Here is a 71,620-nt window from a genome sequence, read left to right as displayed (position 1 = left end):
CAACCCATGAAGGCACGCTTCACGGCGGGCTAAGCCCGGGCGGGTCTCGTACACTGAGCCGTCTCGATGAGGTCGGTGAAGATGTGGGGCTCAGGGCCCGGCTCGCCGATCCGGCCGATGAAGACGTGGATTCCGCCGAAGGGGACCCAGTACCCGTACTCAACTGAGCCGGCATCGGGGCCCCAGCCTTCGTCGTCGATGTAGATCTTGCCACGACGACTCTTGGTCATCCGGCCCACAACGTATCCCTTGAGTCCTTCAAAGCTGCCCTTCAAGAACTCAAATCCACCGTGCGCTGGCCCCACGGTGGGCGCCAACTGTCGTGGAATTGTCACGGCAGATGTCCTAGTGAAAGGACTTAGTCGTGGAGCCATCGCAACTAGGAAGCTTAAAGGGGTTAATCGGGACAAAGGACATGAGAGGTTTATACTGGTTCGGCCCCTTGCGGTGAAGGTAAAGCCTAGTCCAGTTGATGTGGTATTGCTAGGTTTCGATGACCAAGGAGCGAAATACGCTAGCTTGGCTCTCGATCTGTTGTTTCTTGCCCTAAGCCGCCGCCGTTCGTCCCCTTATATACACGAGTTGACGCCCTGCGGCCTACAGAGTCCCGGACGGCTTATAAACAGTGTCCAGCTCGGTGACTAGCTATTCTTGCCTTATTACACAAGTTACATACATATGGCGGTTTATCTCTACCGGCCATAAATCACCCTTTGGGCCTTGGGCCTTTAGCTAACCCGCCATCCCCAGGAATCGTGGCGGGCTTCATGAATCATCATAAGTATAACCCGGCCCCTCCTGGGCGGGTCATACTAATAACTATATCCCCAACACTAACATTTATTTTAGAACCCCAATACATGGCACTATATAGGCCTTACGGTCGCACAGATTGCCACGCCACCACGCGCCTATATCTCGCCTTCAGCGAGTCCAGCTTCCAACTCGCTGAAGGGCGAGTGAGATGGACCGCCCACACGCGCGGGAGACTACAACCTCTTTTTTATGTGCTTCATTTTATACCTTTTTATACTTTAAAATATTCTAAATAGATATATATTACAAAAGAAATACTATAAAAAATGTTTGAAAAACATTGAACGTGTATTTGAAAAATATTGAACAAGTATATGAAAATGTTAAATATGTATTAGAAAAATATTGAACAAGCATTCAAACAATGTTGAACGTGTATAGAACAATTGTTGATCATCTTTACTATTAAAGCGGAATCGAATGTCGTGATGTTTCGACCACCTCCTCCCCTCCCCTCCCTCGTACGATAACAGGAAGAAAAAATCTGCCAAAAACCTCGCGCACCAAACCGACGCAAAAACAGGGAAGAACCCACGTCCTCCACCTTCTCCCCGACCCAATCTCCATCTCTCTCCCAATCCGAACTACCTGGCATCCTTCATCGCTCGCACCCCCGCGTGGAGGGCTCACCCCGCCCCTCCAAAGGCCTCGTGCATGGCGGACACCTTGGCGATCGAGGTTGTGGGGGCACCACCGAGACCTAGAAGAAGCCTCCTGAGGTCGACGGCGGCCACGACCTTCCTTCGAGGTGGGCGCCCTTGGGGACGGCCCGGTAGTGCGCTCTCGCAGGGGATCGCGGCAATGGCGCGGGGTAGCGAGCCATGCAGCAGTCCATCCGGTAAACCCCCAACCCTAGCTGCAATCCTGGCATCTCCTTTCCGGCATCGCCTCCACGGAGAACTTTGCCTTTCATGCGCGACGCCTTCATATCCATTAGGCTGTTCGCCACGTTTCCGCCTATGCTTGCCTCCTAGCCATCGTCAACCTTGAAGCAGCAGCACAACATGGTTGCCAGATTCCGTCCCCGTGGTCATTGTAGGAGACGTGCCGCCAGTGACCAGTGGTCTGGACCGGAAAGCCGTTCGTGGAGGCATGGAGATACCATGAAGACGCAGTGGACACTCTAGGGAACTGGACACGGACGCGGCATGGATTGGATTGTGCCACGGCGGCAGTAGTATGACGAGGGGATTTGACTCCGGCGAATCACGGTGCCACGGTTGCAGGCCCAAGGTACCTGCTTCGCCAAGCTGCCCCTACCATGGTTGCCGGAATAACTGGTGGGTTCATGATCCAAGAGCATGTGATCCTGTAGTTGCTTCGCTTCCCATGGTCAAGTGCTCGTGAAGGAGATGACCAATGACTGGCCACAAAAGTGCCTTGGTTAAGTCAATTCATCACTGTGACATATTCTTTGGTAATTTTTTTGCTACTGATTCTACTATTCAAGTGTAATTCTTCATGTTTCCAGAGCGGACTCTGCTGGAGATCAAGAAATCCTTCCATAGTGTTGTCAACATGTAGCATGACAAGTCCAGCAATGGGGCTGAGCTACTGCTCCTAGCGTGGTGTGCTCTAAACAATGTTTCCTTCGCCATTGTGGCTCTGTAAGAAGCTCTTTGTAGAAAATCTTATGCTCTGTTGCTGGCTGCAGTATGCGGTTACTAACAAGTATTCATGTGTGCAATGACAGAAGCCTCCCAGGGTTCAATCTTGGTGGCGAAATCTCCCGACCTTCAAGGGGTATTCGAAGAGCATTATATCAATTGAGGGGGATTCAAATAGCATGTCAATGTATGATGTTATGTGTCACATTGTTTCCGAAATTTACAAGCTTTCGGGTGTGTAATGAGTTTCAGTACCCCGTTTCACTCATTTTTTGTCATATGTAATGGTTTGCAGTCGAATGAAATTTTCAGGCAAATGCCTGATGAGATTGGTGATTATTTGTCGCTTAAATCGTTCAAGTGGGCTTCAGACTGAATTCACGACTTCACGTATTGCTATAACCAAGTAGATGGTTTATATTTTCTTATGAATAACAAGTGACTGCGGTAATTGATTTGTTTGCTGCATAGTTGTTACATTATTTATTTTTTCTGCTCCATTTGAATCCTAATGGTTGTATAGCGGCCAAATAGTGGTTGTTAAGATTCCCACCAGTAGAGCCAAAATAATTTCCATAGTACTATTGTTTCTGCCCGATTCCCACCAGCGGATGAACTCTAAAGTGACTGGCCAATTGTAACTTATAGGCAGCGTTTGGGTACGCAATCCTAATTTATATTTCTTGACAATTTAACAATGTTATGGATTGTATTTCTCTGTGCGCAACAAATATTTATGTATCCATTTAGCTCTATAAATAATTACGTGCTTTTTCGCGTCACAAATATCTATGGCATCTGCTCCTCTAAAATGTAGAGATCTCCAAGCAATTACAAGGTACCTGCATATTTCTGAAAATGTTGTTTCTCTTTAGAGCACAGATGAACATTACATATTTTTTGAATTTCTGGGGTAAATCCAGGCAGGAATGCAACAAGTTAGCTCCGAAAATATATAACACTAAAGCTTATCCAAATATAACACTATGCTCATCCATTAATCAAAATATTATTGAACCATTTCGATGTTGTTGTGTTGTATCTTGATTTCTTGAAGATATAGATGTTCTATACTATTAACAACCAAACAAGTAACTTCCTATCACGAAAAGGCTAATGGATGTAATTTGCTAGGAACACAGTTGTGACATACACCAGTGATGACAAAATGATCGATGCGCTTCTTAGGAGAAGAGGTTAGCAATTTATATTCCACTTTTGTATTGCATGTGGTAGTTGGTTAAAAGAATTGTAGTCAGCAATTCGGTACTGGTAAAGGGTTCCTACATTTTGGAGATGAGGTTTAGTTTGTGTCTTTCTTCACTTGTAAATGATAGATTTGCTTGATGTGAGAAAAGTGAGTTTAAAAAAAAGTCTCATTTGATTGTCGCACATGTTTTCTCTAGATAGTCTGTTCTTAGCTATCTCTCTTGATAATTATTTGTTAGACATCCTAAGTCTCATTGGTGTACCTTTTTAAAATTCATTAGATTTCTCATATGCACATATTTTATGTCTTGATAATTCAATTAGGGATCCTCCGAGATTTGGCGACCAGCTGACGCTAGGATCAGCTTGCGCTTGTTCTCCTCTCATAGTTGTTTTAAGTTGCCTTAGTGTAATAAGTTGTTCTCTTTGTTTAAAATGTGCAAGTAGGGCAAAATTCACTTGACATGACCATTGCACGAAAGTCATGGGTGTTCAGAACACAAGGAAGTTCTAAATATTGCAAGTTGTAGTTTTATCTATGGTGCTCGGTATTTTTGTTTCCAATGGAAACTCTACGAATGATATTTGATGCTTATTTAAATAACTGACATGTATGTAGTTTGACATTCCCTTCGCTCGTGCTCTTGTTTTTTCTCTAAATCAATGTTTAAGTTAATGTGTATACCTCCTAGAAAAATAATAAGTACATGCATGTAGGAATAAGAGAGTATGAGAGACAACAAGATATTCCCAAATCTGGAAGGTAAGATATTCATGACAAGATATTCTCAAGTCAGAAAGATAAGAGCATCTTATATTCCTCATAAACAAATGCAATAAAGCTTCCATCCTCTTCCTGTGTTTAACGAAATGTGTTAACATGTTAGCTGTTGTGCAAGCTATAGTTCTCTTTGTTTGACTAGCTATGTTGTAAGTCGATTATGATATTACCCCAACAATGGAGAAAGATATGATTCCAGAGAAGGGAATTGGCATGCATGTTGTTTCCTAAAATATCTGTCTATGGCTTCTTGCAGGTATAACTATTGAAGCTCTTCAACAAGTTTTTTAATGCACTCATCAGCAAGTGTGCATTGTTCCCCTTTTCCCAAGATATACAAGGTTACAGAAGTCATTCTTGTAACTAATGTTGTACAATTTATGCTTGTTTGATTTCGTAAGCTACACATTGTATTTTTATAATTCTTTTCATTTCTTACAGCCACAAATTGTTGCATATTAGTTTCATTTGCTTTGGTATAAACCATATTCATTGCTTCTACATTTTCTTGTCGCCCCAAAAACATTATCTTTGTGGCACTCAAAAAATAAGGAGAGATGCACATTGACATTACACAACATGCAATTTTTATTACTTGTAAGTAAGAATTTTAATACAGCATCATCCATCGTGGTAGGTTAGAGTAATTTCTTTTTCATCTACCACAATACATGATGAATGCTTCATAGGTTTACTAAAGTTCAAAAGGTGCCAAGCTGTGATAAGGTATGGTTGTAGTGGTGGCTCAACCACCTCCTCCCCTCCCCTCCCCTCCCCTCGTACGATAATAGGGAAAAAAATCTGCTGAAAACCTCGCGCACCAAACCGACGCAAAAACAGGGAAGAACCCACGCCCTCCACGTTCTCCCCAACCCAATCTCCATCTCTCTCCCAATCCGAAGTACCTGGCATCCTTCATCGCTCACACCCCCGCGTGGAGGGCTCACCCCACCCCTCCAAAGGCCTCATGCACAGCGGACACCTTGGCGATCGAGGTTGTGGGGGCACCACCAAGATCTAGAAGAAGCATCCTGAGGTCAATGGCGGCCATGGCCTTCCTTCGAGGTGGGCTCCCTTGGGGACGACCCAGTACTGCGCTCTCGCAGGGGATTGTGACAACGGTGCGGGGTGGCGCGCCATGCAACAGTCCATCTGGTAAACCCCCAACCCTAGCTGCAATCCTGGCATCTCCTTTCCGGCATCGCCTCCACAGAGAACTTTGCCTTTCATGCGCGACGCCTTCATATCCATTGGGCTATTCACCATGTTTCCGCCTATGCTTGCCTCCTAGCCATCGTCGACCTTGAAGCAGCAGCACAACGTGGTTGCTGGATTCCATCCCCGTTGTCATTGGAGGAGCCGTGCTGCCAGTGACCAGTGGTATGGACCGGAAAGCCATTTGTGGAGCCATGGAGATACCATGAAGACGTAGTGGACACTCCAGGGAACTGGACACGGACGCGGCATGGATTGGATTGTGCATGGCAGCAGTAGTATGACGAGGGGATTTGACTCCGGGGAATCACGGCGCCACGGTTGCAGGCCCAAGGTACCTGCTTCGCCAAGCTTCCCCTACCATGGTTGCCGGAATAACTGGCGGGTTCATGCTCCAGGAGCATGTGATCCTGTAGTTGCTTCGCTGCCCATGGTCAAGTGCTCGTGAAGGATATGACCAATGACTGGCCACAAAAGTGCCTTGGTTAAGTCAATTCATCACGGTGCCATATTCTTTGGTAAATGTTTTTGCTACTGATTCTACTATTCAAGTGTGATTCTTCATGTTTCCAGGGCGGGCACTGTTGGAGATTAAGAAATCCTTCCACAATGTTGTCAACATGTTGCATGACAAGTCCAGCAACGGGGCTGAGCTACTGCTCCTGGCGTGGTGTGCTCTAAACAATGTCACCTTCGCCATTGTGGCTCTGTAAGAAGCTCTCTATAGAAAATCTTATGCTCTATTGCTAGCTGCAGTATGCGGTTACTAACAAGTGTTCATGTGTGCAACGACAGAAGCCTCCCAGGGTTCAATCTTGGTGGCGAAATCTCCCGACCTTCGAGGGGTATTCGAAGAGCATTATATCAATTGTGGGGGATTCAAACAGGATGTCAATGTATGATGTTACTTGTTACATTGTTTTCGAAATTTAAAAGCTTTTGTGTGTGTAATGAGTTTCAGTACCCCGTTTCACTCGTTTTTTGTCATATGTAATGGTTTGCAGTCGAATGAAATTTTCAGGCAAATGGCTGACGAGATTGGTGATTATTTGTCGCTTATATCGTTCAAGTGGGCTTCAGACTGAATTCACGACTTCACGTATTGCTCTAACCAAGTAGATGGTTTATATTTTCTTATGAATAACAAGTGACTGCGTTAATTGATTTGTTTGCTGCGTAGTTGTTACATTATTTATGTTTTCTGCTCCATTTGAATCCTAATGTTTGTATAGTGGCCAAATAGTGGTTGTTTCGATTCCCACCAGTAGAGCCAGAAATTTTTCCATACTACTATTATTTCTGCCCAATTCCCACCAGTGGATGAATTCTAAAGTGACTGGCCAATTGTAACTTACAGGCAGGGTTTGGGTACGCAACCCTAATTTATATTTCTCGACAATTTAACAATGTTATGGATTGTATTTCTCTGTGCGCAACAAATATTTATCTATCCATTAAGCTCTATAAATAATTACGTGCTTTTTCACGTCACAATATCTATGTCATCTGCTCCTCTAAAATGTAGAGATCTCCAAGCAATTACAAGGTACCTGCATATTTCTTAAAATACTGAGAAGTCCATTTCTCTTTGGAGCACAGATGAACATTACATATTTTTTGAATTTTGGGGGTAAATCCATGCAGGAATGCAACAAGTTAGCTCCTAAAATATATAACACTAAAGCTTATCCAAATATAACACTATGCTCATCCATTAATCAAAATATTTACTGAACCATTTCGATGTTATTGTGTTGTATCTTGATTTCTTGAACATATAGATGTTCTATACTATTAACAACCAAACAAGTAACTTCCTATCATGAAAAGGCTAATGAATGTAATTTGCCAGGAACACAGTTGTGGCATACACTAATGATGACAAAATGATCGATGCGCTTCTTAGGAGAAGAGGTTAGCAATTTATATTCCACCTTTTGTATTGCATGTGGTAGTTGGTTAAAAGAATTGTAGTCAGCAATTCAGTACTGGTAAAGGGTTCCTACATTGCGGAGATGAGGTTCAGTTTGTGTCTTTCTTCACTTGTAAATGATAGATTTGCTTGATGTGAGAAAAGTGAGTTAAAAAAAGTCTCATTTGATTGTCGCACATGTTTTCTCTGGATAATCTGTTCTTAGCTATCTCTCTTGATAATTATTTGTTAGACATCCTAAGTATCATTGGTGTACCTTTTTAAAATTCATTAGATTTCTCATATGCACATATTTTATGTCTTGATAATTCAATTAGGGGTCCTCCGAGATTTGGCGACCAACTGACGCTAGGATCAGCTTGCGCTTGTTCTCCTCTTATAGTTGTTTTAAGTTGCCTTAGTGTAATAAGTCATATCTCTTTGTTTAAAATGTGCAAGTAGAGCAAAGTTCACTTGACATGACCATTGCACGAAAGTCATGGGTGTTCAGAACACAAAGAAGTTCTAAATATTGCAAGTTGTAGTTTTATCTATGGTGCTCAGTATTTTTGTTTCCAATGGAAACTCTACGAATGATATTTGATGCTTATTTAAATAACTGACATGTATCTAGTATGACATTCCCTTAGTTCGTGCTCTTGGTTTTTCTCTAAATCTATGTTTAAGTTAATGTGTATACCTCCTACAAAAATAATAAGTACATGCATGTAGGAATAAAAGAGTATGAGAGACAACAAGATATTCCCAAATCTGGAAGGTAAGATATTCATGACAAGATATTCTCAAGTCAGAAAGATAATAGCATCTTATATTCCTCATAAACAAATGCAATAAAGCTTCCATCCTCTTCCCGTGTTCAAGCTATAGTTCTCTTTGTTTGACTAGCTATGTTGTAAGCCGATTATGATATTACCCCAACAATGGAGAAAGATACGATTCGGGAGAATGGAATTGGCATGCATGTTGTTTCCTAAAATATCTATCTATGGCTTCTTGCATGTATAACTATTGAAGCTCTTCAATAAGTTTTAGTGCACTCATCAGCAAGTGTGCATTTTTCCCCTTTCCCCAAGATATACAAGGTTACAGAAGCCATTCTTGTAACTAATGTTGTACAATTTATGCTTGTTTGATTTCGTTAGCTACACATTGTATTTTTATAATTCTTTACGTTTCTTGCAGCCACGAATTGCTATGTATTAGTTCGATTTGCTTTGGTATAAACCATATTCGTTGCTTCTACATTTTCTTGTCACCACAAAACATTATCTTTTTGGCACTCAAAAAATAAGGAGAGATGCACATTGACATTACACAGCATGCAATTTTTATTATTTGTAAGTAAGAATTTTAATGCATCATCATCCATCATGGTAGGTTAGAGTAGTATCTTTTTCGTCTACCACAATACATGATGAATGCTTCATAGATTTACTAAAGTTCAAAAGGTGCCAAGCGGTGATAAGGTATGGTTGTAGTGACGATAATACTGGAGCAAGTGTAGTTGAAGAGAATGAAGGCAGAGAAGAAATATTCTGCTTTATCTTTTGCCACAAGAGAGTGGATAAGGGGATATGATGTCTGCCCAGAAGAAATCAGTAGGGGATAGACTTTGTACTGTTTCTAAGAATGGAAAGCATTTGTCGCCATATTTGAAAGATATCTCTACAATACCATAATTGTTTTGTCATTTTTTTAATCCGTGGCAATGCACGGGCATTCGACTAGTGTATTAAACAGATGATGGATTATTTTTATAATATATATAAACATGTTAATCTAGCATTTCAAAAAAATGTTAAACAAGTATTCAAAAAATATTAATCAATCATTTGGGAAATGTTAAATGCGCATAGAAAAAATGTTGAACATGTATTAAAAATGATGAAACAATTTGGTCATGTATATAAAAATATTAAAAAGCATTTGAAAAAATGTTGAACAAGTGTTTGAAAAATATTAATCAAGTGTTTGAAAATTGTTGACCGTATATCAAAAAAATGTTGATCTTTTTATTTCAAAACTATTAATCAAGCATTTTAAAAATGTTAAAAAGTATATAAGTAAACCCTTTTTTCAAACCAATAAAACTTGTATTTGAAAATAAAGAAAAAATGATGAAAAAAGGGAGAAACAAAAAACAAGAAAAAAAACAGTGGAAAACCAGGCCATGTCACCTCAAGTATCACCGCCATATATTTCATCAATACATCCTACACAAGCACAACGGTTAGAGCATCTCTAGATCCGGTATACCTCGTCCCACAAAATTTGATTTACAAGATACCTCAAAATGTTTTTCATGTTTTTACGGTATAACTTTTGTTTCGCCAGAACAGATGTTGTAAAAAAATTATGCTGCCGGCAAAATTACATAACCCCTCCTGAAAACGCAATCTAAATTACAATTGAGTATTTCAATTCACAGATCGTGCTTGCGCCGGCCGAGCTCTTGCTGCAACACCCTCGCTAGAGGCTCCTCCCACAGCTGTTGTTGGCGCGCACCACGCCGGACGCGGGCGAGCTACTGCTCGTGCCTCGCTCACGCTAGCTAGCTAGCAAAACACTTACGCGGCTAGCTAGCTTTCAAATCATGTACACGCCTAGCTAGCGCATTGCTGCTGCGTCGGTGGCCAGCGGCAAGCGCATACGACAGCTAGCGGTGGGCGGCAGCTCGCGGACGGTGACGGGCAGCGGTGACGAGATTTGGCTGGAATCGAGCTCGGGAGCCCGTGGCGCCGGTTGCGAGGGAAGCGGTTGGGCTGAAATTTCCCTCCCGCCAATGATAGAGGATACTGCAAATGGAGGGTGCAATCCCATAGATATGGAAGAAATTGGTCCATGGATTCGGGATCTCACAATTTTCTTTCGGGAGGGCTGATTTTGGGGATTTGTTTGGGCCGTGTTTGCGGGCTCTATCCCACGAATCGACGCTTATTTTATCGGATGGTCTGATTTGCGGGATCTTCTAGAGATGCTCTTAGCCGATCTACTTACCATCCAGTATGGGCACCCCCCTGTCTCTCTTTAAGCGAGATAGCGGGATGCGCTCGCGTCGGGGCGAGCCCTAGACGGGCCGTCCCAGCCGCGCAGGAGCCACAGCCTATTTTTTTCTTCTGCTTTCTATTCTCATTTTTGGTTATTTTTGTACTTTTTTTATACTTTAAAATATTATATATATATATATATATATATATATGGGCTATTCTGTTACGCATAACAGAATATTATTCTGTTACCCTTCTTGAAATGACGTGGTGTATAGGTTGGACTGGCGAGGTTTTCTACTTGAACCGATCTTCCTATGTGTACGACGGGCGGAAACAGGGGATGCAACGTGGAGCTTCCGGGCGTTCTCCGACGCGATGCTGCGGGCCATTCGTTGCTAGAGGAGACATGTAAGGGGTTCCGCATGTGCGCGCACTCACTTGGTTATGTTTTGCGATCTGTCCGGAGGTGACATCGTGGGCATTTGGAGGCGGACGTGTTTTGGGCATTGGTGTTTACCGTGATGTTCATAGGCCTCAATTTACGTCTTGTTTGTTGTTTTGGATGTGAAAATGATTTGTGGGTGAGAGTTTTTCGATATTATTTGACTATAATTTGTGATTAGAAGTTTTGGTGTTGTTGGCCATCGCCGCCATGGAAATGTGTTCTTCTTTTTCTGATGTTTTATTTTTGAATTGGCGTTGCGGGGAGATAGTTGAGGATTGTCTGATTAGATTTTTGTTGTCAACTTTGCTTCTTGAGTTGTTTCCACCCCTGATTCCCATGTGATTTGGTCGTTGGCGGAGGTGGTGTTTGGTGGCTGACTGAAGCCTACGATTTCTTGTAATCTGGTCAAATTGCGTAATTAAGTTGTGTGTTTTTCAGTGTTGTTTTGAATTACTGTCGTATGTGTAGTTGGACTGCTCCATGTCAAAGCTTGTATTACTGTGCATTGACATTGGAGCAAGTATTTTGTACTGGCTGCCTACCCCATACCCTCTGCACTTTGAGTATAAAGCCCGAGCCCTCTGTTACTTTCGTTCCACCAGCTGCAACCAAAAGAAAAGCCAGATGGATCCTGAGTTGGGAGAGGTCACAGAGGAGGAGGGGGAAGCCGTTGATGCGAGGGCTGCAGCAGCGGAGCAGAGGAGGAGGAGGAGGTGTAGGCGCAGGCAGATGGCACGACGTGTTGCCGAGGAGGAAGTGGATGCAGAGTGCAACAGACACCTTGCGCGAGGTGATGGATACTTGCAACTCCAATGAACTAGAGCTTCTTTTCCCAGAGGGCAGCGGAAGGAACCATGTTCAGATCATCAGTTGGGCTAGGGCGAGAGCAGCCACGGCTCCACATCCATCCACCAGGGCTAAATGGCGTCGTTTCTTTGATCGTTATGATTGAAGTAGTGAATGTTATGTTTTTAAGATTTGTGTTGTGAGGGAGCAGATGTTTGAATGAATAAATGAATTCAACTGTCTCCCCTCTGAATGTGTTGTTTTATCTGCATATGTTTTGACATGTGCAGTTTTTGAACTGTTGTTTTATCTTAAGTTGAACTGATTTGTGGTCAAAAGTTGCATGGCTTGTATAATAATTATTTTCTACCAGCTGGCTGCCCACCTGCCCATTTATTATTTTTATAATCTGCGAGTCTCCCTGGCTATAAATTCCATCCATCTATGTGTGGTGTGTGGCTCAGTCTCCCCATCCTTTTTATCCCTTCTTCCAGAGGCAGATCTAGGTTCCTCTCTCTGATCTCTGTTGTTTTCTTCCCTGTTCTTGTGTTTTCCATGGAGGACTGTTCATGCGGATGCTTGGCAAAGATGGCGCGCATAGCTGAAGGCTGTGTGTACGAATCTGGTTTGGAGCTCACCCAGTCTCAGCGACGTGGGCAACTTTCTTGTCTGCTGTACTGCAACCATGGGTTTCGTGCGCCATATGTTTGTCGCCTGACGGTTGGTGACTTGAAGGAATCATGGGTATGTGTTTCTATTCGTTTTGTTTTCTACTTTTTTGTAGGTCTCTTTTTGAATCCCATGGACTGGATCTGTAGTTTAGTGTTATGAATAGTTTGTCTATATTTTTTTATTTGGTTTCGTCAGGATTTAATAGTAGGGATTTCTGTTTGTATTTGTTCATTACTAAACAGTATTTTATCCATTTTTGTATAATCCTTAATCTGTTTTTTGTCAGATGTTTTTACTGTAGGTGTGTTGATATGTATATTTCTTCAGTTTAGTCAGTTCACATGACTAGTCAGTTATGTGTTATTGTTTTGGTTCAGATTTTTTTTTCTTTTCAGTTTGTTATGCAAACCGTTCATATATCTGTGTAAAAATTCAGTTATTTCAGATGTTCACTTTTGTTTTGTACTCCCATGCCCATTTGTAGAAAATGTCACCCAGGATCAGGATTGTTGCTCCTAGTTCCGGTGTTCTGAAGATGGAGACTTCAGACAAAAATGGGTATCAGTTGATGGAAGTTGCCTACCACATCGACTTTGATGGTTGCATCAACCTAACTACTGGGTGGAAGGAGTTTGTGGCAGAGTCTGGATTTGAGGATGGTGATGTGGTTATGGTTATGTTCTCTAGGGAAGATGACTCTCTAACATTCAGAATTTATGTGATGTAGGTTTAAATGTGGCAAATGACGCCAGTTTGTGAGATTTGTGTGTGGTTGATTATGTTGCAGTATTTTTTTCTTTAAAACTTCTACATGTGAGATGGTTGAATTCTATTGTATTATCAGATGTTTTGGAACAACTTATTTAATGCTTTTCCTATCTGTTTTGCTCAAGTATAACTGCTTTATTTATATATTCTTTATATTAGTACTGAAACAATTCTATAGTTGAACTGATGGGCACCCTTTGTTTTGACTAGTATATTTTCATGTACATAGCTCGCAGAAGGAACTATACGCTGATGATGTTTGTAGAACCCCTTATTTGGGTTCGAGATTGCTGAACTTACATTCTGTTAATGATAGTACTAAACTCTTTTAGGTTGTCAATTACCAATCAAATTTGTTTGTTGTATAACATTTTTTCTTACTTTTTTAGATGAATTTTGGATCACATTTTTTACAGTTAAATAATGATATTTCTAGTATTTTTTACAATTAAAAGATTCTTATCTTCGCTGCACAGTATTTTTTTACTTGAACCTTATGAATTGTAGTAGTTGAACCTTTTATAATTTTGCTTCTGAAATTTTTATTTACAATTTTCTACGTTTAATTTTCCAAAAATATATATGTATTTTTATTTTATTTTAGTTCTTACAATTAAGATGTGTTTGAACTTTTTACATTATTTGTTTTTCAACTTATTTTCTTGTGAGGTTTTTTTTAAATATCTGCATTTTTTTGTTGTATGTGATCGGCTGGAATTTTGTAATGGGGTGAAGTACTGTGTTGGGCCATCTGGCTGAGTCATTGTTTTCGGCCCAGATAGCTCGTCCGCGCGGCTGTGCAGCGCGGCGTGCGCTATGGGTTTAGTCCCACCTCGCTAGTCGAGGGGGCTCTAGACCTGTTTATAACTGCAGCCGAGGCTCACCAGTCGAACTCCTTTGAAAACTTACCAGAGCGCTTATACACGGTGCTCGCTCGCTCTCTTGGCCTGTGGGCCCTGATCGGTGGGCCCTGCGTTGTGCGAACTACTAGGGATTCGCCTATGGGCTCGAGTTCAAGTATCTAGCAGCGTCAGGGCCTACACCTGTCCTTGGGCGGTCAATTTTTTTTCTTTTTTTTGTTGTTTGAATCTAGTACTTGACTCCACCAATAAATTGGACTGATACTTTTATGATCTTTGGGCATCAAATTTTTTCTTTTTTTGTTGTTGTTTGAATCTAGTACTTGACTCCACCAGTAACTTGGACTGATACTTTTTTGTTCTAGTTCTTGGGAGTTTTGTTCTAGGAACGAGCCGTAACATGACTTGCCCCCGCACCGAACCGCACCAAAAGGGCATAGTTGTACTGACACATCTTCCTTGTATGGACTTGCCCCCATTATCTATCTTAGGGGTGTGTGGGTGCGTGTGGGGGGAACAGAATAACCGCACTACCCCTCGGTGCATAGTTGTACTGACACATCTTCCTTGTATGCACTTACCCCCATTATCTATCTTTTAGGGGGTGTGTGGGTGCGTGTGGGGGGACAGAATAACCGCACTGCGCCTGTCAAATGAGCGCACTGCCGCGTTAGTGCGAGGCCGAGCCGGGGGGAGGGGGACCCCCCTCCCCCATCCCGGTGAGGCCGAGCCAGGAACGAGCCGTAGCAGGCGACGACGCGGCGTGCCGAAGCGTCACATGCGAAGGCGAGTCCGCAATATGACTTGCCCCCATTATCTATCTTTTAGGGGGGTGTGGGTGCGTGTGGGGGGGACAGAATAACCGCACTGCCCCTCGGTGCATAGTTGTACTAACACATCTTCCTTGTATGGACTTGCCCCCATTATCTATCTTAAGGGTGTGTGGGTGCGTGTGGGGGGAAACAGAATAACCGCACTGCGCCTGTCAAACGAGCGCACTGCCGCGTTAGCGCAAGGCCGAGCCGGTGGGAGGGAGTCGGGACCCCCCCCCCCTCCCCCATCCCAGTCAGGCCGAGCCAGGAACGAGCCGTAGCAGGCGACGACGCGGCGTGCCGCGGTGTCGCATGCGGAGGCGAGTCCGGAACATGACTTGCCCCCATTATCTATCTTAGGGGTGTGTGGGTGCGTGTGGGGGGAAACAGAATAACCGCACTGCCCCTCGGTGCATAGTTGTACTGGCACATCTTCCTTGTATGGACTTGCCCCCATTATCTATCTTATGGGTGTGTGGGTGCGTGTGGGGGGGAAACAGAATAACTGCACTGTGCCTGTCAAACGAGCGCACTTCCGCATTAGCGCGAGGCCGAGCCGAGGGGGAGGGGGTCGGGATCCCCCCCCCCTCCCCCATCCCGGCGAGGCCGAGCCAGGAACGAGCCGTAGAAGGCGACGACGCGGCGTGCCGCGGCATCACATGCGGAGGCGAGTCTGTAACATGACTTGCCCCCATTATCTATCTTTTAGGGGTGGGTGGGTGCGTGTGGGGGGGAAACAGAATAACCGCACTGCCCCTCGATGCATAGTTGTACTGCCACATCTTCCTTGTATGGACTTGCCCCCATTATCTATCTTAGGGGTGTATGGGTGCGTGTGGGGGGGACAGAATAACCGCACTACCCCTCGGTGCATAGTTGTACTGACACATCTTCCTTGTATGGACTTGCCCCCATTATCTATCTTTTAGGGGTGTGTGGGTGCGTGTGGGGGAAACAGAATAACCGCACTGCGCCTGTCAAACGAGTGCACTGCCGTGTTAGCGCGAGGCCGAGCCGGGAGGAGGGACCCCCCCTCCCACATCCCGGCGAGGCCGAGCCAGGAACGAGCCGTAGCCGGCGATGACGCGGCGTGCCGCGACGTCGCATGCGGAGGCGAGTCCGTAAAATGACTTGCCCTCGCGCCGTATCGCACCGAGGGGCATAGTTGTACTGACACATCATCCTTGTATGGACTTGCTCCCGCATCGCACCACACCGAGGGGCATAGTTGTAATGACACATCTCAGTAACATGACTTGTTCCCCGCACCGCATCGCACCGCAGCGCACCGAGGGGTATAGTAGTACATGATTTGCCCCCGTTATCTTATATTTATGTTTTTGGTGAAAAACCAGCACCGTTATGAATTATTATTTCATTTGTACTTTTTGATAATTTTTATTGTACTGTTGTGAGTTATTATTTGTACTTTAGCTGTTTGTTTTCTCCCTCAATATTAATTTTTTTATTGTATTTAATTTTTGCTATTATCTTTGGTAACTGCCTAGAGATAGTGGACTTCGCCACGGTTCTGGGCTTTAGCCGTCGGTTTTCTCCCACTCACCTTTTAACCTCCGCTCTCCCCCGTTCCGCTCCGCTCCCCTCTCCAAATCGATTCCTTCTTCATTCCCCTCTTCTCGCAGAGAAGTTGTTTCTCCTGTTTTGCCGCGGGAGCGTCGGCCGGCGGGTTGAACCCCAGGGGTGGAGGTCTGGGTGCTCTGTTTGCTCCTTTTGGTCTGCGATTGACTTCCCTTGCATCCTCTTATGTACAGATTTTCCCTCTATTTCTTAGCTCTTGCTCTCTTGCTGTTTCAGGCTGGATTCGCTAGGGTTCCTTTGCTCTTGAACGAGTGGTTGGCGATAGTGATACTCGATTCCGTGGTGGATTTTGTGTTTGCTTGTAAGAGTTTTGCTTTGTATGGCGTTCTTTGTTTCTGAAATAGGGCAGAGCCCTAATTTTTGTTCATGTGTCTTGCAGATCTGGTTCGGCAGATTTTAGGTCTGTAGATCTCAATGGGTACATCATCCAGTCCGGACAAGTTGAATGCAGGTGATTTTCCCTGTAATTTGGATGATGTTTTAACATATCTGGTTTTTAGGTTGTATATGTGTGGTCGTATCGACTTTATAAGTTGTATGTATTTTGATAGATGTTAAATTTGCCCTGGATTGTGTGGTGTGTATAGTTTTGGCGGTTGATGTGACCTGCAGACATGTTGTAGTACTGATCACCATCTGTAGTTTGAACTGTTGTCCTAGCATTTGAATAGGTTGTAGTAGTCAGTGAAGAAGTGGTATGATGTTGAAAGAGTTTTCATTCGGAAATTTGTTGCGCCAGTGGTGGGTTCATATTGTTTTATTGGGTGCACTTGTAGTGTTCATATAGTTGAACTGAATGCTTGTTCATGTACTTTTTTGCTAATTATGATGTTGTTGCAGATGTTGGAGTGCCAGTGCCTCCTGATTCTGAAAAATCAGAACGCTTTCAAGATCTTGTGAATGTTATTTTTGAGACACCAAATCCGCTAGAAGAACTTGCGGATATTGCCGGTGTTTCCCTTATATTTGCTCTTTTTTATCAGCCTTGAATACATTAATATGCTTAGCTACATCAGTTGTTCCTTTTGTTTGTGTCTGATGCTATGCGCTTTGTTTATCTTGTCTCTGCAATGTTAATTTTGTTTTGATTTTATACGTGCGTGCTTATGTTTGTTGGTTTATGCAGTTAATGACAGCCATGGTGCTGCTGAGGACATTGCTGGTGTTGTCAAAGATATAAATGATGGAATGTATTCTCTTAACGTTGATGATGTTGATGGCAGCTTGCAGTTGTTTGTTACTCAGTCATAGAGTGTTGATGGCACTGAGCCTGTTACTCAGGCTGAGGATGTTCCTATGCAGTTACAGCTCGAGGATGAAAGGATAAGAAAGAAGAAGTGTGATTTCCATAGGAGAAAGGAGTTGGAACGGCGTCAAAAGGCTGCATGTGTTCAACGAAGTGATCGGGATGTTGCTCAAGCTCCTGAAGGTGTAGGTGATGAAGGTGGTGATGCGGCCTTTTCAACTATTGATGCTGGATCTCATGGAAGTGACATGCCTGTGAAGATAAACCTGATGCAAACTCATTTGACGCAAGTGTTTACTCGTGTTGCACTTAAGGAGAAGAAAGCTGTTTTGAAGAGGAAGATGTCAGACCGAAATCCTGATGGCACACAGAGGCGTAGCCCACGTGTGAAAGCTGGTTCCCAACCTGGTAATAGCAAAGGTGATGGGGATAGTGTTTCTGTGAAGATTGGTCCAAGCAAACTTGGTGGCTCCCCTGTTCGTCGTAGTCCATGGGTTTTGACAAATAAGAAGCCTTCTTCTCCTCCTCTTCGAGAGCGCTCTTTGTTGAAAGAAAATAATAAGCGTAAAGTTCATCCTGCGAAGGTGAACAAAGGTGTGAAGAAGCGTGCTCGTGTCGAAGCTGAAGATGTTGTATCTGAAGAAGATGATATCGAAGTTGATTCTGAAGATGAATTTGCAGTGATACGTCTTTTTGTACTGTATGTGACTGACTAGTTGTACTTGCAATGATTTAATTGTGTGTGGGCTTTTTATGCTGGCCAGGCGAGGCTGGTCATTGTTTGCATCAATCGAGGGTGGTACTGATGTTGTTTCAATAGTTGAACTTGTGCAATATTCTCTTTTTTCTACTTGCCTTCATATGCTTGTTTTGTTTTCTATATTTATTTATTTAAGGTGTGGCTTCTTTATTTTCATTTACAGCCTGTTAGCGTTATGAGTCCGGTCAAGCTGGTGGGACGCAATGCCGGAAAAGTTTCCTTGGATGAAGGTGACCAACGGAAATTGAACTTGACCGTGCGATGTTTGTTGGGAGAGGTTGAAGCTTGTGCTAAATTGCTTGAGAGTCGGCATGTGGCTAGGGTTCGTGCAGCTGGTTTTGGTTCTATGTTCAATTGGAGGGTGAAGTCTAACATTTCCTGCCCTCTGATGGGAGTTTTGTACCTGAGAATAGATCCTGATACAATGACTCTTGACATGGGTGAGGCTAATAAGAAGCTTCGCATCACTAGCGATGGTATACAGCAATTATTTGGGTTCCCTCGTGGTGGTCGTTCTCCGCCAAGGCCGTCAGAGGATGGATATGACGACGCTCTGATGAAGTTAAGATCAGAGCTTGACATTAGCAGGAACAAACATATCAAGACAAAGGATTTGAGGAATAAGCTCAAGGCGCTCGTCAATGATCCTAGCAAAGATGACCTTGCTCTGGAAGTGTTCTTCATTATTGTGTTTATGAAGGTTGTCTTGCCTGGTGCCGCCCCGCGTGTTTCCAGAGAGGCAGCAATGTTTGAGGGTCTCGTCTTTGAGGACATGGCTAATATGGATTATTGTCAGCTGATGGTTGATGAGCTTAGAAGGTCTGTTGTCAGGTACCAAGATGGTGTTACCACGGGGAAGGCAATCACAGGCTATGCTATAGGGCCTGTACTAATGTACGTTGACTGCCTTATCCGTGGCAAGACTGCGGAGCCTGACATGCGAGTCCCCCGCATATGTTTCATGGATCCTGTCAAGCTTTCTGATATGGTTGATGCAGATTTGATAAAAAAAAGGCAATGAAGATCCAAAGACTTGGGTGTTTGGGAAGCTTCCGGTGAGTTTTATTTCTTTCGTGTCTTGCAGACCTTTTTTATTTAGGTATAGCTATTTCTGCTGGAGTGAACATGTGTCCCGCAGAGTTACCTATTTAGATTTTGTCATTTCTTAAGCTTTGTGAGATTTAGGTATGATTTTTAGTACTGTTGTTTCATGTGTGTTGAACTGAATATCTTTGCTAAATTGTCCTGTCGGTAAATACTAATAAATTGGCACTGACAGTTAAAGATTGATAGTGCTATTGACTTAAATCTATTAATATCATGTTTTATTTTTCCCTGTGTGTCGTGGTTTTGTCACGGCAGATGTCCTAGAGAAAGGACTTAGTCATGGAGCCATCGCAACAGGTTAGCTTGAAGGGGTTAAAGCGGACTCAGGGACGCAAGAGAGTTTATACTAGATCGGCCCCTTCGATGAAGGTAAAAGCCTGCGTCTAGTTGTGATGGAATTGATGGGGTTTCGATGACTAGGGAGCAAACAAGCTTCGCCTAAGTCTCGAGTTGTTGTCTGTTGTCCTTGAACCGCCGCCGGGTCGTCCCCTTATATACCTGAGTGACGGCCGTCGGTTCACAGAGTCCCAATACCGGCTCATAGATGTGTCCGGTTTGGTCTCTACTTATTCCTAACTTACAATACAAGTTAAATACCAACGCCGGTTTACGGCTATAGGCCTTGAACCGACCATGGGCCTTGAGCCCTCATCTGCCTTCTTGGGCTTTAACATACTTAACTACTGACGAAGTTAACCCGGCCCAGATAGGCCGGTTTACGCCCAGTAGTGATATCCCCAACATTAGGCCCCGGATTGATTTGAACATGTTCATGTCAATCCTTTAGCAAAAATCTTCATCTTCAATATATTCTTGTAGTTTGTTGAACCGCCGTGATGTCATCTTCTCTGGTCGTTGTAAACCGGCATGACGTCACCTGTTATAAAGGACCTTAATAGGTCTGCGACAATTAAGGCGACATCTTCATTTCCAGACCCACGGTCCCTTGATTTTCGCGCCTGACTCCTGTCCCTTGCCTTATAAATAGGACCGAAGGGTCATTTCTTTTCCCCCTCCGTGCCCTTCTGATTCGTCTTCCTCGCGTCGCCCAGCTTCGGAGCTCCGCCGCCACCGTCAACCTCTGCATCAACCTTGGCCGCTGCATCAACCTGGGCGCATCAGAGCACCGCGGCAACCTTCCGCATCTTTCTCATCTCCAGTAAGTCTTCTGTTCTTTTCAACACAAATCTGCTCTAGGGTTTCATGTTCTTCTAGTGTTCATCGCCTGTTTCGTGTTCATACGATAGCTCCTAGATGCATCTGTGAATCCTTGCTATGTGTAGCGGTAGGTTTTAGCATCCGCCTTCAGTTTCATGCCTCAAGACCATAGATCTATATGTATCTCTGCCCATTGATTCAGTAATGTTCTTTTTTGAACCTTGAATATTTTCCTTTTTTCTGAACTTGCTTCAGATCTGTCGCTGTAGAGAAGTCTTGTGAAATCTGTTTCTGTAAACTTACTCATCTGCTTCAATGTTTAGACCAGGCGGTTTAACTTTGTAGAAAAAATTGCCAAACCGGTATATACCATTAGTCCCCTTGTTGAACCGCCAGATGTTGTTGCTTCATAAAACTCCGGTTTAGATAGATCTGTCTCCAGTTTAACATTGCACATACCAATGTACCTTAATCAATGCATTCTTGAACCGGGATCACCTACCTTGTAGATTTCATCATGGCCAAGCAAGTATATGAGTGCAACTGGGTTCCTTCTCGCGTCACAAAAGCTCAACTAGACGATTTAGTCCTGATCGGCGCCTTAGGCAGCAAAGATACCATCCATTGGAGGGTTCCTGGCAAATAATGCCCTCCCACACCTCAAGAAGGAGAGGTCGTCGTTTTCGTAGATCACTTAGCCCGGGGCTTTAAGCCACCCGGTTCTAAATTTTACTGGGACGTTTTAGCCGATTTCCAACTCCATCCACAAGACACTGGCCCCAACTCTGTTACAAACATGTGTCACTTCCAAGTGCTCTGTGAGGCGTTCTTTCAAGAGGAGCCCATAGTGGAATTGTTCAGAGACTTTTTCCATCTAAACCGCCGTACTGAGTTTACTGACGGCTCCAATACGGAGTTGGGTGGCATGGCGATTCAGAAAAGGAAAGAAGTCGCATACCCTCACGCCAAACTGCACAGCCACCCCAAAGAGTGGAATCAAACATGGTTCTATTGCAAAGACACCTCCCCTGCTGGTGAAAATCCCTTGCCTGGCTTTCGTCCAGAGCGGCTCAGCAATACACACCCCTTTCCGCAAAGGTTGACTGCCCAGGAGAGAAGCAAATATGCTCCTCAACTATCGAAGCTCAGAGCCTTTATGGCCAACGGTTTAACAGGGGTTGATCTCGCTCGCTGTTGGATATCATGGAGCATACTACCCCTTAGTCAGCGCTCCGGTTTGATGTGCGAGTATACTGGCAGTGTTGATGACCCACTGCGACATGCAAACATCCAGCTCACCGATGAAGAAATCACAGAGGCTGTGAATAAGATGCTGAATGAACCGGAACGCATCTGTGCTAAAACCGGCCTGCTTCCCTTCTGTGCCACCAACAAACCGCCAGCTGTAAGAGTTTGATTTTTCTTTTTGCTGAATCTGTTATTGATATATCTGGTCATTGTTTAATATCAGTGTCTGTGTAACCAGGGCAATGATCCGTTTTGAAGTAAGAAACTGCCGCAGGAGAAACCAGAAAAACCAGACAAACCAGAAAGAGCAACCCGGCAAAAGACTAAAGCTGTGAAGAAGACTGCCCACAAGAAAAGAACCACTGCATCCTCTAATCTGGACCCTGATGATGATGTGGATAATCCGGACCTTGAGGTAGGGCTTGACTCACTTGGCTTATTTTTCATGCGTCTTATTGATGATGATATTTGTCAGGATGATGCCAAAGCCAGCCATGCTGATGCTGCAGAGGTAATTATTCTCTCTTCCGATTCAGAACCTTTGCCTTCACTAAACATCCGTCAGGCAAACCGGAAAGTTAAATTTTCTCATCCTCTTGCTTATTTGGATCCCAAATTTCTTATGAAGACCCAACAGCACGAAGCTCGTCGCACAACCCGGCACAGCGGCCAGGAAGTTACCTCCGCCGGTTTACCGAACAGTCCGGTTCGGAAACGCCGTTCAGAGGTCTCTAATTTGCTTGTCAGTGCTTGTCCTAAAGTGGGCTGCTTTCGTCAACCTCTTAATCCATCTGACTCCGATTACCAGGTTACTTCCCACTCATCCTTTGGCGAGTCATCGGCTACTCAGCTGCCACCGCTCAAAACGGTGCTTGGGTAAGCTATACTTATCATAATATTTGCAGTACATCACCTTGGAACATATGCTGTATTTGATTTTGTTATTCCTTTCAGGGACAAGCCTAGGCCAAGCAAGAAGGCTCGCCTGGACAAAGCGGCCGAAGAGGATGCCGTCCTTGAACCGGGCAAAACACCAGATCTTGAAGCGGCTATTCCTGAGGATATACCCAATGATCCACCGCAGCAAGACGACGATCTTATTGCTGAAGAGAGACCTATTGATACCTCAAGTACTGTCAATCAGCCCACAAGTTCCATCCGGATTGAGAAATCCACTGGTCCAACAAAGCCTACTGACAAGCCAACAGCCACAGTGCAAACCGGCGATACCAAGGATGATGAGGTTGTCATTACTGGCATTGGCCATACAGAGCCAAGCAATCATGTCGCTTTGTCCAAACATACTGCCAAGGAAGAATTTTTGCTGCCTTTGGCAAAGGCAAGTGGAATGCTGATCTGGCGACTTACGCTGCTCTGAACGCCCAAGATATCCATTCCGGGTACCTGAACCGGCTGTATACCAGTCGTGACTATGAAGCCGGTCTGGTTAACATGATGAAAGATAAATATGAGGTAACCTCCATATGCTCTTTCCTGCTTGTATATTTCAGTTCTTGTTGACGCTCCTAGCCCCCGAGGGCCGGTTTGTAATCTTCTTTCAAACCGGGACTTACTAATATAAATCTTAATGCTTGGAAATTCGCTGATGTAGTCCCCAAGGGCCGGTTCAACTTAGCATAGTTAAACTAGGACTTTAAGTAATTGAGATCGCCGCATCAGAATATATACGAGCAAATAGCCATTAGCCCCCAAGTGCCAAGTTGAATACTTGTATTGATCTTGGGACTTTGTAAGCAATTGAAAGATGAAGATCGAATATGCATTAGCCCCCAAGTGCCAAGTGCATAACTTGTTATGTGGTTGGTACTTCAATCCTTGTACCGTTTTGCTGAATCATATAACTGTCTGCATGCAGGCTGAGCTGAAGACGAAAGAAAGCCAAGTCGCCGATCTCCAAGAAAATCTGAAATCCCAACAAGCTGAAACCTCCAAAGCAAAAGAGGAATTAACCAGCGCTTTAAGCGCCATGGAACAACTTAAGGAGAGCTTCAAGAAGAAGCAGGCGGATTGGGCCACGGAAAAATCCACTTTAATCAAACGAGCAGAAGATGCCGAGGCTGCACTAAAACCGGTGGCAGATGAACTGACCAGCATAAAGCGGCACGTGCATGCCATGACCACTGCTATCTTTGGTAAGCCAGTTTGACTTCCGAATTGATTCTGCTGTCTTACAGAGCTGCCGGTTTGTTAACCCTTTATGATATTTCAGGGACACGCATTGGTCACTTGGGGTCAGATGTGCGGAAGAAATTGAAAGTCGCCTATACGTTGATCGAACAACTGTACACTAGTGCACAGCGTATCATCTGTACTGCATCCCACAACAAACCAGCGCCCACTTTGATTCAGGACACTCTGACGAAACTGTCGGTGCTTCCTGCCCGGGTTGAAGAGCTGAAGAAATCTGCTGCTCGAACCGGCGTGATCAATGCCTTAATCCGAGCAAAAGCTTGGGTGCCGGATTTTGATCCTATTGAAGCGGCTCAAGGCTATCCCAGCTTGAAGGAAGACGGGTCGGAATTTAGTGAAGCGGATGTGCGAGCAATAAACCGGGAGGTGCGTCGCTAGCTTGTCAATTGGCTGAAGAAGTAGACTTGTCTCATTATCAAGCCCAATATGACAAGCAAAACAAGCGAGTAGCTGCACCAACTCATGAAGCGGAAAATCTTATCCCTCCAATCCGTAAGCATACTTACACTCCAGATATTGAACCATCGTTGCTGATCCATGATGAAGCTGTCTTTCAAGCATTAATGGGAATCGACTGGACAACTGTTGATTTCCAGCCATTGGGTAGAGAAACTGAAGCTGAAGCGGCGCGGGATGATCCACAACCATCAGGCCAGGCTGCTGGCCAAGCTTGAATCGGAAGCCGGTTTAAAACTGCTTCTCCCTTGCGAAAAACAATGATCTTATTGTGGGCACCGTGTTGCCTTGTAATAGACTAGCTAATACTATTGATGTTGATATGCCTTCGTGCATAATTACTGCAACTTGTTCTTCCTTTGGGTGATTAACTTTCCAAAGTACTTTCTGCAATAAAAAATCTTGAAGTGCCACCGCGGTTGTACTATCAGGCGGAATATGATGTCTGCATACATGAAATCAAAACATCCGAAATTTTTAAGTATATGACCAAATTTTTGAGATACATAATACCTGCCATTGTTGGGCGTGAAGTTGGCTTGGCCAATCTTGAAGCGGAGTTTTATAAACCCACACTGTTGGAGGAGATAGCAGCTCCTGTATATATATGATGCCGGTTTACCATGTAAACCGTGCCGGATTATAATAAACACCGTGTTACTCCGTAATAGGATGTTAACAAAAAATCAAACCGGGCAAATAGTCTCCGGATTAAAAATGAACCGTGTTCCGTCAATTGACAGTGTGAACTGGTTTTTAAAATTTTGTCGGTTTAGAAAACACAACAAAAAGAAAGAAATATCTATCAAAGAAAATTGTGAAGCAAAGGCAATGATAAAACCATTTACAAAAAGAGGCTTATTTGAGCCGATCAGATGGCGTTACCATGGTCGGACATGACCAAGCTCCCGATAGGTGTAGCTATGGTTCAGGTCAGCCAGGTCCCCAAATGAAACCGTGGCATTTATGTCGATCAAGTGGCATGGCAATGGTTCGGGTTCGACCAAGCCCCCAAGTGATTTTGTGGCCTTAGGCCGATCAAGAGGCATGACTGGTTCAGACGTGACCAAGTCCCCAAGTGATCTGGTGGTTCTCGCCTATCAAGAGGTGTTGCATTGGTTCGGACACGACCAAGCCCCCAAGTGATATAACATGATGCTTTTTGAAAAGCTAACTCAAGGGGTAAACTGGAGGCCGCTTTAGAACAACTCCGTGTAACCACACATGATGTAAAAGGATAGATACCCCGCTTTAGCTGAGGTTCCGGTTTATTATATTTAATCATAATATATACATCATCGTAATATGTACACAAGTAGAGCCAATGGCTCAGGTATAGTAAGGCCGAAGATGAGCTATGTTCCACGGCCTGTTGGTCTCCTCCTCTGATGTACGTGAGTCTTTATGCTCTCGAATATCGATCAGATAGTATGACCCGTTGTGCAGATTCTTGCTGACCACGAAAGGTCCCTCCCAAGGTGGGGATAGCTTATGCATATCAGTGTGATCTTGGATGAGCCGAAGCACCGAATCTCCTTCCTGAAAGGTTCTGGTTCTGACTCGGCGACTGTGATAACGACGAAGATCCTGTTGGTAAATCGCCGAGCGGGCGGCTGCTATGTCACGTTCTTCATCCAACAGGCCCAAAGCGTCTTGCCATGCTGTCTCATTGTCCGCTTCAACATAAGCCGCCACACGGGGTGAATCATGACGGATATCACTGGGGAGAACCGCCTCCGCTCCGTAAACCATGAAGAACGGTGTGTATCATGTTGATCTGTTGGGTGTAGTATTGATGCTCCATAACAAAAATGGTAACTCTTCTACCCAACAACCCGGTGTTCTCTGCAAAGGAACCATAAGCCGGGGCTTGATGCCTCTCAAGATCTCTTGATTAGCCCTTTCTGCTTGACCATTGGACTGTGGATGTGCCACCGATGAAACATCGAGCCAGATGTGCTCCCGTTTGCAGAACTCCTTCATGGCACCTTTGGACAAATTGGTACCATTATCTGTGATGATACTGTGTGGAAAGCCAAACCGGAAAATCACTTTTTTGATGAACTGAACCTCCGTGGCCGCATTACACTTGCTAACAGGTTCTGCCTCCACTCACTTTGTAAACTTTTCAACCGCCACCAGGAGGTGGGTCTTCTTATCTTTGGACCTTTTGAAAGGCCCAACCATATCCAGCCCCCAAGTCGCAAATGGCCAAGTAATTGGAATCATTCTCAATTCTTGAGCCGGCACATGAGCACGTCTTGAAAACTTTTGGCAACCATCACATCGTTTGACCAGATCCTCCGCATTAGCATGAGCAGTTAACCAATAGAAGCCATGGCGATTTTGAACCGGCGTGGTGACCACAATCTCCTTCGTGGATCTCACGCAAAATTTCATGGCCTTCTTCAGGAGACACACAGCGTTGAAACGCCCCTGACACACTGCAATGATGCAACTCGCCGTTGATAATAGTCATGGACTTGGATCGCTGGATTATCTGTCGGGCCAGAGTCTCCTCCTCTGGTAACTCGCCCCAGTTCTTGTACGCCAGGTAAGGAAGCGTCCAATCCGGAATAACATGAAGCGCTGCCACCAATTGAGCCTCCGGATCAGGAATAGCCAAATCCGCTTCACCAGGGATCTTGACCGACGGGTTGTGCAGCACATCCAGAAAAACATTGGGCGGGAGCGGTTTGCGCTGAGAGCCCAACCGGCTTAAAGCGTCCGCCGCTTCATTCTTCCGCTGGTCCATGTGGTCCACCTGATAGCCTTTAAAGTGACCTGCAACAATATCCACCTCACGACGATATGCTGCCATGAGTGTGTCCTTGGAGTCCGAAGTGCCAGATACTTGTTGAGCCACAAGGTCCGAGTCACTGAAGCACTTAACTCGACTTAGATTCATCTCCTTAGCCATCCGGAGACCGTGGAGCAAGGCTTCATACTCAGCTGCATTGTTAGTACAAGGGAACATTAAGCGGAGAATGTAACAAAACTTATCACCTCGTGGGGAAGTTAATACGACTCCAGCCCCCGAGCCTTCCAATTGCCTGGATCCGTCAAAATGGATGGTCCAATATGTGTGATCCGGCTTTTCTTCAGGTGCTTGCATTTCCGTCCAATCATTGATGAAATCAACAAGTGCTTGAGACTTAACCGCCGTCCGAGGCACATACTTTAAACCATGCGGCCCAAGCTCTATAGCCCACTTGGCAATCCGGCCAGTCGCTTCCCGATTCTGGATGATATCCCCCAAAGGAGCAGAACTGACCACCGTAATTGGGTGCCCTTGGAAGTATTGCTTAAGCTTCCGGCTTGCCATAAAAACTCCATACACCAGCTTCTGCCAATGCGGATACCTTTGCTTGGACTCAATGAGTACCTCGCTGATATAATAGACCGGACGTTGAACCGGATGCTCCTTACCTGCCTCCTTTCGCTCCACCACAATAGCCACGCTGACCGCACGAGCATTAGCAGCAACATATAGCAGTAACGGCTCCTTGTCAATGGTAGCGGCGAGCACAGGCGGATTGGCCAATTGCCGCTTTAAGTCCTCAAATGCTTCATCAGCAGCGGAACTCCAGACGAACTGATTCGTCTTCTTCAACATCTGATACAAAGGGATTGCCTTCTCACCGAGACGGCTGATAAACCGGCTTAACGCGGCAATTCGGCCTGCCAGGTGTTGAACATCATTGATACACTTCGGTTTAGCCAGGGAGGTGATGGCTGTGATCTTCTCCGGATTAGCCTCAATTCCCCTATTGGACACCAGAAAACCCAATAACTTGCCCGCCGGTACACCAAAGACACACTTGTCCGGATTAAGCATCATCTTGTACGTTCTCAGGTTATCAAAGGTTTCCTTCAAATCATCAACCAGAGTCTCCTTCTCCCTGGACTTAACCACGATATCATCCACGTAAGCATGTACATTACGGCCAATCTGCTTATGAAGGCAATTTTGTACACACCGTTGATAAGTTGCCTGGGCACTCTTGAGCCCAAAGGGCATAGACACATAGCAGAAGGCTCCAAAAGGAGTTATGAATGCCGTCTTCTCCTGGTCCTTAACTGCCATTTTGATCTGATGATAGCCAGAATATGCATCCAAAAAACTTAAACGCTCACAACCCGTCGTAGCATCAATAATTTGATCAATACGGGGGAGAGCAAAAGGATCTGCTGGACAAGCTTTATTAAGATATGTGTAATCCACACACATGCGCCAGGTGCCGTTTTTCTTAAGGACTAGCACCGGATTGGCAAGCCACTCAGGGTGAAAAACTTCAACAATAAAACCAGCTGCTAAGAGCCTGGCTACCTCTTCTCCTATCGCCTTGCGTCTTTCTTCGTTAAACCGGCGGAGGAACTGTTTCACCGGTTTGTATTTAGGATCCACATTAAGGGTGTGCTCAGCGAGTTGCCTCGGTACACCTGGCATGTCAGAGGGCTTCCATGCAAAAATGTCCCGATTCTCACGGATGAACTCGATGAGCGCGATTTCCTATTTCGGATCCAAGTTGGCACTGATGCTGAACTGCTTGGACGAATCGCCAGGTATGAAGTCAACAAGCTTAGTTTCTGCTGCCGATTTGAACTTCAGGGCCGGATCATGCTCCGTAGTTGGCTTCTTTAATGGAGTCATGTCCGCCGGATCAACATTGTCCTTATAATACTTCAGCTCCTCGGTGGCACAAACCGACTCTGCGTAGGCCGCATCTCCTTCCTCGCACTCCAAAGCAATTTTACGGCTTCCATGAACCATTATTGTCCCCTTGTGACCTGGCATCTTGAGCTGCAAATACACATAACAGGGACGTGCCATAAACTTGGCGTAGGCCGGTCGCCCAAACAGGGCGTGATATGGACTTTGGATTTTCACCACTTCAAACGTCAATGTCTCCGACCTGGAATCATGATCATCCCCAAAGGCCACTTCCAGAGCTATCTTACCAACAGGATATGCTGATTTGCTAGGTACCACACCGTGGAACACTGTATTAGACGGTTTGAGATTTTTATCTGTTAGTCCCATACGACGGAAGGTCTCATAGTACAAGATATTAATGCTGCTCCCTCCATCCATGAGCACTTTGGTGAACTTGTAACCTCCCACCTGAGGCGCCACCACCAGAGCCAACTGACCCAGATTATCAACCTGGGGAGGGTGATCCTCTCTGCTCCATATGATTGGCTGTTTAGACCAGCGTAGATAACGGGGCACGGTCGGTTCAACAGAGTTGACTGCCCACCTCTGAACCTTCCGGTCTCGCTTGTCCAAGCTAGTGGTGAAGACATGGTACTGCCCACTACTCAACTGCTTTGGGTTGCTCTGGTAACCTGACTGTTGCTGCTGTTGGTTGTAACCACCCTGGTTGTTCTGATTATTTTGATTATTATGTCCACCTGGATTACCATTAAATCCTGAACCAGAATTTCCTCCACCGTAACCCGGCCCGGATCCTGAGCCACCGCCGGAGCCGTGATCATACCGGAAAGCATTAGAATTTTTGAACTCCTGCATAATGAAGCAATCCTTCCAAAGGTGGTTTGCTGGCGCCTCCTTCGTCCCATGTCTCGGACAGGGCTGGCTCAGTAGATAGTTTAGGCGGTCCGGGTTAGGGTTGGGTGCCCCACTGTGATTTGGTGGTTTACCCCTGCATCGCTCGCCCTTGTCCTGCGCGTTGGTGTTAGCCACAAAGTCCATGTTACCATCCGCTTTACGCTTGCCTCCACCACCATTGCCTGCCAAGTGATGCTGCTGCCCTTTGGAGTTGATGTTCCTCTTTCCCTTTCCTGCCTTGTCATCATCAGATTCGGGATCCTTGGTACTATCAGAATCAGCATACTTTACCAAAGCAGCCATGAGGGTCCCCATGTCAATGCAATGACGCTTCATCCGTCCCAACTTCAGCTTTAGGGGCCCAAACCGACAGTTGCCTTCTAGGGTTAATACTACGGTGTCAGTGTTGATGCGGTCTGAAGAATGCAACACTTGTGAAACCCGGCGCACCCAATGAGTCATCGATTCTCCTTCCTCCTAGACGCAGGCAGCTAAGTCCACGATCGACATAGGCTATTTACATGTATCCTTGAAATTGCTGATAAACCGGGCTCTAATTGGGCCCATGAACTGATAGAATTAGCCGGCAAGCTTTTTAACCAATTACGGGCCGTTCCTTCAAGCATCATGGTGAAGTATTCCGCACACGCCATGTCATCCACATCAAGCATCTCCATGGCCATCTCATAGCTCTCCATCCATGTCTCTGGAGTTTGATCCGCCGTGTAATTTGGTACTTTGCGCGGGCCTTTGAAATCCTTGGGCAGGCACACATTGCGTAAAGCGGGGACAAGGCAAGGCACCCCCAAAGAACTAGAAGTAACACCAGGTTCGATCGAGATAGTTGGACGAACCGGCGTGAGCTGCCGAGCCTGATACTGTGCGGCTAACTCGGCCTCCCTGCGCGCTCGGGCCCGGTCCACCACTTCCTGAGCGTTATCAGCACCACCCGCCGGGTTGTTGCCACGGGGTGCTCCACGTCGTTCATTACTCGACACTGCCGGTTCATCCATATGTCTGCTATAGCTCCGGCTTGGACGGGGGGTCGAGTGGATCCGGTCGCGGTTGTACGAGTATGCTTCCTGTTGGACCAAAGCTATCCTCAGAAGCTCCTTGACCCGTCGCGTCTCTACTGCCTGCGGTGAGTCACCTTCAATTGGAATGGCCTCCAGCCGTGCAGCAGTGGCAACGAGATTGTCCATCGGGTTGGAGTAGTGACCCGGAGGTGTCGAAACAGCCTGAGGTATAACAGTATTTTGACGAGGCAGATCCATCCGACGGGGCTGAACCGGCGCGCCGGTCGCAGGGGCTTCCGCCCGGTTTACCTCCAGCGGATTACTGGTTCCTGCTCCTGGGGTGTTGAAAAGGTCTCTGGCCTCGAAAACCGCAGGAAAACGGGATCGGTACTTCCTCTTCATGACTTCATGCGACGCGTTCTGGTCCAACATGAGCCTGTAGGCTTGTGCGTCTAAAGCGGCCCGCTCTGCGGTCATCCTGGCATCCTCAGCTGCCAGGTCTGCCTTGGCTTGGGTGATCTGTTCCTTCACCTTTGCAATCTCCGTGTTGTGGACTTCCTGATCCGCCAAATTAGCTTCTGCCATAAGCACAGCCAATGCATCAAATAGATCTGATAGAACTTGAGCCGGCGGGCGTGCAGAGCTCCCTGCCCCAGCAGCTGTCGCCACTGCTGAACCGGAGGTTATTGGCGCAGCGGTTGAAGAATGAAGTGCTGCTTGTGTGCCAGCCATGAATATTCCAACTCGGTTGGGTAGATCAGAGGGGTCCGGAATACTGTCACCATCGGAACAGCCCCCAATCCGGTCGTCTTGTAGCTGATATAGCGATTCGGTTTCTCCGGTTGATGACTCATCGTCGGAACAAACGACGGTCTCGCCGCGGGATTCCGATCCATCCTCATAACTTCCTCCGTGGATGACTCCCATGAAGGCACGCCTCACGGCCGGTTTAACCCGGGTGGACTGTGCACGCTGAGCCGTTTCGACGAGGTTGGTGCAGATGTCCGGCTCAGGGCCCGGTTCACCGATCTTGCCGATGAAAACATGTATGCCACCAAAGGGGACCCGGTACACGTACTCAACTGAGTCGGCCTCAGGGCCCCAGCCTACATCATCGATGTAGAGCTTGCCGCGACGACTCTTAGTCATCCGGCCCACGACGTAGCCCTTGAGTCCTTCAAAGCGACCCTCCAAGAACTTGAAACCATCGTGTGATAGCCCCACGGTGGGCGCCAACTGTCGTGGTTTTGTCACGGCAGATGTCCTAGAGAAGGGACTTAGTCGTGGAGCCATCGCAACGGGTTAGCTTGAAGGGGTTAAAGCGGACTGAGGGATGCAAGAGAGTTTATACTAGTTCGGCCCCTTCGATGAAGGTAAAAGCCTACGTCTAGTTGTGATGGAATTGATGGGGTTTCGATGACTAGGGAGCAAACAAGCTTCCCCTAAGTCTCGAGTTGTTGTCTGTTGTCCTTGAACTGCCGCCGGGTCGTCCCCTTATATACACGGGTGATGCCCGTCTGTTCACAGAGTCCCAATACCGGCTCATAGATGTGTCCGGTTTGGTCTCTACTTATTCCTAACTTACAATACAAGTTAAATACCAATGCCGGTTTACGGCTACATGCCTTGAACCGACCATGGGCCTTGAGCCCTCATCTGCCTTCTTGGGCTTTAACATACTTAACTACTGACGAAGTTAACCCGGCCCAGATAGGCCGGTTTACGCCCAGTAGTGATATCCCCAACACTGTGTGTTGCATTGATTAATTAACTATTTTCCCCCTTGTTTGTAGTGGAAAACTCAAGAGGAGGTTGTCTTTTTCCGAGTGTATAAACGGTCAGTCCTGGAGATGTCATCGTCACAGGTTCCCAAGTCTTCATCTCTGCACGATGAGTTGAGATGTGGACGTGGTGTTGAGGGTGCTGGATATGTTCCCCTGGCCCTAGTAATGCTAGTACTTCACAGAGGCAGGTTTTTGGTATTGATGTTGTTGTTTCTGCGTTGGAGCGCGCTGGGCATATTTTAAGTAATGTGTGTTCTGAGCTGCAAAAGGTCCCAACAACAGTTGAGCGTCTGAGCTGTATCAATGGTATCCTTCCTGAAGGTCATCAATTTAACGCTGAGGAAGCAGTGGACTATATTGAGATGGAGAGAATTTTTATTGGTGATATGCATGATGGTGCTGCTGATCTAGTTCAGAGCTCGGTTCGTCTGTTGAACAACATGAAGCGTTTCAAAACTATGCAAGACTCTCGCTGTAAGCCATATGAGGAAAGTGCAAAAGTTGTTATCAGGCAGATTGAGCAGGATGAGGCTGCTGCCACCGACAGCAGGGCTGGTGATGGTACTGAGGCTAATGTTCCTGATCACGAAACGAATGATGTTGGCTTGGAGCACCCTGTTGTTGATGTGAGTCAGTCCTCGGTTTTTTGTATGTTTTTACTATGTTGTTCTACTGTCAGTATTGTAGTTGAACTTCCTGATCTTCATCTATCTATTAATTTTTCTTCCATGCAGATTGAGCAGGATGAGGCTGCTGCCACCGACAGTAGGGCTGATGATGATACTGAGGTTAATGTTTCTGATCACCATACGAACGATGTTGGCTTGGAGCACCCTATTGTTGATGTGAGTCAGTCTTTGGTGTTTGTATGTTTTTACTGTGTTGTTCTGCTGTCAGTAATGTAGTCAAACTTCCTGGTCTTCATATGTTTATTAATTTTTTGTTTTGATGCAGGAGACCAGTCATAATGTTGACGCTGCTGTTGACCGTGGAGTTAATGATCCATCTACTGATAAGTGCAAGGTTATTTTTTGTTTTTAATGTGTTTATTCATATTTCTTGAATTTTCATGCGCACCAATGTGGTTTAATTCCTTGTGTTTATTGTTGCTAATAATAGCATTGTTTTTTTTGGTTCATTACATATGAAATCAGGGTCATGTTGTTGGCGACGAGCCTTGTTCGCCCGCTGGTGATGTTGCTTTTAATGTTCGCAACAACAAGATCGATGATGTTTCTGTGAATGCTTCTAAGGTTTTTTTTCTGTGCACCTCTCGCTAGCTTATTTTTTATTGTTAGTTTTGCTCATATTATTCATTTTTTTGAATTTTTATTTTCTTAAGATGACTGATGTTGAGCGGGAGGCTATCGTTAGTGGTGGAGATGATGCTCATGGTGTTCCATTGAGTAGTGGGCGCGATGTTGGTGTCAAAGTTGCTGATGAGAATGTTGGTGCTGCTAGCATACTTGATGCCAAACCGTCTGGTGTTGGTATTGCTGGGAATGAAAATCTTTCTGTTTTGAAGATTTGCCGCTGAAAAATTTCCCGCCTGGAGGGCTTGATTACGGTGATGCATTGCAAGATGCTTCTAGCATGGAGGAGGTGCCATCCGAGGATGACGATTTACTTCTGTCGATTTCTTCTGGCCCCTTGACGCAGGAGGCGCTCGTGTCGTCCCAGGATTTTCTTTCCACAGACCCTGAAAGCGCAGCGATATTGGTGTCCTCTCAAGATGTGCCTGTGCCATCGTCAAACCCTGAAACTGGAGGCATATTGGTCTCATTGCAGGAACTACCATCGTCGTCAAACACTGATAATGCAGGTAAGGACTTGTAAATGAGGCGTACTTCTCAATTTTGGCATTTTGGACATGTTCACTTGTAGTGCTTGAACTTATTATTTTTCTTCTTTTTCTGCAAGCAGAAAGTGGAAATGTTGTTAAGGTTGATATGTTTTTCTTCGCTGTTACGAGGTTGCGCACCAACCGTGCAAAACGGTTAGTTTGGGATTTTTCCCGTATCATTTTCGTATCCTTTTCTTTCTCTCATATGACTATTTTTGTTATTGCAGTAGTTTTAATTCATGTAATCTTTTGTGTTTTCTTAGTGACAAGCCGATGTTTCAAAATAAAGAATGTGATGCCAGTGTTGGTTCTATTGCTAAAGCGTTTGTCCCCACTGGCATGCTCAACTCAGATAGTGCTGACGTTGTTTTATATTCTCTACGTCAGAAGTACCGAGACACTGACAAGTTGATAGTTCCCAGATGGGTGACGGTCAGTATTTTGCTTTTGTAGATAGGATGATAACTTGTTTTGCCAATTTTCTAACTGTTGTTGTTCTTTTTGTACAACAGACCAAGATCTGTGATGGAAATATTGATTCCAATGTGCTAAATTGGTTCACGAGATCGTGCGCTGATGGTTTTGACCAAGTAGGTGAACTTGTACTTTTTGTACTCATGAACTAGAACTGTCCTGTTTTCTTGCAAGTTTGGGAGGTGGTGGAATGAACTTGAGCAGCTTGCTTTTAGCCATGCACTTATGAATGATGTGTGCTTCTTTTTTTGAAGCTGAACTTATTATCGCAAGGAAATTGAACTGATATGTTTGTTGTAATTTTAACTAGAGTAGCATATATTTTTTGTAGTGTTTTGCTTACTCAATTAGAACTTATGATTATCTTATTTTTTGTTTGTACTTATGAATTTCAATTTTCTTCTTTTATTTTATTGTTTGGAGGCTGAATTTTTTGTTTCATTATGATTTGTTAAATTCATTTTTCCTCTGCGATTTTTTTGTCAGCTTCCCTTCCCTACTTTTGATCTGCCGTCCATTGCGGCTACCATGAAGCCTAGCGAAGTATCTGGGCATTGGTGCTTGATTGTTCTGAATTTGAGGTTCCGTGGTTTTGAGTGTCTTGATTCACTACACGATGAAACCTGGAGTGATGTAGTTAGATTCCTAAGGACTATGACAGATAACATAAAGAAGCTTTGGAGGGAGTCTAGCGTAGACAGGGCGAAACCGTTCTCACCGGCGCATATTGATGGTTTCTCTTGCGAGTTTGTGCGCGTGCCGTAGCAGAAAAACACGTGAGTATCCATTTTTAGTGAGTTTTTGTTAGTTGTTTTTGTTGCTGGGAGGGTGGTGTTACTGTGTTTTCGGATTCGTGATGTACCCATTTGTTTTTTCATTTGTTAACATGCATGATTGTGGATTCTTTATGCTACAAAGCTGCAAGACCTATCATTGCCGGGAGGATGGTGTGATTGAAATGTTAGATTACAGCCACGAAGACATTCTTGACATTAGGAAGACTTTTCTGTATACCTGTGCAACTAGCGATGTGTTTGATGTTGACTTCCGTGATTTGTTTGGCATCGAACCCTGTACGTAATGCATGACCTTTTGTAATTTTTTGCAGCTTGTACTTCTTTGATTGGTATTGTCATGAATTACGTATTTGAACTTTACCCTTGATGCGGTCTTTTATTTTTTTTATTTTTGCAGGTGAGTGACTGGATCATAATGAGCATGACTATAGGATCTTTGGCAGCCATTTCTCGGAGCTCGAGCACGTATCTATTGATCTTAGCCAGTGGCGTTCTCCAGAAAAGACAAGGTCTGGTGTTATTAAGGGGCGGTTGGGAGCTCTAAAAGGTTCTACGGCTGCTTGTGCAGAGAGCCCCTCTACACCCAAGAATCCCATTGTGGAATTGATAGACAGCGATGATGATGCGTTTGACAAGATTGCTGGCATGGGAAGAGTCACTAGGAGCGCTGCTGCTGCCAAGGGTTTATCCCCACTTGCTGGAATAGTGGCTCGTAGAGCTGGTGGTGCTAGGAAGGACCCTGCTTTGGATTCTGGCAATGTTACAAGCACGAAGCGTGCACCCAGAGCTCCTATAAAGTTTTGCTCCCCTGTGCAGCAGCTTCACCCTCATAGATTCCCTCACCTGGACAAGGCTCACAAGTTGTATAATATGTTGCTTAGCAATGAAGCATGTGAGAAGTATGCCGAGTGAGTATCTCTCATTACGTTTCCTCTTCTTTTCCTCTGTTGTTTGTAACTGCTAGATAGATATGACCTGAACTGTTACTTTTTATACAACTTGAACCGCTATGAATGCCTTATCTTGCTTCCCCTGCTTTTTGTTCTTGTCCGTGCTGCAGCAATACATTCTCAATGATACCTCAGCCCGATGATAGCGTAACCAGCTTCACTGGGAAACACATCTGGGAAGTTTTTGCACCTGGGCAAATGATGGAGGGTGATGTAATGGACTTCCTTATTGATGATTGGAAGAAAGATCCCGATAGAAATGTTGATTTTGCGTCTGGGAAAAGGGTATTGCTGAGTCCATATTTCATCACGGTAACCAATCAGATCGTTTGTTTCTCTTAAACAAGAACGCCTATTTTGTTTACGAGTTTTGATAATACCTTGCTTTGTTTATCCTTTTCCCCTGTCTATTTCTTTTTTGGCTTTTTTTGCAGGTTGTGCTTGACGGTGATGCAAATATAGAGTTTAATGTGAAGAGTGCAGCGAGAGATTTCAAGAGCTATGTTAAAGATAATAAGACTTGCTCAGTGCCAACCTTGTGCGATCTACTAGCTGATTTTTTGTTTTATTTGTTTGTTGTCATGCTGGTTTTTATTTTGAATATTTAACATCTCTTTTTTGGTCATCTGTTTTTAGATCATGATGCCTCTATTCAAGCCTATGGTTTTACCAAAGGATAAGAAAGTGAACCACTTTTCCTTATATGTCATGAATCGGTACCGAAGTAGCGTCGACATGCTTGACTCTTTACCCTATCCGAAGAACCATCGTCCTTCAAAGAACACCTATCATAAAGACTGCGAGAAGATTTTGAGTGACATTTATTATCTGTACTGGATTAATTTTTCTGCATCTTTGTTTCTGCTTTTTCTTAGACCTGGAAATGTGTGGTTTCTTTTCTTTTCTTACATATCTCCAGGATGGGCCAAGTAATGAAGGATGTGTATGGTGATGCTCAGTACAATGCGAGCAAGAAGCCCAAATGTGAGCTTTTTGCAAAGAAACCAACGTTTGTGAAGGTTCCACTTCAAGGGGCGAATGAATGTGGCCATTATACTCTGAAGTATGCAGGATCCTATGATGGTGAAAAGATCGTTGGGAACATTCAAGATAATGATGTGGGTTCTAGTTGAGCTTTTCACTTTTCCGTGTTTGGCTGATTGTGTATTCTTCTTTTTAATGTGTCATGATTTTTGATAATTTGTTTCATTGTTTTGCAGCCTCGTATTGTTGATTGGAAGGCTGAGGATCTGTATAGAGTTGTGTTCAACCGGAATAACCAGCTTCTGGTGACGGAGCTTCCCAAGGAGTTTCAGCCTTTGGCTCCTGGTGCATAGAAGAAATTGTCAGCATTCGCATAGTGAAATGGATAGTTGTGTGATATATCTCTTGAAAGCATTGTAGGCTTTGATTGTAGTGTTTGGATGTCTTTGATTTTTGATAGTTGTGTGATATATCACTTGTGTATGTTTCATTGGGAATTCGTTCTGGTTAAGTTCTATTTTTTCTACTGAAGTCTTGTAAACTAGTTGAACTGAAAACACGTTTTCCCAAGTTCATTACGAGTTGTTGCTGGAAAAGTGAGATTTATCATTTATTTTCATCTGTCCCAACCTAGGTTGGACCTTTATAGTTTATGTACCCTCTTTTCTTGTACTTATAGTATAGTTATGTTAGTACTAAATTGTAATGTCGTTCAGCGTAAGGCTTTTAAAATTTGGTGTCACGATGGAACTTGTGGATCTAGCGTGAGTGGAGTGACGCTTCCTTGTTATGTAGAACTGATTTCATATAATGTATTAGAACTGAATTTTTTTGTGATTGAAATTATTTACGACCAAGTAGCTACGTCATTTGTAGCCAGATTTTATTCAAGTATAAGAAATTTAGCAAGATTTGAGAGCCAAATTTTTGTTTGAACCTCTTGAATTGTAGTAGTTGAACTTCATAGTAAAATTTAAATACTGGTTTAAATTAGCTACATTTAAATATGTCTCCGGGGGGGACCTATTTTCTAGGTTGTGGTTCTTCTCAAGGAAATGTTTTGTATGATCATAGTACTTGCCTTACAGACTAAGTTGTACTAACATTTCAATTGTACTATTAGTGTTATTCTTGAGTGTGTCAATGTTTTATGGAATGTGAACTGAAGCTTCCCGTTCCTTTTTATATTTTGTAGAATGAATGTACCGTTTGTTCAAGTGTACCAGAACTCTCAGTCCTAGCATGCTAGTGGCTTGGAAATATGTACTGATTGTTCTTTGCTTTTCCTGTTGCAGTACTTAGTAAATTTCTAACTACTATTAGCACAATGCTGTTAGTAGTCCTCGGCTGAAACTTAGTCTTTTTAGTGTTCTTCTGAAACTAAAAACTGATTTCTTAGTGTGATAGTACTACCGTAAATGTCTAAGCTGTACTGAGCGTCCAATTCTACTATTTTGCTGTTGTCCTTAGTTAGTCTGCCACTGTTTTTGTTTTTTTGGTGAAAATATCCATGTATGATTTTTGTTTCTGCATGACTAGTTTCAACTTCAACCTACTTCAACTTCAAATGATGGATGAACAAAAATAGGAAGCTAGCAAACTTGTTGACTGACATAAGCAAACGATGTACATGATAGAAATAGGCAAACTTGTTCAAACCCTGACACACATAACATAAGGTAGCTGGTTCAACATAACGAAAGCAAACTACAAATCTGAACTAACAATATTAAGGACAGGCAGAAGTGCGAGCAACACGAATGCAGACTTTCATGCATCCTCATCCTGCGAAGTTGCAGTGGTAGTAGGGGTCAGCTTCCTGCTCTTCTGAAATATCTCAACCTATCACGATGTTGTCGATTGTCTTCCATGACTTGTACGTGGCGTACGCATCTATTCATGCGTACGTGATGAGGTTGTCTGGCAGCGGGCTGGTCCCCCACTTTTTGTGTTCTCCCTTGTCCATCTTCTTCTCCATGCCTTTGTAGGATTCGTGGATGACGCCGCCTGCAACATCGGCCAAGGAGTCGTAGTATTTGTTGGTGTGTGGATCTTTCCACTTGCGCTGCATGTCGATGAAGTTGTTGGGGTTGGTCTCCAAACCAGACTTGTTCAGCATCCGCTTGTCGCCTCCAATGCTGAAACTGACAAATGTGTACAATTTCTCCTGCAGGAACTGTTTGAGGCGCTTGGGCCTGCAAGGGGGGAGACACACATTGAAGGTTAGTGTTCTTTTTTGAAGATTTAATTCTTCTATTTTTTGGTTTTGAAAGTGATAATCCATGAGGTAGATGCTTATATAGTATAAGTCATGGATGAATGTAGTCCAGAAACTAGTACACAAAGTCCTGAAATTAAATTCAACTACACCATGTTATTTTTCTTTTTTGCTACCTTTAGTGCTTCACCAAATGCTTCACCAAATTCAAGAATCATTTTAACAGATTCAATGATATATGTGCTGCTTGATTCAAGTTTAGTTTTCTTTTTGGTTGAATAAAAGACCTATACCAGTGCTTGATACATCTTTGTGCATCAATTCTATATCAAGTTCAGAAATTAATTTGAGAAACATGTGCATCAAGATATGGACCTATACCACTTCACCAAACATCTTTTAATACATAAATTCTATAAACTATACTGGTGCATCAAGATCAGAATCTATGCTAGCACATCAAGTTCAGAAATTAATTTGGTGCATCAAGTTCAGAATTCTATAAACATTTTTTTCAAATGCTAATCTGGTGAAACAATCCACTTGACAGTTTTATAATTGCATGTAAGTTGAGAAACATGTACTCGTGCATACACTTCACAAAGTATAGTAGTTCATCTAGTTGGGAAACTAGTTTAATGAAGTTTTTAGTGAGTAGTACTAGTACAACAGATGGATGAACAGTAGTATGGGTTACCATTTTGTGGCTGCTGCGATGTGGTAAACCAAGCAGAGTTCCTCAACGCACAACTGCAGGACTGCCGCCATCTGTGGAGGTTCCTCATCGCTGGTGAACTCCACATCAACTCCGATGAAGCTCGGATACAAGCCGCCGCCCTTCATCCTAAGCCTGCTCATCACCTCGTCGGCCTTGTCTGGTTCGCTGGTGCAGACGATCTCCAGCATCTCTTTGCCGTGGAGCTCAACCCCTGTGAGGGTTCTTCTGTACTCGCGCTTCTCGCCGGGGACGTGAACGTCGACGAGGTCGTTGCTCTTGTCCGACGGCTCGCCATGATGACGCTTGGCGGTTGGTTCCTCCGCCATCACCTTCCTGCGGCGATTGTGGGCTTGGGAGAGAGAAGTTTGTGGTTTGTGTGCAGTGGAGATTGAAGCGGCAATGGTGGTTTCTGGGAATGAGGCAGAGATGGAAGACGATGGGGTATTTTACAGTGCGTCGACGGGGATGTGTGGGAGGCAGTTCGTTAGGGGCGTGGGTGTGGTGGTCGTGGGGGTGCCCGTTTGCAGTCCCTTGTGGCAACCGCTCAGTGGATGGCGGGGGTGGTGGCCTGGAAGAAGCAACCGTCCAATTCAAATGGTTTTACTGCTGCACTGACTTGTCTTTTCAAGCTGTACTTATGACCTGCTAAATCCCACTTGCACGTCTCAGAGGTGGTGATGACGGCATTTTGGACTATTTAGGTGACGTATGCTTTGTGATGTTTTTCCCTGAGGATGTTAAGTATTTGTTTTTCCACTGAAGTCTTATAGACTAGTTTATCTGAACACATTTTTCAGTGTCCTGGGAGTTGTTGCTCAAAACTGGTACTTGTTTTATTTTCATCTGTACTTACCTAAGTTAGGCCTTTATAGTGTTTGTATTCTCATTTTAGTGCACTTATGGTTTAGTGCTGTGTGAACTGAAATGTAATTTCATACAGCGTGCGGTTTTGAAATTTGGTGTCGTAGTGGTGTGAGTGGCCCGACCGATCCTGCTTTTTTAGTACTGATATCATATGTATGTTTGAACTGAGTTTTTTTGTTTTTTTTGGTGTTTTGTGGGATTGAGATTATTCTACGACCAAATCGTTCGTTGAGGTGTGTACAGATTTTATATAAATTAGAAATTTAGCAGAATTGACAAATAAATTCTATTTGAACTTCTTTTATTTTAGTAGTTGAACTTGTGAGATTTTATATAAATAAGAAATTTAGCATAATTGACAAATAAATTCTATTTTGAACTTTTTGCATTTTAGTAGTTGAACTTGTCAGATTTTATTTAGCATAATTGACAAACATTATATGTTTGAACTTTTTGCATTTTAGTAGTTGAACTTGTGAGATTTTATGTAAATAAGAAATTTAGCATAATTGACAAACATTATATGTTTTGAACTTTTTGCATTTTAGTAGTTGAACTTGAAAGTAATATTTAATTTGGTTTTTTTAATTATGTACATTTAACAGATAGGCTATTAAGTTCTCTTCTTTTTAGAGGTTCATTGTTTTTGTATCATATTTTCTCCCTTTTTATCATCTCTGGTGCAGAGCTAAAATTATTTTTATTTTTATTTTTTGTATTCAAAGTTATTTCCTGGTAACTAGTATTTGAATTTATATATTTTCAGTTTCGAACATTTTTCTTGTAGTTTATATTTCTTTGCCTCGCCCTCTGGTTTGTTTAACTGGGCTTATTTGGTGTGGTGTTTGTAAACGATGCACACTATTGGGCCGTTTTCGGGCCCAGATAGCTCGTCCGTGCGGCTGTGCAGTGCAGCGTGCGCATGCGCTCTGGGTTTAGTCCCACCTCGCTAGTCGAGGGAGCTCCGAACCTGTTTATAAGCGCAACCGAGGCTCACTGGTCAAACTCCTCTGAATACTTACCTGAGCGCTTATACACGGCGCTCGCTCTCTCTCTTGACCTGTGGGCCCTGATCGGTGGGCCCTGCGTTGTGCGGATTACTAGGGATTCGCCTATGGGCTCGAGTTCAAGTATCTAGCAGCGTCAGGTCCTGCGCGTGACCTTGGGCGGTCAGTTTTTTTCTTTTTTTGTTTGTTTGAATTTAGTACTTGACTCCAGTAGTAACTTGGACTGAAACTTTTTGTTCTGGTTCTTGTCAGTTTTGTGTAAGTGTAATTTTAAGATGTACTTGCATGTAGACTAAGTTGTTCTGATAGTCCATTCATAGTAGCGCTTACGGACTGATACTTCTATGTACTTTTTATTGTAGTAAGTATGTACTGTCCGATCAAGTGTATTAGTAATGTGATTCTTAATCTGCAAGCGACCAACATAAGTGTGGGCTGATGCTTCTTAACTTTTTCTGTTTGTAGTACTTGTTAATTTTCTAGCAGCTACATATGAATGAGAACACTACATGAAGTACTAAGAATTTTTGCTTCAACTTTTGAAGCGTTGTTAAGCAACTCAAATTGTGCCGATTGTTCTCAACGTTATGTTTTCTATACAATACTGAATCGAAACTAGACATGGAACAACGTTGTGTGATTAGTTGCATCATAACTAGTAGTTTAGAGCAGCCACAAAGTTCTATTCAGAAGCTACTTTCTGAATTTGAAATGATGGATTAACAACATACGAAGCTACTAAACTTATATAATGAGATAAGCAAAACATTGTGCTTGATGACATAAATAAACTAGCTCAACCATGACAAGCACGACATAATCATACTGGTTCAACCCAACAAGAGCAAACTACTAATTTGAAACAACAAGATAAAAGGCAAGCACAAGCGAAAGTAAAACGAAGGCAGGCTCTGATGTATCTTCATCCGTAAAAAGGGCAATAGGGGTGGTCGTAAAATTTCGCAGCCTCCCGCTCTTTTGCAAATTCCGAACGATCTGCGATGTAGTCGATCATGCTCCATGCCTTGTACGTGGCATATGCATCTACTCCTACGTACTCGATGAGGTTGTCTGGCAGCGGGCTGGTCCCCCGCAGTTTGTAGTCTTCCTGCGTGTTGATGTTCTTCTTCATGCCTTTGTAGAATGGGTGGATGACGCTGGCTGCAACATCAGTCAACGAGTCGTACTCTTTTCCGGTGTATGGAACTCTCCACTTGCGCTGAATGTCAATGAACTTGTCGGGGTTGATCTCCAAAACGGACAACTTCAGCTTCTCTTTGTCGCTTTCAATGCTGAAACCGGCAAATGTGAACAACGTCTTATGCTGCAGCAACTCGTTTAGGCGCTTGGGCCTGCAAGGGGAGAGACATTTTTGAAAATTAGCATTACTTTGATGTTTGAATTATTCATTTTTGTTTTGTTTTACAAGCGATGAATCTATGAAGTATATGTTTATGTAGCATAAATAATGGATGAATGTACTTCAAAAACTAGTAAACAAAGTTCTGAAATTAAATTAAGTACATCATGTTATTCTTCTTTTTGGATTATACATGGTTTCAGTCAATGTTGTATGTTCTTCTTTGGTACTAGTTTAGTTTACTTTTGTTGAATAGGATAACACATAAACAGTGCTTCACCAAGTCCTTAGTTTATTTTCTTTTGAAAATAACATTAGATCAAATTCAGAAAATACTTCACTACATCAAGTTTAGAAACATCTTTTTAATACATCGAGTACATAAACTACACTATTGTATCAAGTTCAGAAACTAGACTAGTCGATCAACTTCAGAAATTAGTCTTCCGCAAGATTTTCCAAATAGTAATCCGGTGCATCAGGTTCAAAAATACATTTATAGTGTATCTACTTGAGAAAATGCAGCAGTGCATCCACTTTTCACAAACCACACTAGTACATCTAGTTGGGAAACAAGTTTGATGAAATTTTCAGGATACAGTACTAATAAAACAGATGAACCAAACAGGGCAAATGAGTAGGGTGGCTCACCATTTTGTGGTCGCTGCAATGTGGTACACCAAGCATAGCTCATCGACGCACAACTGCAGGACTGCTGCCATCTGGGGAGGTTCATCTTCTCTGGTGTAGTGCACACCAACACCGATGATCTTACGAATCTTGCCGCCAGCCTTCCTTCGGAGCCTAGAGATCATCTCGTCGACCTTGTCTGGTTCGCTAGTGTAGACGATCTCCAGCGTATCCTTGCCGTGGAGCTCAACCTCTCTGAGGGTTTTGGTGTACTCGTGCTTCTCGCTGGGGACGTGAACGTCAGCGAGGTTGCTGCTCTTGTCCGACGGCTCGTCTTGATGACGCTTGGTGGACGGTTCCTCCGCCATCGCCCTCCTCCGGTGGCTGTGGGCTTGTGAGAGAGAAGTTTGTGGTTTGTGTGCAGTGGAGATGGAAGGGCAATGGTTGTTAGTGGGGATGATGGAGAGATGGAAGATAATGGGGCTTTTTGCAGTGCGTCGACGGGGATTTGTGGGAGGCGGTTCGTCGGGGGCGTGGGTGTAGTGGCGTGGGGTCGCCGTTTGCAGTCCCTTGTGGCAACCGCTCAATGGGTGGCACATGTGGTGGCCTGGAAGAAGTAACCGTCCAAGTCCAATGGGTTTTACTGCTGCACTGACTAGTCTTGTCAAGCTGTACTTATGACCTTCTAAATCCCACTTGCACGTCTCAAGGGTGGTGATGGTGGCATTTTACTGTCGCACTGATTCGTCTTGTCAAGCTGTACTTATCGGCTGCTTATCCCACTTGCACATGTCAGGGTTGGTGATGATGAAGGTCTGTACTCCTCTACTATGGTACTTGGACTGGTGATTGAAGTGTAATTGAACTTACCAAATACCAATGAGACTATGTGTGATGCTAATGTTTTTTAAAACATTTTTTGTATTTTTTAAAGGATTGTTTATATCAAGATAATCTCTGAGTATTTTTTACAGATAAATTAGATTTTCATCAGTACAGAATGTATTATATTCGCATTTTTGTTTGAGGTAATTATTTTTATGTACTGATGGTCTTTCTGAATTGGGACTAGCAGAAGCAGACATAGCTTTGTTTTTTTCAAAATGATGTTTTTTTAGGTGTTCATGGGTGTGTTTGTTTTACTCTGCCTTTGTACTGACGACTGGTCGACAGTAGTGTTTTTCGTCAGTACAAATGTATTTGTGACTGCGTTCAAAAGGATTATCAAATGTTTTACATAATAATGTGACTGCTCCAATGGGCACAAATCACAAATTATATCAGTACTGATGTGTACTCTTTCTTTGTACTGAGGACTGAGAACTATCAGTACTGATGTACTATAGGAGTTTAAATTTTCCTTGACATATTTTTGCTGCTGAGTTACTGGTCGACAGTAGCGTTTGCGCCAGATAAATCCAGATAAGTTTTTTCAAATGTATTTGTGACTGCATTCAAAAGGATTATCAAATGGTTTACATAATAATGTCACTGGTCCAGCGGGCACAAATCACAAATTATATCTTAACTATAGTACTGATCGAGAAATCGACGATAAAGCTAAATAAGTTTTGGTAACGACGGTGTTTCTGAAATGTTTCCTCATTGTGTGCCGAGGCAACTGAGACCACTATGTATTGTTCAGTTGTTCAGCCTTGAGCTTCTCCTAACTGGCCCCGAATGTTGTGCCTTGCCCGCGCCCTTTCCTGGTTGAGCCTTGGGAGCTTCATCATCAGTTTTAGTTTCCTCATCCCTGACACTGTCATCTTCATTGTCTTCGTATGATTGGTCGTCATTCTCGTCAAACTCTTCTTCTTCATCATCTTCATTTGATTTTTTAGAACTCTGCACCTTGCCCTATGTTTGTTCAGTGCCAATGACCTCCTTGCCCACTTTGCACGTGCGGGCATTATGCCCGTTAGTTCCCCCACACTTGCGGCAAGTGTAGCTGTTACGTGTGTTGTCTCCATTGGTAGAAACCTGGGTGGCTCCAATCTGCTTGTGCTTGTTGGCAGTGCCATCTGTGCGGAGTGGGCATGTGCGATAGTTATGGTTGCTCACGATGTTGCAGAATCTGCATGCCCTTATCCCGAGAGGTTTGCCATCCGGCCAAATTCCACACGCTTGATGGGGCGTGGTGGCTTTTTGGCTACTGCTTTCGCTGCTTGCATCTTGCTCTTCCTCCCCTTTGTGTTTGAGAATATGGGTGGTTTAATCACTCTTTCCTGCTGCTGCTGCTGGTAGGGTGTGCTGTTGTCATGTCGTTCGCCTACAGCACCATCAAGCTCATGATCTCGCATGTGAGCTTGTTGGTGCTCTTGAGTGTGCACATGGGCAAGCTCTGGTTGCTGCTGCTCCTCTTCCTCATTGTCGAACGGGTCAACAGCTCCCAAATGATTCATCTCGGATAACATTGTAGCAATATCCTTCTCAATGGCTTCATTGTCTGTCACACCTCCATTTTCAGCAGAATGCATGGCATCGAGTTCTTGTTCAAGTTTCTCCATGACGACCCGCGACCTCGCCATTTGCTCTTGGCTTCTCAAACTTTTTCTGTGCACCCTCATGTTGAGCGTCAGCAGTGAGCTTTCAATGCAGTATTGGGATGCCTTGTTTGACGCTACTGTCCTCAAGTCATTTATGTCGAATGTTAGCTGGATGTTCGGGAGTTTGGTGTATCTCTTGAGGATGTATTTCTCTGGAACGCTGGCAGCCTTAATTGTTTGCATCATGCACAGGACATGCAAGCAGAAAAGACCTGTATTGTTTTTTGGAAGAGGTGCATGTTTTTTGTCATTTCATTCGAACAAAAACTTTGCAAATAAAGTAGTACAATATGTAACATCTTTTTTTTGTAGTCCTCACCTGTGTGGTCCCATAGACTGCACTCGCACTCATATGTTTCTCCCACGGGGTCTGCAACCACCTGGAACGCGTGCTGAGACCATGCAGACAATTTTTGCGGGTTGTTGTAGCGCACAAGGTACTTTGTGGGCTCTTCCGTCTCTGTCGACATGAAGAGTGTGCTCAGTTTTAGCCTTTTTCTGATCTCGCTGTACACAGCTCACGAGTAAACCTTTGCCATCTGGGTGTCAAACCCATAGAAGGTCAGCGTGTTTTGTTCCTTCTGCACATGCAAGAATGATGACCAAATTGTTAGTTATCTCATAGCAAAAACTTGTCTAACTAATGAAGTTTTACTTTAGTAAGCATGTCTTTTGTCTCACGATAGGTGATAGAGGAAAAAAGACTTTAATTGTTTTACTTTAGTAACCCATTGTCTCTTGGTTCTCTGCCTGCCTCCTGGTTTTGACGCAGGAGTTTACCTGGCTGACAAACCGGTGTAGGTTTTGTCTCTCACTTACAAAGTTCTTCTTGAGCACATAGTTCATGCTCTCACTTCGCTATGTGGATGTCATTTTGGCGCAGAAAATTTCTTTGAAGTAGGCTGATATCCATTTCTCACGCTCATTCCACATGGCCACCATCGTGGCATCATCATGGAGGTTGTACCTATCCATGAGTCCTTTCCAGGCATCCTCAAACTCAGTTGGCATGAGGGGCCAGTTGAGGATTGATGTGAATTCATCTTTAAAGTCTTCGTGCAGGTAGTACAGGTATGCGAGGTGTTCCATGTACTTCTTTATAATGTGCCAGCGGCACAGCTTGTGTATTGTGTTCTTGAAAACTTTTGGTATCGCCAAAGCCATTGTCGGGCACTGGTCTGGTAATGAGAAAAGAGATGTGGAGTGGTCAGCATATGGTGGTGCATATATACAAATAGAACTAACACAACATTTTTTACCGTGTTATTTTCCTTTTATTTTTTGGGGGGAAGGGGGTGGTGGTGGTGGTGGTTGGGGTGGTTTTAGCGGTTGTACCTGTGAGGATGCATGTAGGAGCCTTCCTCTCATGCACCTTAAAAATGTCTTGAACAGCCATCTGAATGATTCTGCATCCTCATCTCTTATCAGGGCGAAACCAAAGAATGTAGTCTGTAAGTGGTTGTTAGTACCGACAAACACACCAAGTGGCATATGGTACTTGTTGGTCTTATATGTGGTGTCAAATGTTACGCAGTCACCAAAGTCCTGGTAGGCCCCTCGGCAGCTTGCATTCGCCCAGAATATGTTCTTAACTCTATCGGACTCATCGAGTTGCATGTCACAGAAGAATTCCCTGTTTATAGCTTTCATCTCCCTAAAGAAGTTGACAGTCTTTAGGACATCATCCACATCATCCATCCTTGAATTCTTTGCTTTCCTGCATATTAAAAGTTCATTCAAAAATGCATGTTGAACTGGGGTCAGGTCATGCGTTGCGTAACATGTTTGTACTGACAGAGGAAAAAAGACATAGGCGGTTTATGGGAGGAGAACAAGTTTGTACTTACAGGTTAATTAGGTCTTTGGCATTCATTTCGAGGAAGTAGCTACCAGGGTCATCACCGCCCAGTATGCTCATGATTTGCGCGTGTTCAATGCCTTTGAACTGCAAGTACTTGACGTACTCCAAGATTGTTTTGTCAAAGTTTTTGTGGGAGTGCAAGAAGACAAGCATTTGCGGAGTGAGCTGTAGCCTGTGGTTGTGTTCCCAAACTATCTCTTTTACGACAAATGTTCCATCCTTTTCAATCTTCAGCCTCATTTTAGCCCCGCGGTTAGTCCTGGCTGTTGTTTTGTTCCGCTGTCTATTTGCTTCAGACACCTTCGATTGATAGACTCCATAGCACGTGCAATAAAGGTAGGCTCTGGTCTTAAACTTGGAGCCTTCCCTGACAGCAAAACCCGCGTGCTTCGCATAGACGTTGTAGAAGTTCTTTGCTTCTTCAAAAGTTTCAAAGCGCATCTCTAGCCTTGGCAGAACATAAGCTTCAATGTTAGGTGGCTGCACTTAACAGTGAGCAAACAAAAACGCAGTTATGAAAATGTTAGATGGGGTGGTCACAGTACCATGGTATGGACTGTTCTTGTATGTTTTTTTCTATATGGATACTTACATGTGTATAGCTCTGTGCTGCCTCTGGTGTTTGCTGTTCACCCTGGTGTATGGGCGCGGGTGGTGTCACCCTTGACACATGTAGCAATGCATCTCTTGGAGGGAGCAATGTTGACGAAGATCTTCGTCTCTCATTGTACGGCCGTCTCCCCTCAGATTCGTTGTGAGGTTGCTCCTGTCTATATGGCTCATATCTTGTACTTTGGAACCTACTAGAGCGGCCAAAATTTCTGTCTCTTTGGCCTGGTCGTCCCGTCGCAACCGCTTTTGCAGCACGGATGATTGATGTTGATGGAGCGACTGGTGGAAGCCTTGTTGCAACCCATCCACGACTTCCTGTCCTTGGCTTTCTGCATGCGCTAGGGAAGGAAAACATTTGTTGTTGGGGATATTGTTGGCCTTGTTGCAACCCACGAATGACAAAGCTTGTATTCCGAGATATTGGTGTTTGCTGCATAGAAGAACTTGTTCGTGCTTCTGATGATTCTGGTGTATCTTGAAATCTGCCTGTATTGTTGAAGTATCCAGGTGGTATTTCTGGTGTTACCCAACCAGGTGGTGCCCCATATCTGCTTGGCTCATCAAACGCTCGCTGCGTGTGCCGCCTTGCTCGCTTCTGCAATGACATTCAATAGTTTTGGGATTAATCTTTTCTGCATTTTTCTCGTATACATGCTATGGGCAACATGTCATGCACTGAAGGCATTGTACAAGTTGAACTTGCAATGCTGGTTGTTATTTAAGCTGTTGTTCTCTATTTTGTATCTGGTTTTGTTTTCACTCGAACAGTATAACCGTACATGCTCAACACTGATGTACTGTTTTTTAGCACTGCTTGTAAACTGAACATTGAACTTCAGAGATGTATGGATATGCAATATATATATATATATATAACTGATGCATGTCTTCTCTTTTGTTCATCTATAACTTATGCAAGTACACTAGAAGTACTCCTAGTTTATGTATCATTGAACTTACTGTGTAACATGTGTATATTTTTTTCAACAACATTCTTTCACTAGTTCGAACTGACGCAACTACACGGCATGCACTATTAGAAATAACATCATTCAACTTGCAGTGACAGCTGAACCTTATATAAAGCCTACTAGCTCCTTGGACTGATGCATAAGTTTATGTTTTTTGGTTTTGAACTGAAGCTATCATATTAGAGGTACTGACAGTAACCTCGACATCCAAATTGTGCATCAAGTGGCAGGGGTGTAATGAACTGATCAGGCATTTGCAATGTACTATCAGGTTCTTCTTCATAGCAGGACTGATGAACTGATGTACTAACACAAACGTGGGAAGCACACATTACCTCCAGTTGACTGACTTCTTCTTCTTCCTCTCGTGGTCGGCGTACTGGCATGTTCTTGGGAGGTAGCGCCATTGATGCAGCTCCTGCTTGTGGTGGACGTCTGGCGAAGAGGTCCGGGGAGGCAGCGTCTTGCGGGGATCACTGCCCCGGAGAAGGTTGGAGGCAGGAGGCGGCGGATCACAGCCCCGACATTAGATCCGGTGACGGAGGGAGCCAGGAGACGGCGGATCACGGCCCCGTCGTTGGATCCGGCGATGGCGGATCACGGCCCCGCCGATGGATCCGGCGACGGAAGGAGGCAGGAGACGGCGGATCACGGCCCCGACGATGAATCCGGCGATGGACGGAGGCACGAGACGGCGGCGAATCCGTCGCCGGCCAGTCACGGCGCCGCGGGCTCCCTCGCTCCGGCTGCCGCCGTCGCTCGCTCGCCCACGACGGCTGCCTCCGGCGGAAGAAGGCGGGTTGGGTTCGGTTCGGGCTGGGTCGGGGGGATTCTACGGTGTTCGGCGCGTCGCGCCTATATAGGGCGGGGGGGGGGGGGGGGGGAACAGAATATTATTCTGTTACTAGTAACAGAATAGTCCAGCCCTATATTAATATATATATATATATACATACATACATACATACATATATATATATATATTACAAAAAATGTTCTTCAAAAACACATTTGAAAAAATATTGAATAAATATTAAAGAAATGTTGAACAGGAATTTGAAAAATGTTGAACAAGTGTTTGAAAATGTTGATTAAGTATTAAAAATATCGAACAAGTATTTGAAAAATGTTGACTAGATACTAAAAAAAGTTGAACGAATATATGACCAATGTTGAACAAGAATTTGATTTTTTTGACAAGTATTAAAAATGTTGAACAAGTATTTGAAAAATATTGAATAAGTATTAAAAATGTTAACAAGTATATGAAAACTGTTGAAAAAATATTTAAAAATATTGGATAAGTACTAAAAATGTTGAACAAGTATTTGAAAAACGTTGAATGACTATTAAAATGTTGAACAAGTATGGAAGCAGCGTTCGAACAATGTTAAACGTGTATACAAAATGTGTTGATCACTTGTTACAAAATATGTTTTTGACATGTATGAAAAAAAACAAAACAAAAAAAGCATTGAAAACCGAAGAAACAAACAAAAAGACGAATGAGAAAAATAGAAAACAGAGAAGAAAAAAGAAAAAAGAATAACACAGAAGAATATGAAGAAAAAAAGAAAAAAAGAAAAAGAAAAACAAGAAAACCCAATGAAAACTGGCCTTTTATGCCTCAATTAGGGCGCACCTAGCTTTTAACACTAACTCGGAGTGAGCCTAGTAGCTAGGAGCTCTACCCAACAAGCTGCAGACCTTTTCAGGATCCCCATTTTCCTTTGCCTTTTTTTGCCTCTGCGCCCGTAACAGGGCTACCGACACTGTAGCTCTCCACGCGAGAGCGAACTCTCGTCTCGCTTAATGCGAGAAATAGACGTTGCGATCTAGTATAGTTGGGATGTATCCCACCGGCGCACACTTCTTTTCTCTTTCTTTTTTGAAACAAGCTTCCTTTTCTCTGTAATATACTAATATCTTTACTTCTATAAAAAGCTGATTTGGTAATGTTGATGTGCCTGCCATTCTTCGTTTACAACCGTTTGATTTACATCAAACACATCTCAATAAAAAGACCTCCACACTCCACTCCTTGTTTGTAGATAACCCTTGCCTCTCAGCTCATCTAGCCATCTCAGAAAAAAAAGGATCTAGAGAGGTCTCTTGGCATCGTTTGCCCCCAACGCCTCTCATGCTTTCTTTTAGGCTGCATTGCCGACCACCACCACGACCCCCTCCTCCTCGCCATTTCCTTCATCCCTTTCAAGTCATCCCGAGTTACATTCATGATGGTCTAGAAAAAATAAACAAAATCGATACTCAAAAAATATATTTTTAAAGATCATTTTTTGCAAAGCACAATAAGTGTTATGTCTTCATGAAGTTTTGGATGCAGGTTGAACGCTTTTGTTTGCAAAAGATATTTTTTTAATCTATTTTCCCTATATTACTATTCATCCAGATGCTTGTGAGCTCTAGAGAAAAAAGAATATCCGAAGAAACCTATCAATATTGGTTAAACATGATATGACCCGGAGCAGTGCATTTCGGTGTTACTTACAGTTCGTTGTTTTATGTTCGCTCCAATGGGCCGGCCCATCACTGTAGACTTGGACGGGAGTGTAAGCTTTTGTCTCGCTTAATGCGAGACATATAGCTCTCGCGTCCATGTCCCGGGTGGCTCTGCAGCGACCCACTATTCCTTGCCCCCGGTCCGTGCTGTGCTCGCCGCCGCTGTTGAAGGAGGATCCGGCCGTCGGCTTCGGTGCTTGCACTCCCCCATCTGTGAGTTTTCTTTTCTCTCTCCTTCTCCTCCCCCACCCCCAGCGGTGCTGCCATTGGTTGATCTTCTCTCTTCACCCTTCCCCGTTCAGACCAGCCATGGCAGGTAGTATTCCTACCCAGCAAGGAGAGCTTCTGTTGGGAGGTCGAGATCGAGCATAATGGCAAGAACAGGAGGCCCGGCCGCTCGTATCACCTAAGGGAGCCCCACATTACGCCGGCTGCTAAGGCCGTGTACAATGGGAGGTGCTTAGGAGATGCTTAGTAAAATAAATCGAGTTTTCCTTAAGCACCGATACTTATTTCTACATGATAGACGCTTAATTAAGCGTCTACTCTCTACAAATAAGCACCGATGCTTAGAGAAAAACTGGTTTATTTCTCTAAGCATCTACTCCGTAAGGATGGCGGTATCGGCACATCCCGTAGCCGTAGACTCGGTGTGAGCTTTGTCCACCGACTATTCTCCTCCTCTTAATCAGCCCTCATCTGCTAGTGATTTTTGGGGGAAAATGGGACGAAAGAGCGTCGGATTTTCATGTGATTTCCTGTTGGGATTGGTGAGACGCCCTGATTTTTTAGTTTAGTTACTAGTCAGCGGCCTGATGTATAGTGTTTATAGCGATGGTGAAGCAGAGTTTAGAACTTTATAGTTGAGGGTCTCAGCCGATGCTGCTGTCATGAGTGTCATTACTTACCTCCTTTGGCGTTTTGTACACTGGATTCTTGTGTAGTTTCTCCCCCAGTTTATCTACACACATAGTTGGGGAGAAGTGTAAATTTGCAAAGCAGATACTGTGGTCAGAATTCTGAAGCATTTTCTTCTCCCATGCTGTAAAAGACTGAAATTTGTTGGTTGAATCAGTCATCTGCTAGACTGCTGCTGCCTGCCAGTCCTATGAACAGAGTGGAAATATGACCTTATGAGAGTACTAGCTTCTGTGTATGCATTTTTTCTTCTTCTGAGATGCCTTAAACTCATTAGCATGCACTGGACAGTGGCAATTGTTTCAGTTTTTCCTTGCTTGCAGTAATCCATCCTTTTGTAACTTCTTATTTACTAACCTGGCTGTATGGAAATGGCAAAGAATTGTAGATGAGCAAAATTCAAGAGCATACAAATAGTCGACTTTACCCATCGCTGGAGCATGAACGTTGTTCTGCTTCTCATCTTTTGTTGTGCGTCAGCTCCCATGCATGGATGCTTCTCTATCTAAATTTGTTTGCTTAGAGTAAACTATATCTTGACACTTTTAACCAGATTTAGCACACATAATTCCGTTATATACTTATATATCATGTATATAGACATACTAGTCAAACATGGCGAGGACGTGTGGACGGATCGCTGGCCAAAACTGACATTGGTCTGCTTCCCATCAGTTTGTTTGTTCAGTCTTTTCTTTTTTCTTTTTGCATGGAGTCTGTTTGTTCAGTCTGTGTATAGTTTTAGCTGTTCCTCAGTTTTATCCATTCATTCAGATCAAATGTTATCATTCAGAGATCAGAGGGCGTGTGCTCAGTCTTTCATTGATTGATTCTTCAGATTACCACTTCAATCATAGACGGCATGAGTAGATAGTCAACATCGAGAGTCTTCCATTCCTTTTTAGTATTCTTTCAGCAATGAGAGATAGTCATTACGTCAGTTTGTTCTTCTTCAGTCCTTGGTCAGTTCATCAGTACGTTAATTAGACCAGTCAATTTTTAGGTTATCATTTTTAGACATTCAGTTTAAAAGTTCTTTGTCCATTAGACCAGTTTCGGGGTTTTAGACATTCATGCTTAGGTTTTCCTTTACATGAGATTAAGTTTACATGGCTAAGACAATTTAGTTTCATCTTGGTTTTATCTGTGATTAAGTTTTACTTTCTCGAGTCTTTTTTGTCTTTCTCTTAATGTGAATTCGCATTTAGCTATCTAGCAGTGTTTTTTTTTGGTATGTAGCAGCGTTAAGATTTTTCCTTTATTTAGATAACAGTATAAATACTTCTCAGGAATTCTTGGAGAAAATGGAATTTCAGTATGTGCATAAAGTTTATTAGTTTTGAGTGATTCTAATTTTTTTCTATGTTTACGGGAGAGAATGCAACAAGTAATCAGATGAGATTATCTACGGTTTGTTTTTAACTTGTTTAGTTTGTCCTTGTTAGTGTTAAGCTTGTCGCGGTTCAGTTTCAACAGTTTAGTTTTATCTTCAGTTAGTTCTGTTTTCTCAGTCATCTTTTGTCATCTATCAGATGAGATTATAATCAGTAGCTTCAGTTATTAGTTATCATTTTTTCTCCAGACAGTTATTCTTTATTCCTCAGTATTCAGTTATCATTTCTCATTTTCTGATCTTACATCATTGTTCAGTCTCTCAGTCTTGAGTGTTTTCTTCAGTATCAATTTTCAGTACTTATCTCATCTAGCATTTTCTCGCAACCGAGAATGAGTATGCGGAGAGCAAACCTCTTTCATCTCTATCAGATTACATTAAAACATCTTTGGTATTTTATCTCAGCCTCTCGTACAGCACCGCTCCTTAGTGTTTGCAGCTTTCCTATCCTTCTCCTTCTCCTATGCGAGTGCATTAGTCCTTTCGGCTTGATTCAGGGATGTGTGCGATGCGTGCTCTTTTTTTTCCTTTTCAATTTTGTTTCTTCATTCTATATTTCTTTGGTCCCATTTTGTAGTTTCTTTTGTCTTCATTCTCTTAGTATTTTTCTTCATTTTGTTTCCTCGTTAAATATTTGTAGTCTCATTTTTATGTCTTCCCTTATCACTTCTCATTCTAATTCTTCTTTTCTGTTTATTTTGCCTTGTCTTTCGTCATTCCTCCCTTGTCTCATTTTATAGATTGTTTGCGATGTGTGCTGGTGCCGTTTGGACCTTGTGCAGAGAAACAAGGAATCAACCCCTCATTTATTCTGTTTCTTCTACGTCGGTCTTTTTTTCTCATTTATTTACATGATTCTTTTGGTCCTCTTCTTTTTTCATTGATGTTGGTTACAATATTTTTTTTGTGTTTTTGTGTTGCAGAAAATCCCCAAGGAAATTGTTTCCAAGCTCAACATCTGAGGAGTGGAGTGATTGCACTGACGATGGGTGAAGGACACAACACAAATTCAGGTATATGACACTGCACCTGACGAGTGTATGTAGTTTTAAAGGCAGTATGTATGCTTGTTCTAAGGGCTGACTTCGATATAGGAATAGCTTAAAACAAATTTCTTCAGTTTAATCGGTATGGGACATTCAGTTATTGAGTTATGTGTCACCAGTTAGTTTGTTTTGGACATCACGTTTTGTGTTTTATGAATATGTGTACCTTTTCTGTAAGCTGTCAAATTGACCAAGACAACCATTTGTTCACCAATATTTACATGATGTACCAGGCTTTAATTTAGTTTTTTACTGTTATATCTTTTAGTCAGGACTTATTGCCACCAGAAGAAAGCAAAACATATTTAGAAGTGTACAAGATGTTTCGTATGAATTGTTTTTAAAGACACTGGGGAGGTGCTCTAGTAAAAAAAAACTTATTGAAACGATAAAAAGGCCCAAGCGAACCCAAAGCCTGTTAGGAATGAGAAGATCCGCTAGTGTCTCCACTCCGCTGGGTTAGTAGCGTGGTGAATAAATGAGGACTACACATCGCTAAATCTGGCTGGATAAAAATTCGACGAGACTAAAATGAAAATCAGTCCACTGTTCAATAGACACTCCCTAAAGATTTTGCCTGCCAATTTATGTCTTCCTGAGCTGGGTGGTGTCCATCTCAGTATCCCACGGCGACAGATGAAGCATGGCAGAGGAATGGATGAAATTAAAGGTGTGTTCGGTTGACCGGGATCACATGCACTGATGCGCCCAGCAGAGCAAGCGGCGGAGTTGCGCCTTCCACGGCAACTCGGCCCGTGACTGCGGCCATGTGAGTGAATGACAATCAAAACCAGTTTGGTGAATATTCCCATGGCAACTGGCGGTTATAACACTAGTTGATACGTGCACTAGGCATTTAAAATCAATAACTAAGCACAGAAATGAAAAAGGGGCTGCAGATATAATGTGGAAATAACATAGGAAGTACAATTACAATATGTACTCTTCTAGATGACATAATTATTCTTGGAAACTACAAGGTAAATAATTAATTAAGTGTGTGCATCAACCTCCAGTTTATCATGTTGTTGCATATATCCTTAGCGTGGCATTGTCGAGGACATGTCTTGCTCCCCACTAAATCTTCTATTGATAGAACTGCTCTTTGCACGAGAGGTACTGATATTTGGGCATAGAGAAGGTTCGATCTCCTCATCATCTCTTGTGAAAATTTGCCTCTTTCTTAATCTTTTACTCTGAATGAGTTGCAGCCTCATTTGTACATCTCCCATGACTGGTCTCTCTTCTCCTCTATCACTCAAGCATGATATTGCTATTGATGCAATAGCATCAATTTCTTCACCAGTTACTTCGACAAGTTGAGGATCTATAATATCCATCAGATCTCCGAGATGAACTGCTTCCCTGAAGTTATCAGGCAACTTCTGCACTTCATCATGTTCATTATAGTAGAATGGCTTCTTTCTCGTGAAAATCTCCACAAGCAAAACCCCAAAGCTGTAAACATCACTTTTACCAGTGAGTTGTTGTGTCTTGAGGTACTCTGGGTCCAAGTAACCGAATGTACCCTGTACAGCTGTCTTCACACGAGTCTGACCGATTGGTAAAGACTTTGAAATATCAAAGTCAGCTACCTTTGTAGTAAGACTGTCATCTAACAATATGTTAGCTGACTTGATATCTCTATGAAAAATAGAAACTGCAGCAGCTGAGTGGAGATAAGCCAGAGCTGTTGCAGTTTCTAATGCAATCCTCACACGCTCATCCCATGAAATACCACTTACAGAATTGTGTAAAAGGTTATATAAAGTTCCATTTGATATGAACTCGTAGACCAGAAGGGGCACCTCTGTTTCCAAACAACCTAAGAGCTTGACAACATTGCAATGAATGATCTGTGACAGTATGGCAACCTCATTGATAAATTGTTCTATCTCATGTTGATTCACTACTTTTGACCTTTTAATTGCCACCACACGTTGATCAGACACGATCCCCTTATAAACTTCGCCCTGTCCTCCTTTGCCAAGAATACGACTCCTATCGAAATTGTTGGTTGCCTTTTCTAATTCCTCCAGTGAGAATATCTTTGTTGTATCTGTAGCATTTTGATCTAAGATTAGTTGCTCCAAGAGCAAGCCTTTATTTTTCTTGAAGTTTGCCCTTCGAATTCCGTCTAGTTTATCTCTCTTCCACTTCTTGATGAGCATAGTTATACCAAATGCAATAAGTACAACACCAATACCACATCCAATGCCGATTGCAATACCTGTGCATTCAATAGGTCAGTACGAATAATTATGTATTTTCTAGACCGTGAATGCTAGCAAATAGTTAGGTTCACTAGTGACTTACCCGACGTTGGGATGTGCCTCTTAGCTGGTATCACACATGTCCCTTTTGTTGCATCGAACTCTTCTCCATGAGTACAAGCTTTGCAGCTAAAGCCTCCAGGATAGTTCTCACATGTTCCATTGCATTTTCTTGGTAATAAGCACTCGTTGATATCTGTAAATATAATATATAATTAAGCATGGAAGAATGCATTAGATCACTTTAATTCACATGTTCTATTTTAAGTCTTTCCGTTTAGTGCCAACAAACTTCCCTTTCCTTTCTGTTTAGTAGCAATTTATAAAATGCTTGCGGTAGAATAACAGGTTAAGTTAGATTACCTTTGCAGCCATCTACTGCGTAAGGATTTCCTTCATAGCCTTGAAGGCACGTGCAACGATACCCAAGCTGCGTCATCACATTCCCATATGTGACATCCAGGCAAGTGCTATTGACGCTGCGGCATGCGTAGATATCCTGTTTTTGCCTGCTCATGGCTACTGCACATGTTGTATTCGCCGCAACCCACCACATCTTTGTATCAATCTCTTCAGATAAATCGAAGAGATCCCCTGTAGTAACACGGAAATCATAACTATCCGGTGTTCGATAACCTATCTCGATTCCTGCGTTGTTGGAATCTAAACCCACAATTCTCAGATATCCTTCATTCACTGCAATGTGGCCAACATGATACTCTATCTCGTTTCTGTTGAGGACTGTCACATTTCCTGGTGTGCACCGAAGCTGGAACTGCTCAAGGGCATAGCAACCTTTTTCTAACCCAAAAGGGAATGGAATGTTTGTGCCCCCACACGATCTCGTGCAATTTCTGTTAGGATTGGGGTTGTACTCTGTTGCCAATAGATTGACATAGAAAGTATATTATTATGTCATGAATTAAAATATATTTCAGTAAATTTTACTAACACATATGGATATCAAAAGTGTACACTAATTAAAATATGTTAATATCTAAAATGACAAATAAAAAGCAGATGTAGCGTTGATTTGAAGAAACCAAATAGATATTACTCAATCCTGCCTTTCTTTAGTAGCTTGAAATAAAGCTCAAAACAAATCGTGGCGATTAAATTTGAAATATAATATTACAAATTTATTTTTGTGTGAAAGAAGAGCTTTTGATGTCATTTGGCAAAGAAAATTACGTATGCCATATTGTAGCACTCTACTCTAATCACTGTGTGGCTCATTATTTTCAGAAATACTAGCAACCCCACATGTGTAATGGACATCTTCACTGCATACATTTCATGATATATACTCACACTTGTAAAAAGCTTAACCATCATTAAATTTGTTTCTCCCATAAACCACTAAAAGAAGAAAGAGCTGGTCGTAAATCATGAGCCATAGGTCTATTTTTTAATGATTGTAACTAGGTGGTCGGGGTTGGTTGCACCATAAGTTTGTAACCAAATGGCAACCTCGAATGATCAAACTAAAATTGTGAGCCATTGGATGGGACATGAATAATTGTTATGGTTGTTGTCAACCAATTTATTTTATAGTACTAGTAACATATCTCAACTATTACAAATTGATATGAAACTTGCACTGCAGAAAGGAATCGAACAAGCAGATATAGAAATGAATACAGTAGCAAATACCTATGCTATAAATGTAAAAGTATGAAGCGTTCCTACTCCCACGAGGGGAGCTGCGTGCGTATATATATTGATAGGGCCGAAGGACTTGCCTTGGCGCACAAGGATGAGTACAAGAGTTTGAATACAATAGGAGATAGAGGAAGAGGTTGAGATTACAACGATAAGATGATTTGTTCTAACACCCTCCCTTAATCTCAACTATCCTAAATTAAGATTGCTCTTGAACTCATCAAATGATCGTGTTGGTAGTGCCTTGGTGAAACCATCCACCACTAGATCCTTGGAGGGAATAAACCGTATCTCAAGTTTCTTTGCTGCAACCCTCTCTCGCACAAAGTGAAAATCAATTTCTATGTGCTTTGTCCTTGCATGGAACACCGGGTTTGTAGACAAGTATGTTGCACCGAAATTATCACACCATAAGCATGAGATACGATTATTTTTGACTCCCAACTCTTCAAGAAGTGATTCAACCCAAATAACTTCAGCAGTTGCATTAGCCAAGGATTTATACTCAGCCTCTGTGCTTGAACGTGACACAGTGGCTTGTTTTCTGGCACTCCAAGAAATAAGATTGGAACCAAAGAATATTGCAAAACCTCCAGTTGATCTTCTGTCATCACTACATCCTGCCCAGTCAGCATCAGAGAATGCGCTCACAAGAGTGGAATTAGAACTTTTGAAATGAAGTCCTATTCCCATAGTATGCTTTACATATCTTACAATCCTCTTGACAGCTGTCCAATGTGCAGAAGTAGGTGCATGTAGATATTGACAAACCTTGTTGACAGCAAATGAGATATCCGGACGTGTGAGAGTTAAATATTGCAATGCTCCCATGGTACTCCTATACCTTGTACTTTCTTCCTCTTGAAGTGGCTCTCCTTCATATGCTGAAAGTTTTTCTAAGGAAGACAAGGGTGTAGGTACTGGCTTACAATTTTTCATTCCCATACGAGACAGAAGTTCAATGATGTATTTCTCCTGTTTTAACATAATGCCATCTTGAGTTTTCTTGACTTCAATACCTAGGAAGAAGTGCAAATCACCTAGGTCCTTTAAGGCAAACTCTGAACTTAAGTCATGCAGAAGAGCATTAGTGGCATTTTGTGAAGAACTTGCAACTATGATATCATTAACATATATAAGCAAGAAAATAACCACTCATGCCTTGTTATAAATAAACAAGGATGTATCAGCCTTTGAAGCAATGAAGCCAAGAGATTTCAATTGTAAGCTCAGTCTGGAATACCATGCTCTAGGTGCTTGTTTCAAGCTATAGAGTGCTTTATCAAGCTTGCAAACAAAATGTGGAAATTTCTTACTTTCATACCCAGGTGGCTGTCTCATGAACACTTCCTCTTCCAGAACACCATGCAAAAACGCGTTCTGTACATCTAGCTGTCTTAGGCTCCATCCTCTGAAAACAGCAATGGCTAGCACAAGTCTGATAGTTGCAGCTTTCACAACGGGACTAAAGGTGTCCTCATAATCAATGCCATAACGTTGCTTGAAGCCCTTTGCAACCAAACGTGCCTTATACCTGTCAATGAAGCCATCTGCCTTCTTTTTGACTCTGTATACCCATTTGCAATCAATTATATTTTTACCTTTCTGGTTTGGTACAAGATGCCAAGTTTTGTTTCTCATCAGTGCAGAATATTCCTCATCCATTGCCTTCTTCCACTTGGGATCATCAAGTGCACTACTCACAGTTGTTTGCTCTCCTGAAATACACAACATGCCATATGGTATAGTTCCATCCGTTCTTATCTTTGGATTTCGTATACCTTTTTGTAGTCTAGTCTTGACTCTTGGAGAAGCCACAGATTGGACCGCAGGTGCACTTGCCACAGCTGATCCGGGAGAATCAGGCGCTGACGCAGAAGATTCTGGCGCAGTTAGCACAGGAGATCCTGTGGCCACCGGTGTGGCCGCCGCTCCTGTAGGCACGCGGGAAGTAACCGCGCGGCGCGGCACAGCGGATCTGCAGCCCGACCGCGGCTGCATGCGCACGTGGGGCGAGGAAGATGCGGTCCCGCTGCTGTCCCCACCTGTCGACGATGCGGCGCCATGGGATTGGCTGGATCGGGAGCCGAAGCCGCTGCTGGTGGGAGCACGATCCAAGGAGGATTCGATCGCACGATCCGAGGACTGCGCGCATGCAGGCGTGCCAGGCGCCGCCGGATCGTCCTCGTTGTCCATGTCCGGCTCGTCTCCTTCTTCAGCATGAAATATAAGATCATTTTGAGCTGGATTTTCGAGATTTTGATCATTTTGCGCTCCTTTTTCTCCAGGGACCTGCGCAGGCATAAGAGTAGGAGCAGTATCAGTAGGAATATCATCACATTGGTTAGTACAATCATCGCCCCCATGATCAAAAGTCCGAAGATGTGTAGGAAGAAGGAGAATTTCTTTGCGAAGGAGGGCATCGGCATTGGGATGAAGTGATGCAAAAGGGAACACGGACTCATCAAAAACAACATCTCTAGATATGTAGACCCTACCAGTAGGAACATCAAGACATTTAACCCCTTTATGCATAGGGCTATAGCCTAAGAAGACACATCTTTTAGAGCGGAAAGCGAGTTTTCTTGTGTTGTAGGGTCTGAGATTTGGCCAACATGCGCACCCAAAAACACGGAGTGATGTGTAGTTGGGTGTAACACCGAGGAGACGTGTAATAGGTGTGTCAAGTTTGATAACTTTGCTTGGAAGCAAGTTGATGAGGTAGGTGGCAGTTAAAAAGGCTTCATCCTAGAACTTAAGTGGCATGGATGCATTTGCTAGCAGTGCTAATCCCATATCAACAATGTGACGATGTTTTCTCTCAGTAGAGCCATTCTGTTGGTGAGCATGAGGACAAGAGACATGATGTGAGATGCCAAGTTTTTGGAAAAAAGAGTTCAACTTCTCATACTCACCACCCCAATCGGTTTGCATGGCAATGATTTTGGAGTTCAGTTTGCGTTCAACAAGGTTTTGAAAATTGATAAAGAATTGGAATACATCAGATCTTTTTTTCAACAAATAAATCCAAGTAAATTTACTATAATCATCAATGAAGCTTACATAGTAGGAAAATCTCCCAACTGAAGTAGGGGCTAGTCCCCATACATCTGAGAAGATGAGTTGTAATGGAGAAGTAGATACACTAATAGAAATAGGGTAAGGCAATTGATGACTTTTAGCTTGTTGACACGGATCACAAACTGACTCAACACTAAGACTAGGCTCATAAGAGAGTTTATTTTTGCTAAGAATATATTTAACTATGACTGAAGATGGATGACCCAAATGACTGTGCCACCTTGATGAAGAAGGCTTGGTGACAATATTTGCTTGTTTATCTGACCATGAAGATGATGATGATATGAGTGGGTAGAGACCTCCCACGCACCGTCCTCTAAGAATTATTCTCCTTGTTGCCAAGTCCTTAACCAAGAAAAAATAAGGATAGAATTCTATGAGAACATTGTTATCAAGAGTGAAGCGATGAACGGAAACAAGATTTTTGGAAGTTTCTGGAACATGCAAGACATCTTTCAAGTGCAAATTTTTCATGGGGTTTTTAACGATTGAACTACCAATATGTGTAATATTCATACTAGAACCGCTTGCCGTGCGAATTTGGTCACCTCCGTTGTACTTCTCCCGCATGGTCAACTTGTCAAGTTCACCTGTGATGTGATTTGTTGCTGCACTGTCGGCATACCAATTTGTGTCAACTCCATAGGAGACTGCATGCGCCTCCTTTTCTTCTTGATCATTCTCTTCGTAGCGCCACCAACAGACGCGTGCACCCCCTGGATGATGCTTGAGACATATCTGGCACTCTAGGAAGTCATGCTGCTCACGCACCTGCTGTTGTTGCTGCTGCCGAGGGCGTCCTCTGAAGCCGCCGCTGCCATTGGAGGGAGAAGGCTGGCGGTCACCACGGTCACCGCGGTCACCACTACAGCCGCGCCCCCTTCCTCCTCGCCCGCGATAGGATCTGTTGCGGGACGAGCCACGGCCTTTGTAGACTGCATTAGCGGATGTATGAAACCCGCTTGAAGACGAGTCGCCCAACATCTCCATCCTTTGATCAAAGGCAGAGATCTGAGCAAAGAGATCATTGGCGGTGATGTTGTTCTTGACAGCGCCGATCGCCGCCACCAAGGAGTCGTAGTCGCGGTCCAATCCTGCAAGTATGTAGTCCACCATCTCCGGATCAGAGACGGGGCGGCCAGCAGCAGCTAGTTCATCCCCGAGGCTCTTCATCTTCGCCATGTATGCTGAACTAGACATGGTGCCTTTCTTGGTGTTGGTGATCGCAATCCTTAGGTTGGTGATCCGAGACTGCGATTGTGAGGCGAAGAGGTTGTTGATTGTAGTCCAGAGCTCGAAGGTGGAGTCCCTCCCGACGACCTGCGCAAGGATCTCAGGAGACATGGAGTTGAGTAGATATGACAGAACATGTTGATCTTTGGCGATCCAAGTTCCATACAGAGGATTCGGCTCTTGGGCCGTGGTTTTGTCCGCCTTTGTGACCTCCATCGTCTTGGGCGGAGCGGCGTCGGAGTTGTCCAGAAGCCCAGTAACCTGCGCTCCTCGCAGGGCTGGGAGAACTTGCGTCTTCCAGAGGATGAAATTCCCCCTCGCAAGCTTTTCTGATGGAGGTGAACCAAGGTTCAGGGCGACGCCGGCTGAGGAAGACATGACGGCGATCGCGAATATGATCTAGGGTTTTGTTTTCTGGTTTGTGGCTAGATGTATGAAAGAGGGGCTCTGATGACCATGTAAAAGTATGAAGCGTTCCTACTCCCACGAGGGGAGCCGCGTGCGTATATATATTGATAGGGCCGAAGGACTTGCCTTGGCGCACAAGGATGAGTACAAGAGTTTGAATACAATAGGAGATAGAGGAAGAGGTTGAGATTACAACGATAAGATGATTTGTTCTAACAATAAACAGCATAGCATCTACTATCATAAGTGTTCAAACTTGCAAGCCACTCTTAAGCATACTTTAGAAGATCATTGGGAACTTTGCTAGAACCAATACATAAAAAAATCAGCTATTATGAGAATTTAGTTGGCAGTCAGGGGAGCCATCGATCATATTGTATGTGGGTTGAGGTAGTTAATATCCAAAGCCTGGTCATGTGCTTTTAGTAATAGTGTAGATAACACAGAATTTTGTATTGGTTATGCCTTTGATTGTCTTACCTATCTAACTGGCGAATATATGAAGCAGGCAATCTATAAGAGTTGTCTATCTATTTATACCACAGGTGTTATTTTTGCATAAAAGTAATGCAGATCTTAAGTTGTTGCTATGTTGAAATTCTGAACTTGAAATGGGAGTAGATCGCAGTAATGAGTAACCGAATCTGAAATCAAATATTGCTTGAAAAGACATACCTTCACAGCCATCCATAATGTAGGGATTTCCTTTAGTTGGGCACTGACATGTGTAGCCTGGTCCAGATGACAGATTTTTGCAATAGCTTGAACCTCCACGGGCGTAGCTTGCACTATTTAGTTTTGCACTTTCACAATTTGGTTGATCTCTGATAGCCGAAGCTAATAATGCCGTTGGGTAATCGCTTGGGTCTAACTGAGCTGCATAGATATCACTTGTGTGAAATTCGTATCCATAGGCTGACATGAAAACCTTGACATCCGTGCGACTAAACCTGGGAAAAGTTTGTAATCCAAACCAAATCCAGACCAAGCCATACATGTACAAGTCCAGCAAGCAAACCAAATCAATCCAAACTTTTAGTGCTACGGTCCAAACCAAACTGAACTGATCATGTTTTCAAGCCAAACCAATCCAGTCCATTCCCTAGAATCGGTTTGAGCCCAAAGTTTGAAACTGTGGACATATGCACATAGACAACTATTCATTACATTGTCTTACACGGTACAGAGACAACAATCTGAATTTCAGAGTGAAAGAGATAGAGAGGAGCAGCAGCAACAAGCACTAAACAAGCACAAATCTGAACTGAACAGTTAACAGGTGCAAGTACTTGTAACATCTTATCATTACACTGTCTTACACATCTCAATACTACCGAAATTTCAAAGAGAAAGACACAGAGAGGAGCAGCAGCAACAAGCACTAAACAAGCACAAATCTGAACTGAACAGTTAACAGGTGCAAGTACTTGTAACATCTTATCATTACACTGTCTTACACATCTCAATACTACCGAAATTTCAAAGAGAAAGACACAGAGAGGAGCAGCAGCAACAAGCACTAAACAAGCACAAATCTGAACTGAACAGTTAACAGGTGCAAGTACTTGTAACATCTTATCATTACACTGTCTTACACATCTCAATACTACCGAAATTTCAAAGAGAAAGACACAGAGAGGAGCAGCAGCAACAAGCACTAAACAAGCACAAATCTGAACTGAACAGTTAACAGGTGCAAGTACTTGTAACATCTTATCATTACACTGTCTTACACATCTCAATACTACCGAAATTTCAAAGAGAAAGACACAGAGAGGAGCAGCAGCAACAAGCACTAAACAAGCACAAATCTGAACTGAACAGTTAACAGGTGCAAGTACTTGTAACATCTTATCATTACACTGTCTTACACATCTCAATACTACCGAAATTTCAAAGAGAAAGACACAGAGAGGAGCAGCAGCAACAAGCACTAAACAAGCACAAATCTGAACTGAACAGTTAACAGGTGCAAGTACTTGTAACATCTTATCATTACACTGTCTTACACATCTCAATACTACCGAAATTTCAAAGAGAAAGACACAGAGAGGAGCAGCAGCAGCAAGGTTTGGGGAAGAAAAGGAGCTGCAGTTTTGTGGAGAGGATGCACTAACCTGCCGAGCTCGAGCGACAGCAAGTTCGACAGAGAAAGGAGCAGCAGCGGGGGAAGAGAATGGTGAGGATGCACTAACCTGTCGAGCTCGAGCCAGCGGCAATGGCGGCGGCAGCCGGCGAGTCCTGCCCGTAGCGACGAGCGGCGGCTAAGCTCCAGCCAAGGGAGGGGAAGACGGCGATCTGCCAGCCAGATGGTGTCAGAGGGAGGGGAAGGCGGCGACCAAGCTCCAGTGGGCGGCAACGACGGCGGCAGCGGAAAATCCCTGAACTTAGCGGCGGGCGGCGGCCGTCGCTCGTAGAGGCGCACCTAGGTCATCTACCACTGTCGATTTGGTCACTGGATTTGGTTTCAGACTATGGATAGAAACGGTCTAGGACTGTTCGGTTCGTGTCCAGACCAAACCAACTCAGTACAACAATGGTTAAAGCCCAGACCAAACCAAATTGATTTAGGGACTTGGCCCATTTCATCCAATCCAAAGGCAATCCAATACAAAAACCGACTGAAACTATGGTTCCAGTCCAAACCATTCCCAGGTTTACGTGCGAGGGTGCATGTTATGCCGGCGCACAAGTCTGAACCCGAAGCTTGCTTTGCTATTCCCGATTTTGATACTGCAGCAGCCCAATCCATTATCGCACGTCTCATCCAAGCTTGCCTTCTGATTCTGTAGGCAAATACTCCTGCAGAAACCAATAGGAATGGTGGTATTATGCTCGAACAAATATGCATCCACGCCACACCCAACAACAAACAGGAAGTTGTCGAAGTTGTCATCAGTTAGAGAAAGACCCTGAGGGGCATCCCACCACATATCATAGGAATGCACACCTACTCCCATGGTCTTGAATTGGATGGCTACTTCGGTATTCAGGAATGAATCTTGCAGGGTATAAATCTGGGTTGCAACTGTAGTGTTTGCAAGGAAGAGCCTGGAACTATGACGAGTGGTGTTGTCGCATATGAGCTCAAAACCATCCCGGAAGCAGCCATCACCTATCCCAAAGGGATAGATGATGTTTACGCCGCCACAGCTGGAGGGGCAGTGTGCCAGTTCCGCAGAGGTAGGGGCACGCAGGTTCCTACCACCTCCGGCCACTAGAGATGCTTGGGGTGTTGTTGCCGCCTCCGCGCAGGGCCGCTCTTTTTCTTCCTCTCATCTCGCATGTACACAGACCATGAAGAAACTCTACACAGACACACACACCAAGGAAAAGCACAAGAGCTTTGCGTAAAGACTCTGCCCCTTGATGTACACATGATGGCTACATTTTTCTCCAGCCCTCTCGGCTCACTTTTCTCATTAACTCAAGTGGTACTTATACAGCAGAGCAAGCCTCACGCACACAAGCCAGCGGTCATGCCCGGCCACTAACCAAACTAACCACTAACTATAATTATACCCACATCCACCACTTACGCAGCCTGTCCTATCCTCAACGACTGAGGACTCAGCCATAATCACATGCATGCAGCTAACAAACCCAGCTAGCTTGCTAACTAACTCAGCCATACAATCCCCACGCCATCTCGGCCACATGACTCGGCCAGCACACCTAACTAGCTAGCTAATACTGCATGCACTCAACTAACCAAGATTATTATTAACATTTTCTCCCTTAATCTTGACTTGTCGTCGCCGGAGTTGCTGCTGCTCCTGTCATTGTCGTCGTTATAGCCGTGACCCAGCCCGCGGACCTGACCCGGCGCATCGACGCCGGTCATACCATTCTCCGTCACGACCCCGACGACATACGCCGAGCTCCTTCTCCGCCGGCGACATACGTCTGGCGTCTCTTTGCGTCCCGCACGTCCCGACGCGCACCCGACGCGCCCGACGAGCCCGACCGCACCAGTGCGTCCCGCACGTCCCACGCGCATCCGACGCGCCCGACGAGCCTGACAGCACCAGATGCTCGCCGCGTGCCGCCTCCGCGTCCGCCATGGCAGCCGCCAGCGACAAACGCCGGAAGGATGTAGCCGAACTCAAGCACGGACTCGAGCACCACGGCGACATACGCCTCCTCCCAACGTCAACCGCACGCTCGTACGCGCGCCCGCGGTCCCGACGCCTCCGACGCGTCCAGTGCACACCCATAACACGCACCAGTCGCGCCCGGCACCACTGCGGCCTCAACCGCAGCGCGGCACCTCCATGCCGCTGTGTGTCGTTGAAGCCGCCACCACGCAGGTCCTCCGCGGCCTCCTCACCGTGCCGCCGCAGCCACCGCGGCCTCCTCGCCGCGCCGCGCTCCTCCATAGGCCGACACACGGCCCGGAGCATCACGCAGCCGCCAGCGAACTCCGCCACCGCCGGCACGCCTCCGGCAAGGAGAACGACGCCCAAGATGAACCAGCTCATCATACCAATTGTTGGCGCTGCCGCCTCCGCGCAGCGCCGCTCTTGTTCTTCCTCTCATCTCGCATGTACACACACCATGAAGAAACTCTACACAGACACACACACACACCAAGGAAGAGCACAAGAGCTTTGCGTAGAGGCCCTGCCCTTTGGTGTACACATGATGGCTACATTTTTCTCCAGCCCTCTCGGCTCACTTTTTTCATTAACTCAAGTGGTACTTATACAGCGGAGGCAAGCCTCACGCACACAAGCCAGCCGCCATGCCCGGCCACTAACCAAACTAACCACTAGCTATAATTATGCCCACGTCCACCACTTATGCAGCCTGTCCTATCCTCAACGACTGAGGACTCGGCCATAATCACATGCATGCAGCTAACAAACCCAGCTAGCTTGCTAACTAACTCAGCCATGCAATCCCCACGCCATCTCGGCCACATGACTCGGCCAGCACACCTAACTAGCTAGCTAATACTGCATGCACTCAACTAACCAAGATTACTACTAACATTTTCTCCCTTAATCTTGACTTGTCGTCGCCGGAGTTGCTGCCGCTCCTGTCATTGTCGTCGTCACGGCCGTGACCCAGCCCGCGGACCCGACCCGGCGCATCGACGCCGGTCATACCGTGCTCCGTCACGACCCCGGCGACATACGCCGAGCTCCTTCTCCGCCGGCGACACACGCCTGGCGTCCCTTTGCGTCCCGCATGTCCCACGCGCACCCGACGCGCCCGACCGCACCAGTGTGTCCCGCACGTCCCACGCATCCGACGCGCCCGACGAGCCCGACAGCACCAGACGCTCGCCGCGTGCCGCCTCCGCGTCCGCCATGGCAGCCGCCAGCGACAAACGCCGGAAGGATGTAGCCGAACTCAAGCACGGACTCGAGCACCACGGCGACATACGCCTCCTCCCAACGTCAACCGCACGCTCGTACGCGGTCCCGACGCCTCCGACGCGTCCAGTGCACACCCATAACACGCACCATTCGCGCCCGGCTCGCCGCCACGGCTTAATGCCCTGCACCATTGCGGCCTCAACCGCAGCGCGGCACCTCCATGCCGCTGTGTGTCGTTGAAGCCGCCACCATGCAGGTCCTCCGCGGCCTCCTCACCGTGCCGCCGCAGCCACCACGGCCTCCTCGCCGCGTCGCGCTCCTCCATAGACCGACACACGGCCCGGAGCATCACGCAGCCACCGGCGAACTCCGCCACCGCCGGCACGCCTCCGGCAAGGAGAACGACGCCCAAGATGAACCAGCTCATCATACCAATTGTTGGCGCTGCCGCCTCCGCGCAGCGCCGCTCTTGTTCTTCCTCTCATCTCGCATGTACACACACCATGAAGAAACTCTACACACACACACACACACCAAGGAAGAGCACAAGAGCTTTGCGTAGAGGCCCTGCCCCTTGGTGTACACATGATGGCTACATTTTTCTCCAGCCCTCTCGGCTCACTTTTCTCATTAACTCAAGTGATACTTATACAGCGGAGGCAAGCCTTTTTTTTAGAGAAAAGGCCAGAGCCCGACTTTATAAATAAAGCCACATGGCAGCGTCACGAGATCAAACAGGAAAGAGACCAGTTAACGAGGAGAACGCACACAGCGCACGGAACGAAAAGTATAAAGAGTAGCCAAGGAAGGATGGATACAAGCAACTGCCATACACGGCGCGCAGGCCGGAAAGGAGTGAGACCTAAACTCCGCAAA

At 44.3% G+C, this 71,620-nt stretch overlaps 3 protein-coding genes and 2 long non-coding RNA genes across 5 annotated transcripts; 2 read left to right on the top strand and 3 right to left on the bottom strand.

The window, feature by feature from the left end:
- The first annotated feature begins 1,388 nt into the window (after positions 1–1,388).
- On the top strand, positions 1,389–2,931 carry LOC147990288 (uncharacterized). Its single transcript, XR_015604849.1, has 4 exons — positions 1,389–1,654; positions 1,754–2,096; positions 2,288–2,423; positions 2,510–2,931. It is a non-coding gene; the product is annotated as an uncharacterized LOC147990288 (long non-coding RNA).
- Positions 2,932–39,996: 37,065 nt separating this feature from the next.
- LOC147990287 (uncharacterized) lies at positions 39,997–41,361 on the bottom strand. Its single transcript, XM_087537868.1, has 2 exons — positions 41,015–41,361; positions 39,997–40,294 (listed from the first exon to the last, which is right to left on the bottom strand). Exons 1-2 carry the CDS (start codon positions 41,359–41,361, stop codon positions 39,997–39,999), a joined length of 645 nt encoding a protein of 214 aa, XP_087393994.1.
- Positions 41,362–43,828: 2,467 nt separating this feature from the next.
- On the bottom strand, positions 43,829–45,264 carry LOC147990286 (uncharacterized). Its single transcript, XM_087537861.1, has 2 exons — positions 44,918–45,264; positions 43,829–44,258 (listed from the first exon to the last, which is right to left on the bottom strand). The coding sequence occupies exons 1-2, from the start codon at positions 45,262–45,264 to the stop codon at positions 43,829–43,831; spliced, it is 777 nt and encodes a 258-aa protein (XP_087393987.1).
- Positions 45,265–53,409: 8,145 nt separating this feature from the next.
- Positions 53,410–56,979, top strand: LOC125550855 (uncharacterized). Its single transcript, XR_007301964.2, has 2 exons — positions 53,410–53,619; positions 56,641–56,979. It is a non-coding gene; the product is annotated as an uncharacterized LOC125550855 (long non-coding RNA).
- Positions 56,980–57,663: 684 nt separating this feature from the next.
- On the bottom strand, positions 57,664–70,935 carry LOC125550841 (wall-associated receptor kinase 2). The gene is made up of 7 exons (XM_087537858.1): positions 70,561–70,935; positions 69,296–69,952; positions 67,616–67,847; positions 66,096–66,296; positions 59,400–59,912; positions 59,080–59,232; positions 57,664–58,993 (listed from the first exon to the last, which is right to left on the bottom strand). Exons 1-7 carry the CDS (start codon positions 70,933–70,935, stop codon positions 57,804–57,806), a joined length of 3,321 nt encoding a protein of 1,106 aa, XP_087393984.1. The 3' UTR covers positions 57,664–57,803.
- Between the last annotated feature and the right edge of the window lie 685 nt (positions 70,936–71,620).

Source organism: Triticum urartu, chromosome 1A (genome assembly GCF_056163025.1).
Source record: "Triticum urartu cultivar PI428250 chromosome 1A, HENAU_Tu73, whole genome shotgun sequence".
NCBI lineage: Eukaryota > Viridiplantae > Streptophyta > Magnoliopsida > Poales > Poaceae > Triticum > Triticum urartu.
Note: the sequence above shows the minus strand (reverse complement) of the source record. Positions and strands in the feature narration are given on the sequence as shown.

Bases quoted from the DNA above. Each gene is read 5' to 3' on its own strand.
- LOC147990286 (XM_087537861.1), bottom strand. From the start codon at position 45,264: ATGGCGGAGGAACCGTCCACCAAGCGTCATCAAGACGAGCCGTCGGAC. The intron at 44,259-44,917 runs GTGAGCCACCCT...CTCCCCTTGCAG, and splicing joins ATTGCAGCGACCACAAAATG to GCCCAAGCGCCTAAACGAGT.
- LOC125550841 (XM_087537858.1), bottom strand. From the start codon at position 70,935: ATGGTGCAGGGCATTAAGCCGTGGCGGCGAGCCGGGCGCGAATGGTGC. The intron at 66,297-67,615 runs GTTAGTGCATCC...ATATCTATGCAG, and splicing joins CGCTGGCTCGAGCTCGACAG to CTCAGTTAGACCCAAGCGAT. The intron at 58,994-59,079 runs GTAAGTCACTAG...TTGAATGCACAG, and splicing joins GAGGCACATCCCAACGTCGG to GTATTGCAATCGGCATTGGA.
- LOC147990287 (XM_087537868.1), bottom strand. From the start codon at position 41,361: ATGGCGGAGGAACCAACCGCCAAGCGTCATCATGGCGAGCCGTCGGAC. The intron at 40,295-41,014 runs GTAACCCATACT...CCCCCCTTGCAG, and splicing joins ATCGCAGCAGCCACAAAATG to GCCCAAGCGCCTCAAACAGT.